General features: G+C 46.4%; 1 protein-coding gene across 3 annotated transcripts; it reads right to left on the minus strand.

The window, feature by feature from the left end:
• Positions 1-25,120: 25,120 nt before the first annotated feature.
• Positions 25,121-57,753, minus strand: epha4a (eph receptor A4a). Of its 3 annotated transcripts, none has more exons than XM_028975453.1 (18): positions 57,488-57,751; positions 56,198-56,265; positions 54,372-55,035; positions 41,315-41,470; positions 37,716-38,051; positions 36,376-36,500; positions 35,674-35,833; positions 34,555-34,666; positions 32,303-32,361; positions 31,953-32,066; positions 31,531-31,716; positions 29,276-29,337; positions 28,964-29,173; positions 28,502-28,651; positions 28,034-28,227; positions 27,470-27,628; positions 26,357-27,352; positions 25,121-26,111 (listed from the first exon to the last, which is right to left on the minus strand). In XM_028975453.1, exons 1-17 carry the CDS (start codon positions 57,573-57,575, stop codon positions 27,238-27,240), a joined length of 2,958 nt encoding a protein of 985 aa, XP_028831286.1. In that variant the 5' UTR covers positions 57,576-57,751; the 3' UTR covers positions 25,121-26,111; positions 26,357-27,237. The 3 variants fall into 3 exon arrangements, with proteins under 3 accessions (XP_028831286.1, XP_028831285.1, XP_028831287.1); XM_028975452.1 differs by having other exon boundaries at positions 28,502-28,678; XM_028975454.1 differs by lacking the exons at positions 25,121-26,111; positions 26,357-27,352 and having other exon boundaries at positions 27,466-27,628; positions 57,488-57,753.
• Positions 57,754-72,089: the final 14,336 nt, after the last annotated feature.

Below are 72,089 nucleotides of genomic sequence, written 5' to 3' on the forward strand. Positions count from 1 at the left end.
CTCTCACACTCAATTAGGACAGCGCATCGGCGGTCCGGTGGGGCGTCTCTGGTGGCAGATGGAGAACATTCTGGCAGCCCTGCACGTCTGGAACAGAAAGCGCTCCTTGGGCTGCCAAGCCGGACGGGGGCCTGGCCGTCAGCGCTGCCGTTTCAAGGGTACGCGCCTCCGAGTCCCCGCGGCCACGGCAACCAGCGGCCGCCTCCCGATTGAGCCGTTTTGTCCCAAACGAGCGGGCTAGCAGGCCGCTCCCCAGAGCTTCAGAAACACCTCACCAACTGTTCAGCCCAAAAATGAGACATGAGAAATATTCCTCCCGTTTTTCTTCCCTCTGCCTCCTGCCTTGCTTGTTCCTACTTCTCTACAATTTTTTTTACCCCCTCCCTCTTTGCGCTCTGGTTCCTGTGCTGTTCCCGCTCACCCCCCCCCCCCCCCCTCTCACTTCTGTTCTTTTCCTGACCGAAAATAGATGGAGGATGACCAACAATGTATTAATCCACTGAGATCCTCTTATTCTTCCCTCCCTCTGAACCCTGGCACAGACAGCCACGTACGATCGGAAGGAGTCTTTGCAGAAAGTCAGGGGGAGGTGCGTGTGTGCAGTGGATTAATGTACTTTTGATGAGCCCATCGTTGTTCAGATGGACGTACTCTATTAACAATGCACTTTGCACCCGGTTCAGCAGAGTTCACAGCCCTTCCCATGGAACCACATACACACTGTGTGGATGTTGGCCACACTCCGAAAGAACTGGAATTGCACTGAACGCCATGGAATATGGAATATATAGTCCTGCGAAAGTTAATATCCACGGAATTGGAACATTAAAAACACATCCTTCTCATTCTGGCAAATGTGAGGAATCTCAAGGAACGACAGTAGAGGGGGATCTGGATGGAGAGAGATGTTAAAATAAGATGCTCTATCTCCAGTACACCTACAGAGAATAGGCAGCCCAGGGATGGGGTTGTGAAGAATTTAAAAGGGGGAAATATGGAAGTACCGAGTAGAAAACAGTTCTGAATGTCTTTAAAAAAAAAAAGGGCTGACAGGGATAGATTCGAATTCAGGTGAAATTGACCGTGTAAAACCTTCAGAAAGGTCCAGCACGGCTCTTTTTTTTTTTTTAAACCAAAGGCCCACATTCATCTCAATCATTTAATAAGCTTATGGTAAACATGTCACCTGCGATCCTCGTAACTGGGATCCTCTCGCCCCATACGGATGATAAAATCTCTGCCGTGGCAGAATTCCGTACTCCTGCTCTCTCCTTACTCTCCCCAGATTCCCCGAGGACAGCGCAGCGGAGTGCTACGTCTCGAATAAACGAAATAAAAACAGCAGTTATCTCTGGCATGCAAAACCACATCCCAGGGGGTAATAATATGAAGCAGACCTGCACCGAGAGCTCCGTCTGAGCGCAGCCAGCTTCACAGCACTAATAAGGCCCATGATAGATGACGAGACGATAGAATTGAGGCGCAGCCAGAGATGGCGTGCCTGCAACTGGCCTGCAACAGCTCAGCATTGCAACGAGTAGCATGATGAAACAAACACACACACACACACGCGCACGCTCACACAGAGGCCTCTACAAAAAAGCACCGCTTGAAAATAATCTGCTTCGCTGCAGTGGTAGTAATGAAATCTTACAGAGGATCTTTATCACACAGATGAAAGTTGAGAGTCAGGGAGAAATCTGACGAGTCAGTGGGAGAGGAGAAAGGACGTAATCTCTGATTGTTAATCTCCCCACCACACACACATATACATCCCACCCCAAACAAAATCCCCCCAAAAATATATCAGTACAAACACACATCCTCCCACATGCAAGTCTCACACAGAACGGCAGTGTGTCTGAGCGCCAGGATGCTTTCTTTAAGAACAACAGGCTGTTCTTCATTGTGATCCTTGTCCACTGTTCTCAGAAGTCCACAGTAAATAAAGGACTTTTTGTCTGTGCTGGGGGTCATTTAGAGGGGATTCCTGACCATTGTGACCCTAAAGACCCAGTCAGCCCCAGCAGAGCTAGTCCCAGTGAAAACGAAGGGCCGGATTACGGTTAATCGCTGTGGATTTCCCAAGGACACTCTGCAAACACGGCCAGATCCGTGTGGGGTCTGTTTGACCGGGTGTGATTTTTTTTTTTTTTTGACCAGGTGTGATATATATGTATATTTGTACATATACAAATAGCTAAAATGATCAAATAGGTAAAATACACAAATCAGAAAAAAATTATCTGATATTTGTGTATATAATGACCTTAAATCTAAATACATATCTAAGACACTGTGAGTTTTGGAAAAAATAATAAAAGCATTTAGCATCTTTTTTTTTTTGCTGGTAAATATGCCAAACTATGAATAAACAAAAGATACTGCATAGAGCCTTGTATATTTGTCCTTGTTTGCTGTTTCCTGAGCATTATTAAGACCACCATGGTGGCCCTGAAAGTCACTGACCCCCAAGTGTGCGGGGCAGAATGAGCCCATCTATAGCCCCCTATTCCTCAGCTCCTGCTCATATTAACACTTTCCAGGGCATGCGACTGCAGCTCCATTGAGAAACAGTGAGCCATGATTGGGGTTTACGATCCGGACTGTTTGTGAATAACAAGCCGCCTGCTGGGAGCCAGACTGCAGCTGGACGGACAATCCGGTGGAAACCTCGGGAACTGGAACGTCCGAATCCATACTGTTAACTAGCTAAAAACACACAGACTTTGTTTCCCCGCTTGGGTACGGAGGGGTTAGAGATGGAACTCACTCCTCCCTCTCTCTCAGCTTCCAGAAAAAGAACATCTTTTATTTATTTGTTTTATGCCTGGTTGAGTTTGGGGTTTCATTGTGGCGTTGTGTTTTGCTTCTCAGATGTCATCTGCAGTGCAGAACATAGAAGAAGGCTGTGGAATAATTCTCTTTCCCCCCGCAAAAAACACACACATACACACAGAATATCCAATCTGATAAAATCAAATAGCCTTAGGCACAGATTTAATATTTAGTTCTTGTCTTTAGTACACATGAATGATATCTCATATATCATATCATATCTGTGGGAAAAAAATTATGTGTGGTGGCTACATTCTGCAACTGTGATTGGTCCAATATAGCCAAACATTTCATGTTCGTGTTCAGAGCATAGGTAGATGTATAAACATTGCATCATAACTCACCCTTCCTACATATTTAACTGTATTACTATATAATACAATTATATATATATATACATATACACTGTCTTATTTTAAAATGTTTTACCAAGCCAAGTTTAGTGATGTTATCTCATTTTTATTTAATGTGGCATCTTTTCTTTGTGCTTGTGCTTGATTATTCGTAGACCTTTGTTTTACGCAGTGGACTCAGGACGAGTAAATACTCGCGCTGACGTCCTTCTCAGACCTTGAAGCTCATGTTTTCCCCCAAAAACCACAACACATCAGTAAACTTGGTCTCAAAATGAAATCAAATTTACTCCGCAAGATCCGTCCTTGACGTTTTTTCTGTTCAGGAGATCGAATTAGCTGTAAATTCAGCATCAGATTTCAGCCTCGGCATCAGGACGTCTCCTCCCTTTTTTCGGCGGAGGTGAGTGACCCTCATTAGGAGATAAATGGCATCAGCAGAAAGTGGAGTCTCATCAGTGGGATCTGGAGAGGGGCAGGTCAGACCGGGTTGTCCAGATGCCCTTCACACAATGAAGGCATCACTCCGCTCCCTCTCCACCCCACCCCACCCAGAGCCACTGTACCTGTGCTTTCAACAACAACAAAAAAACAATCCTGTCTGCACATCAAAAGACTTCAAAGAGAGACTCCTGTTCGTCTCCATGCGTCTCTCCAATTCTCTCTATCCTGCTGTTTTTTTTTTTTTTTTAAGGGTGGGGGTTCACTCCTCCCTCTGCCACCCCCCCAAAATTACTTTCCTGGCCACATTCGTCGCTTGATGTTGGAGTGAACGAGAGCCATCTCAGAGCCGGTGACGGGAATATCAAACGACGGGGGATTGATGCTCAGACTTGCTGCTGTCCCCAGCATTAATTTTCCGGCCACTGGCACAATCGGCTGGATCTGGGCTGCATTACGGCCTCATCACGGAGGCTAATGTACATGCTGAATGCGTCGAGTGGGGTTGCCTGGCCTGCTCTCTCGCTCTCTCTCGGCGCTGCTCTCTGATCTGACAGCCCCTCAGACTGCCGTCTGTCAGGTTCAAAAGACACAGGAGGGGGAGAAGGAGAGAACAGAGGACGGGGGCGGGTGTCTTTCCGCAGCTCTGCGCTTTTGTGTTGTGATGTATATATTTCCGAACTCCGGGCTCAATACATCGCAGCTGTGTGTAGAAATGTTTTCCATATGATTATGCGCCGACTGCCATAATTGTAATAAAGTTAGACTCCTTGAGTCAGGGGAGTAGTGTGCGCACAAAGAGAGGCATTCTGGGTAGAGGACCACTGGAATGGCAGTGAATTTGCCCATACAGTATGATCGTGCAGGGACCATGGAGGACTGCAGAGCTCTGGCTCTGGGCCTGTCGGTCTGTGGTAGATGACCCTGGTGAATTCAATAGTTCAAAATGCCAGACTTGTCATTTTTCATGACTTGCCATGAAAAGAGTTCCCCCAAAAGGGCCATGATGTTATCAGAAGTCCCCTCCGTGGCACCGGCTGATAGGCCTGGTCTGAAACACCATCCGGCTCTTCAAAGGCTAGACCCAGACGTATCTTGCTGGGTTCCCCTTTGATACCAGCATTGGGAATGCACAGAGGCACTTCCTGGACTTTTTCCTTGTGATGCATTGTGTGTTATGCTATATCACAAGTTCCTGTTCCAGCTTCCTGTGTTTAGAGGGTCCTGCTGTATGGCCTGGTGCTCTGAGGATCTGAAGACTATGAACGTTTAACTGCCTAGATGTCCAAGAGATACTAAGGAGATGTTCACTTGGTGCTGACCTTTAGCTTAGATCACACTATTACAGTTAGGCAGCTTTCTTTTTACTCTCTGCTTTATAAAACAAATTATGTCTTTATGTCTTGCTGTTTTTGCTCCAGCAGATGTCTAACTTGAAATATTGTCCAAAAAAGACAACATTGAAGCAATTCATATAAAGTAAGAATAAACAGTATAATTTAAAGATGACCAAAAAAGAAGAATCAAGGTGGAGCAAATCATTTTAATTGTCTCTGGAAAAAATAGCTTCTAAAATGTTGCAACAGTGGTTGCATACTTGTTATTATCTATAGGGGTGTATCATATTTTCATGGAGGCTTCACCAGGGCCATGTATCTTTGAGTTTGTTGCAGGACAGTGTGTCTAAGGGGACAACTGAGAATAATTGGTTTCTGTGTACTCTCCTGCTCTCTCTGGAACCTTGAGGGTAAAGTTTTTTTCCAAACCTTACAGGCATAGGTGTATACTAGAGCTCAGCATCCCTTCTCCTTGTTCTTCCCCTCCTAGTGAGCTTTTTTTTTTTTGGTCATGGAGGGATGAAAGGGACACGTCCACTCCGCTTCTAGAACAGCCTAGCTGCCCTGAAAGGCAGCAGCACCGGCCCCAAGACCGGCTGATTAGCACCTTTGGTTCTGATTTTCTGACCTTGACTTGGGTTTCATGGTTACCCTCCTCCTTTTCCTCCTCCTCCTCCTCCTCCTCCTCAGCCACCTCTTCTCTTGCTCGTCTCTGAGCTCCCATCTCCATTTCAAGCCTATCCCTCCCACACTTCGCTGGGACATGCGGGAGTAATGTGAGTTCCTCTCCGTAATCAGAGGTGAGACGAAGCAGGCTTGTTTGAAGAGGCTGGGAAGGGGGAAAGGCAGAAGGGACGTGTAAGGAGCGAGGGCTGCACAGGGAGGCAGCTAAGGGCACTTGGGCAACACATGCTGTCATTACAGCTAATCAAGGTGAAGCCTACAGAGACAAACATTCGAGCCCAATTTAACTCAGTGCTGTCACTGCCTGAGAGAGCGGGGGCTAGAGGAAGGAAAAGGAGGGGGGGGGTTGTATGATGAAGTGATACAGTATGTGTTGAAAACACAGTGAGGTAAGTGGGATCCACATCTGAATCAGTCAGGATAGGAGAGTGGATGCTGGTCAGAGATCATCCAAAATGTGAAGAGTCTGTGACCTCTTAAGTCTCAAAATGGCTTTTATGTGGAGCTCCAAAAGTCACATCTCCACTGATGCATTAGTCCGTCTGTGTGTGTGTTTGTATGTCTCAGATTTTGCTGTTTTGTGTGTGTGTCTGTAGCTCATTGCTTTTTAAAATGTGTTACCTTGTACAGATAGATACACACCTTCAACACAAACTACGTGTTAGTGATCATCTTTATCCTACAAAGCTTAATATGGTGTTGTTTATTTTTCACAGAGTATGTGCATCATGGCAAAACACCTACTAAACTTATGATCTGATTAACATAATTAACATAAAACTGGATTCCCAATGCACATTCTAAACAAGCAATTTCTCCGGAAATACCTAATTAAAACATTGAGCCCCAAATCCTGTCTCCTCGCTTCTTCCTGCATTTGCATTTACTTTCGTTGCTCGCACCATCAGTAGGTTTCACAAACCCAATTTCTGATATAGTCATCCACTACCCAACCAAACATGAAAATGAATGATCAGCGAGAGTTCCGATTTGCCAAACTAGTGAGTCTGACCTTTAGCCAATTTCCACCAAGGTTTACCCAGTATAAACCAAAATATCCCCTCACCTCTTATACACTGAAGCATCCCAATGAATCCAACCTCTCCCTGATTCCTTGTCTTAGCATTACATGATTTTCACATGTGTGGGTTGTCTTCCCACCCTGGCTGGTTAGGGTAACCAGCGTTCATATTCTCTCTTGTCTCAATCTAGCCCACGGAAGAGAAGTTTATCAATTTAAGCAATCCCAACATTTAACACACTGTTTGTGGAGATAGGCAGGGGTCTTCAAGGTGAAGCCTCCAGGAGAAAGCAGCAGACAGAGGGTAGCGCTGGCCGCAAGTGACTCAGTCTGGTCCCACAAAGTGCCTGTGTGCTCCAGATAAACATATATACAGTAGTGGGAGGCCACCAAACCACGCTCCCCTCCCCTCCTATGCTTTGCCTCCGTATGTCTGTGAATTGTCAGTGTGATAAGTGGAAGGGTACTTACCCTCCTTCAGAAATCTTCTCTGGGGGGCGTCCCAGACGCTTCGGAGACCATTTAATGCCACCACCAACAACGTAAATAAAAGGAGCGAATAAATAACCAAGACAGTGTGATCTCCAGTGGACGTTCTGGGCAGGAGGATTACAGATTAGTTACAACATAATCATCATCCATCAATTTGAGTGTTGTACACGGAAGGTGCAGGGACCGTGGAGAAGGAGGGATGAGGCTTGTTGACGAGGGGAGCTGCCGACTGTACGCTTGTTAGTGGTTAGCGGAACATGGGCAGGATTAATGGTGTCGGAAGAGCCGCGTGCAAAGGCTCCTCGGGGAAGCTGATTAGTCAATAACAGGCGTGGGCCAGCGGCCGGCACAGTCTCCCGCCGACCTCTGGTCCGGGTAATAACATCCCATGATGAGGTGTGGAGAATCAGCGTCTGCCTGATCTGATCGCTGCCCCCCCCTTCAGCCCCTGTCCTTCCCTGCAGAGACTGAGACCAGGCCATTCATTTACCCCACGGCTCCCCTTTCACTTCTACCTCTGCGCCGGGGCTCGCTGGCCATCTTCATCATAATGAACAGACACACACACACACGTCACGAAAATGGGCCTTGTTTTAATGGCAGTCACTTTCTCTGATTTCTCCTAGTTCTTACCTGAGGTCTCTGCTGGGCATCTTCTGATTCAGAGCTGCCGTTTCAAAAGAGCAACGCATCTCGGAGTCTGCTGTACAAATCTTTGTCTGGAAAAGACTTTGCAGATGCAGGATATTTACCTTGCTCAGTCTTGCCACTGTGTCCGTGAAACTGTCTTCAACAACCCCACCTTGGGGTAGCAGAGTTTGGCTGCTTTAAGGCTCCTACACAGCTGGTTCCTTTTCAGTATATGAATGTGTTTCATCTTATATGCATAATCGATGGTTGACAGCACCTGGTTGGTATAACTGATTATAACCAGCTCCTGAATATCATCCTACAAAGTGTACATATGAGAAATTCTGCTGATTTGAAAGCAAAGGTTAGTTACATTTAGTGTTAATTTTGTTTGTGCATTTTGCTGTTTGTATATTGTTAAAAATATTTATTTTAATTTTATTAAAAACATTTTATTTAAATTTCTTAAGGAAATCCTAGTGTATGTACGTGCGCTGCAATGAGCTGATCTTGCCCTGGGTGAGTGGCTACGGCAGCCGGGAAGTGAGTGAGAACAAATTCTTAATGTAATCAAGAGTTTTTGTTGTGTGTTCATTTAATAACGGCAACAATAAGGTCACGATCCTAAAGCTTCCTCAAACTGCTAAATTCTTCCATGCTCTTAGGGGGCATTAAGTTAAGTGAAGTGATTGTCACATGTGATACACAGCAGCACAGCACACAGTGAAATTTGTCCTCTGCATTTTACCCATCACCCTGAGTGAGCAGTGGGCAGCCATGACAGGCGCCCGGGGAGCAGTGTGTGGGGACGGTGCTTTGCTCAGTGACTCCTCAGTGGCACCTTGGCAGATCGAGATTCGAACCGGCAACCTTCTGATTACGGGGCCCGCTTCCTTAACTGCTGTGGTTTTTACATTAGAAGGTCCACGCATATTACACAAAGAAGAGAAATGTGGAGTGCTAGTCAAAGGGTGTTTAGGGTTTCGAAATGACCAGTTCCAGCTAAATGAGGTGTGAAAATCCATTTCATACCATACAATTATGCAGGAGAGTAAGTCCTGCGTCACTGCTGCTTTTAATATATATTTTATACACATTCGCATGCTCATTACACACAAGCTGCTGTTATGTTTACTTCTTCTATTCTACTTCAAAAATGGCTGCTAAACATCTGCAGATGTCCAAAATTCATATATGTTTCAGTGCTTAAGATAAGCACTGCTCCTGCTGTGATTGAACCGCGTGTATGCCGCGCCCTTGCGTTCGTTGGGAGTGTGTTAAATACATGTACGAGCACAGGCTCACCTGGAAAAATCCCCACATGTCGCTTGCCCGCCCCACCGACGCCACAGAGGATTACCGGGACGCTGCTGCTGTAATACCTGCTGTCAGCTCACCTCCGTGCTCCCCAGCACCTGTTCCCCAGCTCGCAGAAGGGAGGCTTTCTACCCTGTCCAGACGCAGGAATCACCACAGACACCACAGCAAGGCCATCTAGATGTTATTACATGTGTTGCACTGCCACCATACCACCCCATTACACCACTTATTATAGTCCCTTTCATGTGCGAGCAGGACTTTATCACTTTCATATTTTTACGTCAGTTTCTATGGAATCAGATTTGTGCCAACATTTTGAAACAGAACATCAAACAAAAATACAAAGTTGAAATGTAAACAAGAGGTTGGAATTTTGCCAACACACGTTTTTGCTTACATCTCGCTCTTTTTCATTTTTGCTTGTGTGTTTTTTACAGTTTCACTGCTGGCTTTTCAGTCCGCCCTGTTTTCCATTTGCGCTGCCTCCGTATTCGGACGTCTGGCACAGTTTTCTTGTGTGGGCGGGGCTTTGCGTCATTGGCCAGCAGGTATTTGAGTGACAGCTCAAGAACTAGTGATGGGAAGTTTGTCTCTTTTCAGTAAGTCGGCTCTTGTGGGCTCCGTACTGTCAAATTGTATTTTATTTTATTTATTTATTTATTTTATTAGTAGCTCTCTTTACACAGGAGCTCAGTAGCTCAGTAGCTCTCTTTACACAGATATGTGCACCTGCTGTGTGAGCCCACGGGCCGCTGGGCATCACAGACTCTATTAAATCAGAAGACAAGGCCACAAATGCACATTTCATGTATTTCAATATTTTAGTCATGTATTTTCCCACAATAGTACTTTTATATTCTCTCATTAGTAATTTTACATGATACAGTTGAGTAGCTATTTTAAATGTAGTGCAATGAAAATGTAACATTTCCCCACAAGAAAATACTCCAGTAAAGCAGAGATCCTTGTAAAAACTAGTTACAAATGAAATTACATTTCTTTTCACCACGGATTTTATAATGTTTGATATTATTAAAACAATCTTGGTTCAAATTTGAAAAATTACATTAAATTTGAAATAATGAAAAATTGATAACCAGTCAACAGCATCTCATCTTTGATCCAACCAAAGAAATTCTTCTGTAAGCATTTGCTCCAATATCCTGCGAGTATTTATTCAGACTATGAAGAGTCTGACTCAATTTAAACTCAATTTAAAACCTGCGGTGGTCTGGCCTTCTCTCCAGGGGCCTCAGTTCCTCTATTTTGCCCAAAGGTTGCTGGGACGAGGTCCAGCTTCCATGCAACCATGACCTGTGGCATTCAGGGACTTCAAAGGATGAGGAAGATTTATCAGATTGTTCTTGAGGTGAGTAAGCTTATTTTCCTTCTTTTTATATTTCTGAGGATAAACCACAGAGGAAAAAGGACAAAATGTAAATGTAACCCCCCCCACCAAAAAAATAGGGAACAACTATTAAACAATTTCTGCTATTAATGAAACAACTCTTTGGTTTGATAATAAGTTGTTTTCAATTTGAAGTCAACGATGCCCTTGAAAACTAAGAGGAGGGCCCGGCTCATGATTAGAAACCAGCTTATGAATCATTTCAATTGACTTTTTAAGTGTGTTTTTCCCCTTGCAATAGTGGGAAATGAGTACAGTGTAATGGGTTTTTAATGCTTGGCTGACTGAACGGTGCGTGTTGGAAACAGTGATGCGTACGGGGCTGCTGCAACCAGAACAACAAAAAAAAAAAAGAAGAGAAAGAAAGAAAACAAAAACATCAAGAACAAGACGACCTCTTCAGAGCGACTGCACCGCTGAGATAATTATCCCAAGACATCACCACAGACGGTCAAGTTAATTAAACACACGCACACGGGCACCCTAAACAAAACGGGCCGACAGCGGTGTTCAGCTCGCGCCAGTTTGGAGTGACACCTTGGCAGAAGCCTGACTGCTGACCAGCCCAGCAGCTCTGTGGGCCTGGCCTGTTCTGCCGCATTAGCATGACGATCACATCAAGTCAGAGGTGACGGCGGCAAGGAACTGTTCCTCTTTATGAGGATCGGTGCCATGCCAGTGCTTCAGATAAGATGATTGCATCAGACTTGATACGGTCTGAAAAAGTTGTGTTGCCTTACATTTGGGTGCATCTCAGCTCTTTACTGCTATGTGGTAATTATTATGACAGTCTGACATATATTGGCAGTTTGAGAGACAGCAGTTCTCCTGCACCTCGCAGTCCACTTTACTTCACTAAAGTTTAACTGGTTCACCACAAAATCTCCTTCTCAGCAAAGGGGCAGATGGGCCGGAAGCCTGTGAGACAAGTGTCACAAGAACAAATGCTGAAAACAGTCACGGTGTGAGATGGAAGATTTCTCGCAGGACTCCTGTGTTCCCATCACAGTCCCATTAGTCATTGAGCATTTTGGGTTTGAAATAGTGACGTGGTGCATTTTGCCGTGTGCATGGGTGATTTGTGCGTGGGAAGGCAGAGCTGAGCCATATCTCGAAATCAGCAGCCAATGCCCAAAAGCTCACCCGAGCCTCCAGCGACTTTGGCACTCATCGTGTATGCAAGACCCACCGCTCCCCACGGTAACTCATTACGCCGACTCAGAAGGCTTCCTCAGCCAGTTTTAAAGAGGCACACCAACGGTGGCCAACTACCAGCTGTCGACCTGCATGAGAGAATCGAAGATTCACACTGCTAGAGTTGTTAGTTTCTGATGAAGAGCACAGGGGTTCCTAATGAAAAGTATCAATGAGCCGAGCCGAAGTCATTGCAGCCTCTGACGGAACTGTAGCAAGGTCGGTAAATAGCAGTTCATTAAGTTTTCAGGGAAGCTGGAGCACGGAATAATAAAACTGAGTCAAGAGTCAAAAGTCAGGGAATCTTCTCGAAGGATCCAAACAAAGACTTCACTTTTTACAAGAAGAAAAAACAGGGGGAAGCTGGGGTGAAAGGTCATTTAATTACCACCTTGTTGGAAGCCCGGGTGCTGAAGACACAGCTGATAATGGGGCTGACCTTTTTCTAATGTCTTTTTGTCCTTTTTAGAGGGAGGCAGTTGTGTCACAATGGTGTGGCTGTGTAAGGAGGTCAAGGTACCTGAATTTATCTGCTACCTGTGACCCTTGACTATACCTGCAGGCACACACACACATATACACACACACACACACACACACACACAAACGCTCTGTCAGCACCTCCTTGGTGTCATCAATCTCTTTAGTGGCATCAGTCACCGTTCAGGATGGGGCACGCACAGATACACTCGCTGGTGTCCGACACAAGAGTGACTGGGGTTCCGGCCGATTGGGTTTCCTAATGGTGGCCCATTTCATTGTTGACTGAATCACATTTGAACTGCCATATTGTTCAGAGCCCAGATGAAGAAAGAAAAGAAAGAGAGAAACTGAGAATTACAATCCCCCCTCTCAGGCTTCCTGTTCCTAAAAACTCACTCTCTCACAGGCCCCCCTGTGAAGCTTTTGCATGTCTCTGGTGCCAGTAAAGTCTTAATCGGTGGGCTCAGGACAATCGACTCTGCCTTGATGATTTCATATTAAATGGTTTTCTTTTTTCTGATCAGGACAGGGTGCTGCTGATGTGAGAGCTCAAGATCAGCTGCTTTACTGCTTCCTTTCGGGGTCACAAGCGTTTTAAAATGTGCCCAGGATGGCTGTCAGAGCTTAAAGTGATTGCGAAAGCTGTCGGTGGTGAATGGTAGAGTGTATATACGTGTGTGTGTTATGGGGTTGTAGATGCACGTGGATGTGTGGTAGTGCTCAGCATTATTTGGTTTTTAATGGAAATTACTCTCATTTGCTAATCCCGACATCATCCCATCACTCAAGTATTTTTTTTTTTACCTTTAGTTACAACTGATGAAAATCCAAGGGGAACTCAGCCTCGTTCTCAGGCCGGCCAATGACTCTTTGTCTCCCACGCCGGGAGCTCATTGAGCTGTCAAAACCTTAAACGATCCGATCTGGTGGCGGCTGGTGCAAAAAGAACAGCGACAGATGTCCGCACGTCACCGCGTCAACACTTATATCTCCCGACCTTTCTGTGTTTGCCATGTTGCCCCCTGCATGTGGGTTGCCGTGGGAAACGCCCCAAGCCAGCCCGAGAGATCATGATTGTCTGTGTGAAGAATTTCAATAGAACCGGACCCTGGACGGCATTTAATTTTTTCTGCCTTTCCAAACACCCAACCTGGCCTCTGGTTCTTCGTCTCATCAGTGCACATTTGGCCATGGCTGGCTGCTTGGCTAAAGCCCCCCGCAGTCATCCTGCCATGTAAGGTCTTAGAAGATTAGGCGATCCTTTGCAGAAACTAATCTGGCAATGTAAAGTAGACAATGCCGTCCCACCGAGAGAGGTAGATACGGGGTGGAAAAGACTCCTTTAATTCAAGCCTGTCCCATTCACCAGCTAGCCAGAGTAATTTTATTTGATTTCCCCAGCGAGAGCGTGAGATATAGAGATAGACGGAACAGAGAACTCGAGAGAAGAGATACATTAGCAGTTCCATCTCGGGGTTGTGGTGTCATCGTTGGCACATTACTTCTTGTCCCAAGTGATCAGCATCAAAAAACACGGCATCAGAGGGTGGGATCAGAAAGCTGCTGCGGAAGGTGGGGGGGGATTGAGACGCCCCGACGAGCGGCCGGAGTGGGAGGCTGGTGCCAGGATGTCATAATAAGAAGAGCAGCATGAAAGACGAGTGTGTCTAACGTGGTTAAAAGGATCAGTTCTTCAAAGCCGGCGGCCTTTCGTATCTCAGTGCAGCACTCTCACCCGAAGGCCAGTCCCTCACCAACGCAGTGGCCAAACCAAGTGTCATCAGCATCTGCCGTGTATGTGTGTGTGTGTGTGTGTATGTAAAACCTCCAATCAAAACATAAAAATAAAAAAAACAGAGACTGATTTTCCTGCCATCTTCCCAACGCTCTCGCCAGTGCATTTTATTGTATGCAAATGGCCTGGTAAATGGCCCTGAATTGAATGGTCAGGGTTGAGCAATGTGTTTGAGTTGGACACGTTCTTCCCAGACTTGCTGAGGGATCCGCGCCATCGGCACACTGATTATTCTGCTATAATTTCTGTACATTCCTTACATGGGAATAAAAACAAATATCCACTTCATCCACTCTGTGTGTCTCCAGCATTTCCCCAAACCAGATGGGCGAAAGAGCAAAAAACTCCAAAATATTTACCGTTCGGAATATTTCATCTGCTCTGTTTTAGTTCCAGTGTTATACTATCCCCGGGTTTCCAGCATTTCCCTCCTTTTCCTTCCCTCCTCCTCCTTGATTTGATTTTGTTTCCCCCTCTCTCTCCCTCTCTCTCTTTCACTGAAGAGGTAGAGAGCATCTTTCAGACACAGCCACACATTCTTCCCTCTCCAATCAGCCAGAAAATCAAGCTGAAAGGAGGGGGAGAGCAGAGAAGAAGCTTTCCTTTTCCAATCCTAATCCACTTTTTGTTGATGAGGACGGTGTTGCATTCCTGTGTGTTTTGTGGCGGGACGGGTGCTGGCATTGCCGGATGATGAGGAGATTTCTGTGGCGAAAAGAAGAAAACCTATTCTAGCTGATCTTGCCATTTGTTTTTTAATTGCCTCTGCTGTGTATGTATTCTTGGTTTAATGGCCATTGCCAAAAAAAGAGAATTAATACTGGCCCCTCTGTTCTAATTAAACGAGAAAAAACACAGACACTACCGTTGTGTGTCGTTTTCATTCCACCTCATCCTGCTCCTGGTTCAATTGGCACCAGATTTCAACTTTTCTTCTTACCGTAGAGAAATGCTTCAGGGGTTTCTTTAATCGGACAGGGGGAACCTCTCTTTGACATCGTTCTTTCACAGATGATGCAAAACTAGACCACATCAGCATTCGCTTTTTTTTTTTTCCTGCTGTACATACGATATCTGGTATACTTTCATTAATCGTATTATCCATAATGGCAGCCATATATAACAAAACCAGAATTAGACATAAACAAGGTTGGAATGTAATGAAACACACAATACAACAATTACACAGTCAAAATCATTTTTTTTCAAGGCGGTATAGTTTTTTTTAACAGTTTTCAAAAATACTGAAATACTTTCAGAATACATCCATTGTAATATAAAAATGCAACTAGTTAGTAATAAGACTTAATTAGTATAAAACTGGACTTCTGTGAGACTCTAATACAGTCATAAAACACAAACACATAAAGGTGATGTGACCACTCACAATCTGCCTTATGTGCAAAATTGCAAATACAACAAAACTGCATTTAAAAAACTGATTGACATTCATATACTAAAAATATTCTGATTATATTTTATGTACACTAACATAATGCATTAATAACAGTACTTTTGCTTTTCAATGATGTACATTATTTTCAGGTTAAAATTCAAACTGCAGTATTTGGGACCTAAATGGTCATAAGCGTGATGTGTTATTTTCATTACTTGTGGACATGAGGAATGCGAGAAGTCCTTCTCGTGTGATCATTACAACTGAGCTCCTGAGCCATGAATCTGTTGCGTTAATGGCGTAAATGTTTATGAGTGGGAGGACTGGCTGATGTCACCACTGAGCTTGTCCCATGTGTGGGTCGCCCTGGAAGAGCTGAGTGCAGCCAAAGCAAACACAGGAGGGCCAGAGCCCAGAAAGACAATCCGGATTGACCCTCACGCTGACCCCCTGTGCACCCTGCTTATGGCTCAGAAGAGTAATCAAGGCCTTCTCACCCCTTGGGATGTGCTGTGTGATGTCAGGAACACACACACAAAGTGATTCAGGCACCCCTCCAGGTTTGCTTGCTCAGAGCTTCATAGCCATGGGATGTGTCCCAGCGAAACTAATGTCTGTCCATGTTTGTCCATTTGATTTATCCACGCCTCAGTGTCCCCTCCATATGATACTCGCATTCAGCACTAATCCAAACAGCTCTGTAAGGTTCTCACTCTCCGTTTTACAGCATTTGCAGCCGCATTTTTTACATTATTGTCCACTTAATCACTTTTTCCTCCCTCAGTACACTCTCACTTGCTCTTTGCTCCCTCTTTCACAATCCCTTCTGATTTGCTGCCCCTCCACCTAGCCCCGCAAAGTAAATATCTGCTCCGACCATCTGTTCCTCAGCACTTCTTTACTTTTCTACCCCTCTCATCCCGGCACTTCCTCTTATCTATCTGTATTTGTCTTTTTCTTTTTAACCTATTTTTCTGTTCTGCTTTGTGTCATGGTGGACTGGTCGACGCTCAAGGGAGCTCGGGGTGCCCTAAGTGGTTCAAAATGTGTGTTTTCGCTCGGCCTGCCCCGATTGTGTAATTGGCTGTGACAGAGCGGGAAGATCTGCGTTCTGTTTGCTTTGGATATCCTTTGTTTGGACCTTGGCTGCATTTATAATCACTTTCCTCACCTCACACACACACCAAAAACGAAAAAATGTCATTGCGTTGGTCTAACGTAACAACCTAGATTGCCCGCAGCATGTTGCCACCTCCTGTCAGCTATGATGTTTGCCCAGGGTTAAAGCGGAGTGCTATAAAAACGGGCTTCTTGTGGTACAGCAGATTGCACCAGTCCCGAAATCTGTTAGAACGGCACCACGGCACGTTTCTCCTCCTTTCCAATAATCTGCAATAATGAAAAGGTAATAGGCTTACAGTCTAATGTATTTTCCATCAAGCCGAGGCTTCTGCAGAAGTACCATCTCCCCTGTTTAATTTAATGTACGTTTTCTCATTAAGTGAAAGGCGAGGTGCTAATTGCCCTTGGCATAGGCTGCAAAGAGACATGCTCAGATCCAAGGTCTGGTTTCCTGGCCCTTTCTTCGCCTAGTCTCACACACACATGGCTGTGATTATGGGACAGGATGGCGGCACTTTTTCAGGGGGCGATAGGAGACGCTGCAGCGTGGGTGACACAGGAGATGGATCGGAGATTGGACTCAGGGTAAATAAACCTTACCATCCTCTGCTTGGCAGATTCTGTCGGCAGATTCGGCGCTGGCCATCGATCACGGGCTGTGAAAGCTCCTGAGGAGGTGACCAGGGGCGCTGATGTCACAAGCCTCAGCGGGCCTCAGGAGTCCCTTGAGACAGAGATGGAAGCATGTGAATCCTGTCGGAGAATGGGGCTTCCCTTTATTTGATACTCCATATCAGTACCTGATGTGTGTGTGAGAGAAGGCGGAAATTAAAACGAGAAAAGAACAAGACTGAAACACCTCTGGGGAGAGGAGACACTAGATATAGGATAATTATAGCTTTAAATAGCATGACCTGAGGATATGGGGTAGAGACACTGAAGGTCTGGTATTCCACACTATATACAAGGAGGGGCAGGGAGGGGCAGGCTGTCAGAGAATGAATGGATGCAAGTGTTTTACAATGACAAATGTGTCTAATATGGGTGTGTCTAATATGGGATGAACATACCAATGGTTAAAAAAAATCATATATAGAGGGAAATATATACATATACAACAGGGGAAGAACTGAGAACGAAAATGACTTACGTGTTTTGAGAATGAACACTAGATTCAGTATCTCACATTTAATCCTCATCATGCAGATATAATACCACCGTCCCTGAAACGGAAGGTTAAGGGCATCTTCCACACTTCAGCTAATGATGAAAAGTAGTGTAGCTTAATAGTCTGAACTGAGCCATTCATCATCAGGCCATATACTGTCTGGGAGAAATCATTCCTCCTAATTCCAGACTTGGCTCTGCTGCATGCAATGGTGCCTGCTATCTTATCAGTAACCTTGAATGTGGAATCAATTTGTTTAGAGAGGACGGGTTGAGCATGTTGATGTGCCGTTTTCACGCAAGTGATCAGCAGCGAATTATCTTCCTCCCATTGGTGTGGCCAGTGAGTGTCAACAACGCTCTGAAATAAATGATTCTCTTTCTAAATAATGCCCTTTATCTTCTCCTCTTGCATGTTGTTATGACTTTCTATGGATTTACACATCACTAAAATAATGCTGCACTGGTCTCAAAAGTCAATGATATGTGTTAGATTCAATAATGCAGTGAAAACTTGTCTGGTCAAAGTGAGATGCAAATAGGATGCTAGTATCTTGATTTTGCACATCATTAGATATTATGAGTCAGCAAGATGCAATGCCAACATTGCATTCAACAAGGTTTGTGGCACGGCATCACAAACAATGGTGGGAAGTTTCAAGAACACATTGACAGACGTTATGGTGACCAGCTTCTTCGGGTTTTACAAACTATTAAAAAACTGTGGCTCTTTTGCTCTGTTCAATAATTCAATTACACTTTGAGTTTTTTTTTTTTTTTTTTTAATCTTGCACACGATTATCATTGCAGGACTATAGGAGACTAACCAATCAGCACAAAGCAAGAACTCGTGGCTGAAGTGAAATGAATTTTTTTAAAAGATGAAATGGCTCCAAGTGTCCACCCTGACAAGAACTTTGACTTGGGAGACCAGACATCCTCTTTTACTTGGACATATCCCCTCTTCATACCTGAAAATTCCATCGTCATCGCTAACATTCTTTCCTATAGAAACATTCTTTCTTTTATAGGAACCAGTCGGTAGACTGTCAATATTGCTGATACAGAGATTCTGAATATATTTAATAACATTTTGCTATGCAAACATTTTGAACCTATATAATGTAATATTGCTATGCAATATATAAAACTATTTATTTTCAGGGGGTAACAGGTGCATATATACAACATTTGTCACTCCATAGTTTCTGCATGTGTCTACCTGAAATTGGGAGTTTTTTGTCATGGCTTGAAGCGCGTATTGGGGGAGAGGCAGGCAGATGGCTACACTGTGTCTGGACGCTTTAACAGAACGTCTCCCAGCGTGCATCTCTCTCTCCCCCACCTGTCTCTCCAGCCCCACCGTCAGGCATGGAGGACAGCCAGGCCACGGCCCCCCTCCACCAGCCACCTATCTGTTGCAGAGCACTTCTGAAATGATGTCAGCAGTAACCAGATATACAGTTTTGTATGCCAAGGTGCGCTGTGTTTCTACTGAAAAGTGACTGCCAGTCATGACTAACAAAGATATGCAAATATCAGCACATCAGAAACGCAGCACTCAACTACCCACATGCACTCCAACCAACTTCTATTGTTTTTGTGCTCCCTGTTTTCACTCTTTTGTAATGTTCCATGTTTTTAATTCATTATTAATTTTAAGTTATTATATAAGCTAATCTACTTTTTCCCTGTCAGTGTAGTATTTATGGTTTAGCTCTGCATTGCTGTTTGATATGGAGTAACAATATTCCTACCCCCTACCAGAGTCTTACATAATTGCTATTATTCAAGGGATATGAGCAACACATGGATATCGAATGATCTGTTGTTGTAGTACTGCATGGATTAGTAACATTAGACCAGACATTTGTGTGATAGACTAGTGCCCTGCTTTCTTAAATTTCGTCAAGGTTGGAGTTACATTCATATGGAGTTTGGTGGAGGGAGTTTCTGGAACAGTAAATGTGCTGCAGTGGGAGGCAGAGGACCTTCAGAGAATGCTGGAGACCAGAGCACACACTGCCTCCATTTTCCAGCCGAGTCGAGTGCCAGCATGAAGCTGGAGGCCCAGAAGCCAAAAAAAAGGGGGGAGCTGCAACCTCCCTGCAGACAAATTAATCACCTCTGTCTCTTCATATTCAACATGCTCTGCGGACTGTGTGCATGTGAGTGTGATAGAGAACGACTGAGTCATATGCCTGATGATGATAGTCTACAAGTCTGTCTCGCGATTCAGTATCTGTGTCACAGAGAGACAGACAGACAGAAAGACGGAAACAAGGCTATTAAATTGAAGAAACCACACAGTGGGTAGACAGGGAGAGAAAACAAAGCAGATTAAATCCTTTAATTGCATTGACTCCCCCTCACTTCTTTTTCCCCCTCTGAGAATGTGTGCCGGCAAACATCTCTCCCTCTCTGTCCGATTGTGTCGGTTTATTGGACAGCATTAAGCAAACCTCATTATCTCTGTCATGTCTTGGTCATTAATCAGCAGAGACCACTGTTTAGTGGTCGGAGAGAGAGGGGGTGGGAGGAGTGCTGACCACTCGTCAGCATAAATAATGAAAGCTTGATGAAAAAGCGGGCCGCTGCAGAGGTTCCAATGACTCAGACACCGGGCCGGCGTCGCTCTGTACCCTGAAATCATAACAGGAAGCATGGGCACTGACAGACACGGCTGCTGTTCACGTTCGTCGTTTTTTATTTGGTCTGAGTTTAATGTGATGGAAGAACACAGAGATGATTCTGGCACTAAATTGATGTGGAGCTTCAGGAACAGTTTGAACTTGCCACTAAACAATTATAACACCGATATGGCTTTTGACAGAAAGTTTAAAGAGCCTTCTGTGTTCTACTCAGACTTCCTCAGTGTAGATACGTGGACTATATGCTGTTTTGTAAATCCTATTCACAAAACCCTACAAATAATTCACTTGAGCAAACTGCGTGGCAAAGCTGGTGATATTTTAGGAATCGGTATGTGTAATGGGTTACATGCATCTTGTATGTATGGGTTTAAATCTCAAGTGTTTATAAACTGTTCATTTTAATGCAGTAGAATGGAGCACAAGGTATATTCGATAAATATTTTGAGCCATTGTACCAGGATTCATTGCACGTTCATTCTTAATGTTTATAATTATACATGACATTTTTATTGGGTGCTTGCAAAACACTGTGAGCTGCCTTTTCATGATTCATCCACCACTTGTAAACAAGTCTTCAGCTCCTGAGGCCAGCGAAGTCATTTTAGAACACCACCTAGAAGGCACTGGCCCTCATGTGAAGTCTGTGTAAACTTCTCACTGCGATGGGATGGTGATGATTATTTTATGGAAACTATTTTGCTGTTCCTTATGTAAGGTACCTATTCTTTGTTAGTTACATAGAGGAATATATTGAGAGGCTGATACCAGTTGTTGGCCTGAAATCTCCAATAGGTGCTCAGCTCAAGATCACTAAGGTGAATGAAGGAAATCGCATGATTTGCATCATTTTCTTTCTCATCATCCATTGTCACTTATGTTCTGTGGAAGCATAATCATTTTGGAAGACACACCTCCCATCATGATCATGACTGGGTGGTATTAGCCTAGTGGGTAACACACTCGCCTATGAACCAGAAGACCCGGGTTCGAATCCCACTTACTACCATTGTGTCCCTGAGCAAGACACTTAACCCTAAGTTGCTCCAGGGGGGGACTGTCCCTGTAACTACTGATTGTAAGTCGCTCTGGATAAGGGCGTCTGATAAATGCTGTAAATGTAAATGTAAATGATCAAACCGGGCCAAATGTATATATTGATTTTAAATTCATTTCATTTAAACCCACCATTTATTACCTTCATCTATATCATCATTCTTTAAAAGAAGCAACAGCTCTGACCAGTTGTGACATGGACTTCACAAGACCTCTGAAGGGGTCCTGTGCTGTCTGGCACCAAGACACTAGCAGCAGATCCTATAAACTGTGAGCCTTGGGTGCCCATGACCCTGTCGCCGGTTCACTGGTTGTCCTTCCTTAGAGCGCTTTTGGTAAGTAGGTACTAACTACTGCATGCTGGGAGCACCCCACAAGACCTGTTGTCTGCCACCACAAGTTGGCTCTTGTCAAAGTCAGTTGCACCTGTCACTTTTTCCAGTACGGTCTTCTTAATGATATTCCAGTCTAATATGTCCAACCCCTTGACACGTGCCACTGTAAATAGAAAATCAGTGTCAACCATGTAACCTATTAGGGGTTTTAATGTTATGGCTGATCCGTATTAACATAGGTACAGCTCGATTAATGTCAAGAAGCACTTATTCTGGGAACCTTAATCCTATTTTCAACCCCTAAACAAGTAGCCTAAAAGGCATGGCACCCCATGGACTCACACGAACAGACGTCTCCTTTGCCGTGGAGTGCTAAAGGTGAGACAAATTTGGCAGCCACAAGTCCCACTGCTGGCGGGCAGATGGGACGCATTGTGGGGGAATTAGATCTGGGCTGGTGACCCTGGTGCAGAGATTCGCTCATCGCTCCGCGTTCGCTCGCAGCTTAAAGATTAGCCGCAGGATTTTGTTCTCTCTTGTGGGGCGCCATGTTTTCTGCTGGCCCCGGTGCAACATAAAAAGGAATAAAACTTGCCAAGTTTGTCAAGGGACTGTGTGGAAATAGCACAGCATACCACAGTACAGCCTAACATTTTACCTAAACACTGGTGTCAAACTTTCTGTTCTGCAGGAATGTGCCACTGCTGCTTAATTTAACACAGGAACAACCGTAACATCTGTATAGTGAGGCGCCATTTTTACCTCCTCTTTCCGTCCTTTGGCGCCCAAACATTCTCATTAAGGTCACTGTCGCACTGAAACCTCCTCTTTTTTATGTATCAAAGGCTTCTACAATCAGCAGCCATCAACACTGGGAAGCCTTTGGGAAACAGATGCTTGCTGATTAAACATGACGCTGGTGCCAAAGCGGCGGAGTTATGACCTGTCGGTCCCGAAGAGAGGGAGAGAGGCAGACCTGACAAAAGCCATTCTTCTCCAAACAGCCAGGACGGTGGGCTTATGGTGATCTCTGTTTAGATGTGGTGTTTCACCATAGATAGGGTGACTCAATCAAAAAGATAAAATGCGGAATGAGTAGCAATTTTGTGTGGGACATGCTAAAATAATGTGATTCACCTAAACTATGTCACCTAAACTAGTTAGTTTACAGAAGAAAGGGGCAGGGGTTAGCCTAGGGGGTAAGGATGCGGACCCATGATTGGAAGGTTGCCGGTTGGAATCCCAAGTGGCCAAGGTGCCACTGAGCAAAGTTGCGTCCACTCACTGCTCTCCGGGCGCCTTTCATGGCTGCCCACTGCTCACCAAGGCTGATGGTTAAATGTAGAGGACACATTTCGTTGTGTCACCATGTGCTATGCTGCAGTGTTTCACAGTGACAATCATGTAATTTTCACGTTCACAGTAATACTGCATCCAAATCCCCTTGTTAAACCATAAAAATCACAGCAGATAAAAATAAAAAGTTTCCAAGCTGTCCTGATTTTATCCTGTGTCCTGCTTTCCTGAGCTACTGGATGTCAGCACATTTTTTTTAGAAATGTGGGGCTGAACTGCATTTGTGTGAGCCAGGTTTGATTTTAATGGAGAATTATTACATTGAGAAGAAACCCACAATGCAATAGTATTGAAGAATAATGCTTAGGTGGTCAGGGGCAGACAAATATTTGCCATGGAGAACCCATTCCTGGACCACTGTGTGTCTACATTGTGGAACAGATTGGGAAATGAATCAGGGCCTGATTTTATGACAGATTCCAAATGTATATTTGGATATACAATAAAGTTGTCTGAAAGTAATGTTTTATATACATTTTTCAGACAAATACTAGCTTACAGGTTGTCTGTTGTTACGGTCTGTTGTGGAGATGTGAACAAATGAATGGGGGCAAATTCCAGGCAAGAACAAGAAAGTTTTATACTGACTGTCCTTCCAATTTACAGTCCAGCTGAGAAACCAGCCAAGTAAGTAGAATTAAACCTAAAGCCAAATAATTATACATAGTGTTGCCAGAATGTGGTAGTAAGATGACAGGAAACACTAGTGTGAACAAATTGAGCTAGGTAAGAGGTCAGCTGGACAATTTGATGAGATTTTTTTACAAACTTAAGTTAAAGTTACAAACTTAAAGTTAACCATATACTGCACTGGATAAATATTTCTATTGCTAATTAATGATTTTTATTAGTAACATGCATAATCTGTTGTGGTACGTTTCATAGCACAGACATACCACCACAGTCTTATATTATGATTGGCTGAGAAGCAGTCTTGATGTGTTACTTGCATTTAAATAATTTGAAACCTTCTGATTATTTCACTTTTGGCTTATTTTTTTTTACATTACTCCCCCTTTTTCCTCATATAGCAACTAGCATCTTTAACTAACTGATTCTGTGACTGAATGTATCTAAAACTTTCTGTAGGGCAGACAATCAATTATAAAATATGTAACGCATTGCACATATTGCATGATTAGATCTCAAGACTAAAGCTTGATGTAATGCATATTTAAAACAATGACAGAGACAAGTGTGTGAAAGAGGCTCAGACTTTGGAAGGTAGGAGTGATGATCTGGTCATTTTTTAAAAAGAAAAAAAATTGAAATAAAATTTAGTGCAAATTGCCTTAGCTTTATCAAAACATTTTACTTTTAAGGTTTCCGGGCTGAATTGGCCCTAAAAATTGTTTAGTCTATCTCTGGCTAGGATGAATTTCACATCTGTGTCATAGGTCAGACCCCACACAGGAGGTAAGCCAACCAAAATTGCTTTAATTTATTTGAACATTTTGCGTGTATAAATTAAGTAATTAACTTGTTAATTTTGACAGCCCAGTTTTTGTCTATATTGTTAAAACAGCCATAAACAACCTCATAGCATTATATTGGCTATGATGCCTAGTGGTTGTGCCTAGATAATGGTTGTGCTACCTGTACTGGTACATCGCTCCTTCTCATGTTTGATCCATGCTGTATGAGTGGCTCATCTAAGAACAGCGTCACTCTTTCTCTGATTACGGTGATGTCAGGCTTAATGCTGAGCAGGACAGGCAGCATAAATCAGTGGACTGCCCTATCAGTCCAGAAACTTCAGCTTAATCTGATTAAAACCCTTAGGTCCATTTGCTGTGCATGGAAGGGCTTCAATAAACTTTCAGCAGAACATAAAAATCGATACACAAGTTATTCTTTCTGTCTTCTCGGGCCAATAAATAGAACATAGTGGCACTGACATAAATGTGCTTAGACATTAATTACAATGCACTTGGCAATCATTTATTTTACTCATATTTCTATTTTACAATTTACAAACTAGATAAAAAAGGACCATAAATAAATGACATGTTTCATGTACCTAAATTCATTAAAAAAAAAAAAAAAGTATAGACACAACAAGTAAACACAATGTTAATTTCAATGTCTAGGTCAACTGAGAGATAAACGAATGGTTGTTAGTGTGATTCTCCAAAAATAATCTACATTAAGAAGCTTGGCACAATACATTCTATGTCCATTCATCCTGTGCTTGCTGTCCTTGCATATTCCAAACAGGTCCTGAAAAGCCTAAATCCCAAACACTGACAAGAGGCCAAGACACAGAGGCCCTCAGCTGAGCACAAGAAATGTTTCAGATAAGACAGGCTGCGTTTAATGTGAAATACAGAAGAGCGAGCGAGAGAGAAATAAAAAGTCTAATGGTTAATCCCTTTTTGGAGAATAAAATAACATTCCTGTATTGAGCAGATTTTAAGTACACATGTGCCTTGATTCATAGTCCTTTTGCAAATGCTTGAAGAACCAACATTCACCTCCATGACATTCTGTGCCTGGTCAAGACTCCAGATGCTGGAAAAGGTTTCGGTGTCATTTAAAGTAATCCTTTGTTGTCCTGGAAGCACCACTGAAGGTGGTGATGAAGCGAAGAGGGGAGGTCAGCACCACACAACCAGCCAAGCTGCTGCAACATCCATTTTTATGCAATTACGAATAAACACTTATGTTTCTCAAAGCAATCTGTCGTCGTTCATGTAGAGCAAAGGCTGTAGAAAGCACAAGCAGTTTGAAGATGTTCTGTCACAAGCGTGCACAACTACGCTGTGCAGCTTTGAGAAAGAAAAGAAAAAAGGCGCATTACTCTAATCATTGACAGGCTCTTGCAGGAGACAAGTGAAGGGCTCTTAGGCACTCCTCAGACTGTTTATTGTCCCTGTTCTTGTGGCCAGGAGGATTTCTGCCATTGGCTGGGATATCCCAGGAAATGCATCTTTGCCCCAGTTTTGCAGAGGAGAAAGGGTTGGAGATGTGCGTCTAGGAGGACGATGATGCAGGAATAGAGCTCCACTGGGTGCGAATGCACTGAGATGGCACTGTGGGGGAAAAAATAAAAAAATCTTTAATCCACATATTAGCACCTGCACAAATTCATTTATCCTCTTTATTATTTACAGCCAATCAGGATATTTTTGCAAGTTCTTTTTGTATAGAAAATATTACACACATATTACACACATATATTATATTTCATTTACATTTTTTTCTTATTCCACTGAGCTCAAGAAGTCGTTTGTCTCTTGGTAACAGGAGAAAAAATTCTAGGCCACACAATGCTTACCTTAGCTGAGCACTGATGGAGCTTCCATGAGTGAGGCATGTGTTCATTTCTGCAGGCTGCCGGAGACCTCCAGTAAGAGAGGAAGACTCATGGGGACAGAAGTTCACGGGGACAGGAGGGTGTGCAGGGAGACGAAGGAGAGAGATGTAAACTCAAACAACGGTTTCTATTCCAAACGGTGTGAGCGGGTTCCACGCCAAATGGAGCACTTTTGCGTATTGCAGAGTGGAGACAGATATTCCATTTCAGAGGGACTTCAGGGAGGAGGGGGCGACTGGAGGCCGTCCAAGTCTGGACCAGAGAGCAGAGAGACGCTCCTTCCCAAAATGGGCCACAGATAAACCCCTCTCCACAGCGTGTCTGTGGCCGGAGCCAAGAAAGAGGGGTGTTAAGGACGAAAAGAGGGGGGAAAAAATCTTTACATCTCAGGGGCGGCCATTTTCTAACATAGCTGTTAAGTGCCAGGTGAACTGACTCAGCTAAAAAGTCTTAAAATGGCACTGGGAGCGGAAAAATCAACATAAAAATCCCAAAGAAACATTTCTACATTTATACACCATGGGCACATACATACATTAAAAAAAAAAATACTGAAGGCACGCCAGTTTAGCCTTCAAGACAACATTTTCCAGTACGTTGCAACATGGCGGAGCATCTTCTCAACGAAGGGCTGGGACGGCGTAGAATGACAAAAGTGCTGCGTTTTGCTTTTACACTCTTCTCTTTTCAGCTGATTTTTTTTTTCTCTCAAAAATTCATTTTAATTTAAAGTGCATGGATGAGGTAAATGGATTTCTTTAAAAAAAAAAGAAAATGTTAAAAAAAAAAAAAAAGAAAAAATATTTTAAGTTTATTATTATTATTTTTTGTTTTGTGGGGTCTCAGACTGGAACCATTCGGTCTTGTATCTGCTGCATCTGGGACAATATTCCCTGTGCACTTGTGAGGATCTTGTCTTGATGTGCGACGGAGGAAATCCCTATCCTGGCCATGTCCCTGTTAACGTGAACAAGCGGAAAGATGAGTCAGTGACGACAAAGAAATATCCATACAACTCAAGCGACTCTATTTAACACAACCGCTTAGTGTGACACAGACACACCGAACACTCACTCCTGAGTCATGTGCACCACAGCCTCTGGGGTGGTGTAGCCGGCGGCGGTGAAGTTGTCACGGTAACGCTCCATGTTGATGGCCTGCAGCCAGTCGGCCACGGAGCCCAAGGTGGAGGAGAACTCGGGACTGCTGGGTTCCAGCAGGGTGGTGTTGGGTCTGCATAGAGACAGGAAGAGGAAGGGAAAACGGAGTCTTTAGAAGGATTGTTCCTTTGTTGGTATTTATATCTGACTGAGGAACAAATAGCTTATATAAGAGATTAAACTTCAGATTCATGGTCACAGTTAACCATTGCCGGATTGCAGCACACGGCTCACTTTGTAAGGTTGCAACTCCAGACTTTTGTCATGTTGGCAGGAGCTAAATACCATGCACATACTGAAGGCACAGAACATTTTTGGCTAATGTCAGAACTGTATAATTATGTCTGGTAACGTCCAACAAAAAGGATGACAGCTAGTATTTTGGTGGACTTAAACTGAAACTGCTGTGCAGAAATGTAGTTACACGTGAAACATGTCCCTGAAGGGGGGAAAATGAGGAGTGGGGCCAGGATCTCACCGATTGGCCTCTCCTCCGGTTCTCTTCAGACTGTTTGGGTTGCGGATGAGCTTGTCCAGCATGTTTACAATCTGGCTGAATTTCGGCCTCTCGCCACGTTCCTTCTGCCAGCAGTCCAGCATGAGCTGGTGCAGGGACACTGGGCAATCCATGGGAGGGGGCAACCGATAACCCTCCTCAATCGCTTTAATCACCTGAGAGGAGGAGAGAGATTGTGGGTATAAAAGGGCACAAAAGAATGAGATGAATGCAAAGATCATATGTGAGATGCAGTCATGAACACAACGAGATAGAGTGAAATGACAGGATGTTCAACAAGAGAGATGAAGACAGAGGATGTGATGACAAGATTGATAGGGAAAGAGAAACAAGAAGCAACATCAGTTTGGGTTCTTCAAAGGCTGGTAACTCTCAAGAGTGAGACCCTACATCCAGAACAAGATAAGGAGTTTAACAGGACAAACTTACATCCTGGTTACTCATATCCCAGTACGGCCTCTCTCCATATGACATCACTTCCCACATGACAATACCATAGCTCCAGACATCGGAGGCCGAGGTGAACTTCCTGTACGTTATCGCCTCAGGGGCGGTCCAACGAATTGGAATCTTTCCTCCCTGTGATTGATAGGTTCCTGTTATTTCCTTTCGAAAGACACAACAGACACACACATTTGGGTTAATCATCCACACACACACACACACGGATGAACCTTGGTTCGGGTTAGTGCCACAACAATGAGACAACACACCACAAGAACGAAGAACACCGACAAGTGCATGATGAAAGCCAGAGCTCAGCACCCTCCTGTTAACTGTCAGTACAGCGACTGACTGTTAGTCATCAACTCCAAACTAAGCTCTGGCTTCCAGATGACAAGCACTTTGAACAATCTGTGGTTTGAGGCACGTTCCGGGATAATAACTCACCCGCGTCGTGTAGGCGGCCTCGGGGTCGTCCTCCAACACACGTGACATTCCGAAGTCTGACACTTTGCACACAAGGTTACTGTTGACCAGAATGTTCCTCGCCGCCAGGTCCCTATGAACGTAGCTCATGTCCGAAAGGTACTTCATGCCCGAGGCGATGCCGCGCAAGATGCCAACCAGCTGGATGACCGTGAAGCGGCCGTCATTCTTCTGCCAGGTCAGAAACCAGAGTCGGAAAGCGTTGTTATTTTTAGCTTTAAAAATGGTAACGTTTAAGATAGAATCTGAATGGGAGCGCGACTCCTGGCTCACCCTGAGGAAGGCATCGAGGGATCCGTTCTCCATGTACTCTGTAATAATCATCACCGGCTTGCCTGCAGAGGAAGAAAAAAAAAAAAAAAAAAAAACCTGTATTAATAAAATCCAAACACTAACCAAAGAGTTGGTTTTATTTTTTTATTTCATTCTCGTTTCATGACGCCTGGGCCTTGAGGAAAGGACTTGGCCAACAAATCGCCCACTAAGGGATGTACGCGTTTGACCGGGTGCAAGCAGCGCTCTCTTTCCTCTGCATCACGCGGCTTGGAGATTTAGCCTCCGTGGGGCAGCTGTGGAAGCTCACCGACACCGAACCCCCCCCCCCCCCCAGTTAGTCCCTCAGGTGTCAAAACGGAGGCAGGGAAATGAAGACGCAGAGGGATGCACAGAAAATGAAGGGTTATTATTTCTGTTTGCGCCCTGGCGCGCCGCCGGTGAAAGTGTGCTAATTGCCCCGTGACGAAACGAGAGGAACGGCGCTCGTCAGCACCCCGGATCCGCCGGCGTCCGGAGACTGGGGTTTTTCTTTGCACACCTCAGCATGCTTGACTGACAGTTTCCCAATCAGGCCCGACAACACCCCCTCTTTTCTCACACTTACCCTCCCTTCCTGTCCTCCATCTTATTTGCATGTTTTTTTTTTTTTTTTTTACTGTGTTTGTTTACTGAATGCATCCATTGCTTCGGGCGATCATGGACTGAATTCCAGAATTACCTGCCAGTCACCGCGACGACAAGGCAGTGCTATGGCAACGCCGGGCCATTTGGTGGTGAGGGGAGGGATGTGGGTGAGAGAGTTTAACAATGTGACACGCATACACACACTCCTCCATCTCCAACGAATTATTTCAGCGTTCGAGCGGTGGCTTCATTATGCAAATGCAATCTTCCATTTAGCTGCAGCGCATTAAAGACTGTACCCACGATGCCGCTCACTCAACTTTTTCCCCTCTGGGGACTGAAAAAATGGCCGCTGTTTCTCTTTGTTCCCCCACACTTCATTCTTCCTGAGGCTCGGGGCACTTTGTCTTTATTTATTTAGGACACTTTCAACACCATTAGTAATTTAACACATTTAATTGGCCTTACTTGGGAGATAGAGCACAGAGAAGAGTCAGCAATTGTCTGTTTTTCGCAAAGACGGTTTGAAGGGACTTCACCAAAGCACCAGGGACAACAGCGCCACTATTAATAAGACTAGACTGGGACGCCTAATTAAACGCATGATCATCCACAGCCCAGGAGAACTGAAAGACGCCACCATTGTTGGTGTGCTTTTGGCATTTTCAGATGGGGAGGGGCTGACTTGTTCTCTGAAACTCATCTGCCCGGCCATGTCAGGGCTCATGTATCATTCCAGGCCAAAAGGAGAGGTTTGCTGCGGTGTCCCATTGGCTGTCTGCTTCTCTGCACTGCCGACTGTCTCCTGATGACCCCCTGACACATAAGCTCTCCTGCCCCTGACCCCCAAAAACCGTTCCCCTCCTCTGGTGTCTTCCTCAACGTCTGACTGTGAGTGAGCCGTCAGGGAGAGCGATGGAGGGAGAGAAATGCCGACACTCAGGCTGAAGTCAGCTTCTGCAGATTATTGCTGAGCGCCTGTAGCTCTGCTGCCAGAAGAGAGGGGGGATTAAAATGGAAGTGAAAGGTTGAAGACGGGACACAGCTGCACTCAGGATCTTTATTTATTTCATTTCTTATTTATCTGTCTGCTTGAATGATTCGTTTGACTTAATTCCACATTTCAATGCAAGATAAATGGATTCCTGTCCCCAATCAGTAAGTGGAACTTAAAAAGTCTGCATGTCACATTTGCTGACCAGCCAATTTTTCCCCTGGCGCCGGTCCACCATCATTATTAAAGACCTATTCGATTCTCATCAATTTGCGGGGCCTCTGTATCATGTCATCTTGCCTCAGTGAGCCAGGACGGTTTATATGGAGTGGGAAGTTGAGTGGTCAAGAATTTAAGACCCTCTAGGGGACGGGTCCTGCTCCAAGTGCTTATCTCAACTAAAAACACACAAGCTCCAATGATTTCCTGTACGTAGACAACGGCTAGGACCTGAGGGACTATACATTCATAAGGATGACTACTCCTGTCATAGAGTACGTGTTACATCTTTGTAATGCTTAAGCGCCTCCACAGCCCTTAAGCACCATGCCCACTAAGGCTAGAGATCTTCTTCTCACTTAAATACATATTAAAACCAAATATCTTTTTTTTCCCCTGTAATCCTTAAACTCACATTTAGTGACCACACCCTCCAGGCGGATGATGTTTGGGTGGTCGAACTGGCCCATGATGCTAGCCTCGCTCAGAAAGTCCCGCCTCTGCTTGTCTGTGTACCCCGCCTTCAGCGTCTTGATTGCCACACAGATCTCCCGCTTGCCCGGCATCTTGAGTCTTCCGCTGCACACCTCCCCAAACTCTCCTGCAGACGAGGATTTACAAGCGTCCCTTATAAACTGATGCATGATGATCAGGCCGTGCATGTTCTGGATTGTTGTGCTTGTAACAGTTTAATCCAAGTATAATACTACTATTTATACTAATTTATGCTACATACTACCGAATACCGCTACTTCTAATCATAATTTGCCTGTTCCTATGTACATTTTCATTTAATGTTTAAAATAAGTTTATGTGGTAAAAGAAGGGCCCTCTCACCGATTCCAATGACTTTTTCTATCTTAATGCAGGATGCATCGATCTCCTTGGCAAATTCGCGGACAGCCTGGTTAGGATCTTCGTAGGTGAAGGGGTCCACGTATATCCGAACTCCTGCATGGTGGAGGGAGGACAAAAGAGCGGGTCATGGAGCAAGCAGGGAAGAGAGGCAGCATATAGAGGGACACCATGATGAATACACAACATCTGTTTCTCATTCTGCTGTCATCCGCTTGGCTTCTGTCCGTCCTCGGTTCCAAACAGAACTCTTTCAACTGCTCACAGTCTATATTTGTGTTTCTAATACTTCTTTTTTTTTAAGCACAGTTGGGGGGGTACACAAACCCTACCTGGGTGGAGATGTTTCTCCTCATCAGACTCCTGCTTGGCTTTGCTGTATTTTCCTCTCCTGTGGATGGAACAACAAAGAAAATGTTTGTTTGTCTTATTTATTTCTTTCTTTTTTGGAACAAGCAAGGCATCATGGGTCTTTTAACCAGAGATAGTACAGAAAAGAGCAGATGGCTCAGAGTAAACATTTGAAAAGCTCTGCTTTTCTCTCTGATGGCACAGAGGCACTCTGTGGTTGGTCAGTAGAGAATGTGTGTGTAAGTGTGCGTGTTCTCTCTGTGCCTCCTCTACCTGTTTCTCCCCCTGGGAGGGGCTGTAAAATTACAGCACGTTCACCCCCCCCGGACTCCCAGTAATCATGGCAAAGAGAGGGTGTGGGCCTAGCCACCAGTCTCACCTCCTTTCATTACAACATGGCTGAAAGAACAGGGGGGAAAAAGGCATGTTGAAAGAGAGGAGCAAGAGGCTAGACAACACACCCCAGGAAGGAGGCGAGATATCTGCTTACCCCAAAACAGCCAGACTCGCCCCCCTCCATCCTGTTTTACTCCCTATCTCACCTACACACTATTACAAGAGCCCAAGCCCTGCCCATACACACTGGCTTACAATTCTATCACCTCCTGACCCCCTGGGCCAAACAGAACAAACGAACAAAGGATTGTGGGATGGGAAGGGGTGATAACAGTGCAGCCACATGGGTGGAGCGAGGACCGTTTAATGCTGTTAATTTTGTTGTAGAGTCATTTTCTACAGCGCATGATTATTATTTTGAGTGTACATCAGCAGTACTGTAACTCAATATCTTTGTGGCAGTAATGGACTGGGGGGTGGGGCTCCATTAGCAGAGTTTGGGCTTGGCAATAGCGGGGGTATAAGGTCACCTGTGCCAGAGGGACCTGTGAGAAATAGAAGAAAAAACGAGCCTTGGAGGAATGTTTTCAACACTGCACTCCAGCGATGACGGGAACCTCCTGAGAGGAAGGGGGAGGGTGACCGGGTAAAGGTGGAGAAGGCTGAGGTGGGAGGAGTTGGTGGTGGATAGCCACAGGTAGCTTCAACGCTTGAGCGCACCAGCGTCCCTTTAATTAAATTTACCTGCTGGAGAGTGGAGGGGGCGGGGCTAAGGAGAGGAAGTGGATACAGTGGCACTGTTGTTGCCCACAAAGACCCCTGGCAGCATTTTAGGAATGAGTGGGATTATCAGGTGTGTTATCAGAGTGGTCGAGTGACACTTTGGAAGAAGCCCCCCTCCCCTCCACACACTGAGACACTGCCCACCATTCTTAAAGACTATCACCCATCAGTGCTCCCCCCCAGGGAAGATGATTTCGAGGCAAGGGTGAGAGGAGCATTTAGTGGACTCTCAACACTGTCTTGAGCACCCACCATGCTGAAAAACACACACACACACACACACACACCCTGTCTCAGGAGCTGCGTGAAGGAAGTGCTTAACGGGTGCTTAAGCAAAACAATGGAGCCTATTCATTAGGGCCTGAATGTTATTTTCAGGCGGACTGTGAGGGAACGGTTCCTGAGGGCCAGAGGGAGGCCAGAGTGATGCTTATCACCCCGATAATGCTACAATGCGCTCTGGCCCGAGAGTGGGAGGCTTGCCTCGGCCAGCCAAACAATGGCTGAAATGACGGTGTTTACCGCTCGACAGATCTTCTCCGAGGGAGAGATTTAAACACCTCGATGATAAGCAATGATCGCTGGCAGGAAGCTGAATGCACGAAGAAGGATTTATGACATATTTGGGGTAGTGGAAGCAGCAGAAATAATGTTGTCCTGCCGGAGGGAAGATGAAAGCTGCTCACACACCAACACTCTCAGAAGCATGTACACAAACACACCATCTGTCAAGAAGACACTCTCACACACACATGTGAGCATACAGTCCACAAAGTTTCACATACTATGTAGCCACAGCGCCAAATGTGTCTACAAGGAGTTTTTCTTTTCCTAACACACATTCCCTGCAGACTCGGACACACTCTGGAGAGACCTGCCGCAGCGCAGCCTGGGTTTCTAATCACCCTGCTCTGCCACCGTCCTGTCAAAACACAAGCAGCAGAGGGGGAGGGAGGCCAGGCCTGAGAAAGAGATCTGAGGCAGGAGAGAGATCTGCTGTTGGAGAGAGAGGGAGGCAAGTAAAAAAAAAATAACCCTGTGGGAGGAAAACTGTGGGATGAAATGAGGAAGGGGAGGATGAGGAAGGGGGAGAAGGGTAAAATTAGGACCTTACCTGCGACTGATGATGAAGACCGCGATGAAGATGAGCAGCAGGATGACGCTCCCGATGACAGACACAAGCAGCACAGTGGAGTTCGCACCGTCGCCAATGAGTGGGGAGGGAACTAAAAAAAAAAAAAATAGATAATTTGTCTCTAGGTTTTATTCCAATTGCAATTCATGGGTTCTATGTTCTCAGCCCCAATTAGTAACACATTTGTATACATTTGAATAAAAGTGAAAAAATGAAAGTGAAGTAATTGTCATTGTGAAACAAAATGTGTCCTCTGCTTTTAACCATCACCCTTGGTGAGCAGTGGGCAGCCATGACAGGCGCCTGGGGAGCAGTGTGTAGGGACGGTGCTTTGCTCGGTGGCACCTTAGTGGCACCTCGGCGGATCGGGATTTGAACCGGCAATCTTCGGATTATGGGGCCACTTCCTTAACCGCTAGGCCCCCACTAAAAATAAAATGCTAATTTAACTTAGCTAAAGTACCTTGTTATACCTTGTATATACACTTGCCTATTAACCACAAGACGCAGGTTCAAATCCTACTTACTACCATTGTGTCCCTGAGCAAGACACTTAACCCTACTGGGGGACTACTGGGGGACTTTCCCTGTAACTACTGCTTATTTTGCACTGAAAGTGAGGAGGATTCGAAAATTATTGTGCAAAACTTGGCCTCATCTTAACATGCTTTAAATATTTGCATGTACTGCAAATTGCTTAAAAAACAAGCTGCGAGGAGGGTCTCTGTTCATCAATTAATGCTCTCTGATCAGCGCATTCCTGAGGCAGCGGCAGCCAAAGAGGCAGCTCTCTCCATTTTAATCATGTTTGAGGATGTTTGCAGAGCTGGAGAGGCTTCGGCACTCGAGCTGCCCTCCCTCCGTGTCGCAGAGAGGGCTGCAGCCAGCTTCCTAACATTTGGCCCATTTCATAGCGTCCGCTGAAACAGCCATAAAACAAGAGGCTGCTTTATGTCCTCGACCAACAAAGGGATGTAATTACACCAGCATGGCCCCTGACGGTCATCTTTGTCAGATACACCCTGAAATGTAATGCCACAGTCGTGTGATGGGACATGCAAACAAGGAATCACAAAGTTGAAAGGTTGAAGGGCGTACCTGAAGTGGTCATGAACTCGAAGGGGATGCTGAATTCGCCGTAGCCAGCAGCCGTGCGGGCGCGTACGTGGAAGACATAGGACGTGAGGGGACTCAGGCCCTTAATGTCAGCGCTGCGGGATGATGTCTTCATTATCCGGTAACTTCTCTCGTTCTGATCCTGAGTGGGCAAGAGGCGCACGTTCTTCTTTTAGATGTGCTGTGTTCGGTTTTACACGATACACAAGAATTATTCTGATAGTGCAACTATTTACAGTTAAGCCACTCCATTTAGAGAGAAGATGAACTCAGATCTCGGAATAGGACTTGAATGCATTCCAATAAAGATAAAAAAAAAAAACAAGCAAGCCGTTTGGTTCACAGTGCTTCACGGTGCTTCACCGTGCTACAAGAGTGCGTGCGTAACTGAATTCGCAACAGATTAATGCAGGTTATTGTTAATACAGACCACTCCCACTACTATGGCAATAGAATGTGGTTTTATGGCCAACCTTGAGAGTGGGATTCTACGCAGCCTGACGTACAAATCCTAGCGTGTGAGGCAGGAATGTGACCGTTCCTGTTCTGTAATCACCAAACCAGGCTTCGGTAGCCAGGCAATGAGAGAACCCCACTCACCTCCCCACCCCACCCACCTCAAGACTGCCCTGTTTCATATCACTCACTGTCCATTCTGACTACATTTCCCAACAGGCTGCTCACCTTCTCGTAGTACTTGACTTCATATTCCAGGATGACCCCGTTAGGTCGCTCAGGCTGCTGCCAGGCCAGAGACACAGCATGCCTGGTGATGTCCTTGGCCTGGATGGAGGTAACCTGAGAGGGAGCTGGAGAAAAAAGGACGGGGGAGAGGTGGAGGAGTAAGTATTGTTCAGAGGGCCTGCGGCACATTTCCGTTTTGTTTCTGGTCATATTACAGAGAAAGACAAACAAGTGGACTCAATCAGGCAAAAAAGAATGTTTCATTTTCAACGCTGTTCTTGTCCTTTGGGAAAGTTAAGTGAAGAAGTTAGGCTGCTTATTGCATCTGTAGAGCCTGGGTGGATTAACCATCAATGAAGCAAAGTGATTACAATGACATCTGATCAATGTAGCTTTAGGCTCGCTAACAAAAGGCTGATTCATGGGGCTTCTGGCCTACATTAGTCCCATAATTACACTCTTTGGAAAACAGAACACGAATCCCTCATTCCTCTTTATTACACGGGCACAGTGATACAGTCATCTCACACACACACAAAAACAACCCCTCTTATCTGTTATCTATATGGCCTCATCAGCGGTGTAGCACCGTATCTGCGGTGAGCTCAGGTCGGCCATTTTCATGCTCATGGGAGAAAAGCAATAGCTTGTCTGCCATAAAGAGTAAGATCCCAGGCACTCCCCAGAACCCTGCATACAGGTGACCACCTACTCCCCAAGTATGCGAGGATGAGCAAGCGCGGAATAATACACCCGACAGAATGAAGAAGTGAGGACTTATTACAGAAGGCAAGAAATAAAATGGATGCTTAACATAACAAGAATTTATGAACATCATTTTTTTATAAACATTCCCCGTGTTAAATCAATATAGCATCTTAATGCTTTGAGACTGTAAAATAATATGATATTAGACAAAATAGACAAAGTGAGAGAAAGACCCCCCCCCCGCTGTCAGACTCAACCCCCCCCCTCCTCCCGTCTCTCACTTCCTGAGCAACGTGAAATTAAACACCCTGTAAAACTTTACAGACCCCTTAATGCAAACAAATGTTTGCTCTGGGAAGTGCACACTCGCTCACACACACCCACACACATGCCTGCATGCAAGCGTTGCCTGTTTAAAAGGAAAAGAAACATGGCCGGGCTGTTGGCACATATATGCTTTTTGGATGCAATTAAAATGCGGTGCAAAAACGGACTGTGTAACGCCATCCCTCAACTGCAGCCATTATGCTTAACCACGCCAACCAGGGTTTCAGCATCAGCAGGTGACACTGGGACGACCATCTGGCATTTATAATCACAAAGTACACTTTTAAAACACACGTGTCACCTACCAGCCTGGTTGGTGGTGACCGTGACAGAGACAGCCTGCTCTGGGCTGGGGTTCTGGGTTGAGACGCCGTTGACGGCCCAGATCTCGAAGGTGTAGTTGGTGTGGGCCTGCAGGTCATTGATGGAGACACGGGTGGAGCGCAGGCTCAGCTGCTGTGGCGAGAAGTGGACGCCGTTCCCGCATGGCTGGCATCGGTGGGGGTCTGGGCCGCATCGCTTGCATACCACGTTGTAGGTCAGGTCGTCGCGGCCACCGGACGAGGTGGGGGCTGACCATTCCAGGTTGACTGATGTCTCATTTACGTTGGAGATGAGGCTCTGAGGTGCGGTGGGGGGTTCTGGTAAAGATCAACATCAATGCATCGTTCAAATTTGGTTAAAGTAATCCTGAAATCAGAAATGTAGGTGTAACCATGGATCCTGACCTCAACAGTCCGACAAAAACTGCTCTCTACCAGTTAAGAAAGGATTAATAATAAACTTCATGGATCAGAACCGAATCCGAACAGGCTAAACTGCACTGTACATCAGCTGCATATATATGTATTGCTATAGTTACTTATTATTTCTTCATCCCATTTGTTGGAATTGGTTTCTCTTGCTGGTTCCAGATTTCTCATGGCACATACAGATAAAACCGTAAAACCTGCGAGCCTAAAGTAGGTAAAGACAGTGCCATGCAAATTTTGTCTGAGTGAAAAGAGCCAGGAATAGGTTTTTATAGGCCGAGCCAATTGTTTCAGGGAGGATGAGAAGACCATAAACCGGCGAGAGGTCAAGAGAGACGTATTTTACGGCGTCTAATGGGACTGCAGTGAGACTGTGGATACTGCATCAGAAAAACCAGGCTAACCCAAGCCTTTGTGCTTTCGTCCAAACCAAGTACCGTTGTAAACGTTTCTGGTGGACTTTTTTCCTTCCTCCCTCGCCTTTGAAATGCTTCATGTTTTAGTGAAGTTGTAACCTATTGCTGAGGACACATCTGCCGTTTTGGTGTCCGCCTTTTCTCTATGCATGAAACACACAAGCCCGACTGAAACCTCTTCATTATGATCCAAGAGCGGGTGCGTTGCGCGCATCCTAATGTTCACCGGCACCGCAGCGGAGATCCAAACACACCCAGATGCTTCGCTGCGCGGTGACGCGTGGGGTTTTTTTTTTGTTTTTTTTCCAGCTATTTTCCCTCTGTGGTGTTTCCGGAAACTGTTCGCTGCTGAATTTAGGGATAATTAACTTTACGGCAAGCCTTCACCGCATGTACCAAACAATGTTTGCTCTGAGTTAGAGAGGCGACACGAATGCTGAGAGAGAGAGAGAGGAGGAGATGATTACTTCTCCATAATTGAGGACTTCACTGATGATGAGCGCATGGATGCTAATTCGTTTGCCCTCAGTGTCACTCTTAGTTTGGCAGAGGCGCTATGGGCTAATCGCACGAGGGCCGACGTGAATTAGCAGACGAGCACGCGAACGGAGGCTTTTTTACAAGGTCGCCATCAAGCCGGATCAGTTTCAAAGGTCCAGTAAACAACGAAAAATTCCAACCTGTCATGCTCAAATTCACCCTAACAAATCTATTGTTTTTTTTTATTAATATCGGTGCTTTATGTAAGCATTCAGTTCTGACCATTTTTGCTTGACGGTGAGCACCAGGCCGCACCTGCCCAGTGGAACTCTGGGACTTCGGGAGGAAGACGTGGGCCACTGGGTTTGATTGACAGCGGCCGATTAAGCCTGTCAGCTCTGCCGCATTTCAATGTCGCGAGGTGAGAGCGGGGTGACGCTCCGGAGAGCCGGCGAGGAATTTCGCCACTCTGGGGTTCTGACTCTGAAAGGACTCTTTTACCGGAGAAAGATGACAAAAGGGGGGCAGCAGAGAGAGGGAGCGAGGGAATGGCTGCAAGTGTCTGTTTTGTACTGGCAAATGAGAAGAGCTCGTCAGGCAGGTCTCCCTTTCTGTCATATCCCAGGCAGTCACAATCACAGACTTGCCAGCAATTCCAGAGAGATGTGTACCTGTGTGAGTGTTTGTGTCTGTCATTAGGCACAGTTTAAGGGGACTAATTTCACGAAACTCTCGCTAGTGTAAATTTACATACAGGATTTACATAAAAAATCGTACAAAAAACATGATCTTTAATGATGATTTGTGCATGTGTCTTATTGACAGCGTGGGTTTCTATCATCCAGAATGAGGAAGTAGGGTGCGTGAAAGCTGTCAATCAATTGGGCTCCTCCCAATTTAAATATAATTAAAAATCCTGATACAGGACAACAAGCAAATCTTGTTTTAAGTATTCATGTAAATCCTGATGATGCTGATATTTTGCACAAAAAAAGTGCGACAAAGTGACACTACACTACTTATACGCGTGTTTCCTTTATCACACATAGCATTATAGTTATCCATCCCATTCCCTTCATCAGGCGTGTACCTGTCAGCCCTCTGACCCCATCTCTCTCTCACTCTCCCTCCTCCAGCAGAGACACGCTCACCCTGACTGCCTCTGCTTCCCATCCCACTCTCCTCACCCACGCACTCTTATTTACATCCCAAAAATTCAGATTCCGATCGATCGCAATGCAACACCACAAGGTAAACAGCCCTCAAGGAAGAGCTGGTCAGGGTCAAAAACTCTCTTTAAAGCACCGGCTGGTGGCATATGGGAGTTTACTCTGTGGCGGTAAACTTTTCGAGTTTCCAGCAATAAATAAATCTTCAATATTCTTCAATAGTAAATCTTCAAGTGGTTTAAAAATCACACTAAGTTATATGTGCTGTAAAGTTTTTAAAAGTCTCTTGTAAAGATGTAAGCCAGGCTTGCTTTTCTCAAGAGGTCTATTAAACGTGCCGATTTTTGTACAGCAGTCATGCGTGGCTGGCAGCTTTATTAGAGGTTTGGAGCTCCAGGTGCGCTGTGAGGCAGATGGCCAAGGCGTGATGTCACTTCCTGCTAGCTCGAGAGTCTAACCAACTCTTTGCAGAACCAAACTACAGAATGGCCACCACCAACCTGACTGTGGCATAATTCACTGTAATCTCTGCGAGGGGTAGGTGTTCAGTTTCCATGGTAACCGCTTAATTGCATCATTCAGCTGAATGAGTATATGATTGAGTAGTCAAAGATCAAAAATGAATTATGAACTATTAATCAAGGTTCAATATTGCTTTTAAATACTGAATCCTGACCTCATTTCATTTGACATGATCATTTTCAAATTTTACTTATATAGTAAAGGAAGCTAAATAAAAAATGAATAATAATTTCTCGGGCACCATTCAAAAGTATGCCTTTACCAAAAATTGTACTTTGTATTTTATTGTTAATAAAATGCAAATAAATACTAATGTAAATTTCAAATTTTAGATCATTGAGAAATCCTACTTTTTCGTATTTATTCGAAGATTTAATATGCATTCGCTGAGGCAACTGGAACTGCCTTTCTTCAATACAATTCTGTGTAGTCTTAATTAATGCTGTGCTAAGCGCTAACAGTCTATTGGCATTGGCTGACAAAACATCTGTACTGAGCGTGCAGTATTTATTGGTCGCTGGCATGGGTGATATGTGGGGCGCTGAGTCGGTGCGCCGCTACTCACGGGTGCACGGCATTGAAGCCGGGTCGGTTTCGGAGCGGAAATAGCCTTTGTCACAGGCGCAGGAAGTGGACCCTTCTCTCATGGAGTAGCTGTGCGGGGGACACTTGGAGCAGCTGTCATCCGTGGCGAGGGCTCTGTAGTAGCCGACCTTGCATGCTTCAAAAGAACACAGAGTGACAGATTACTTACTACACCCTTCACGTTGAGAATACAAACTAGAACCCATTTTTAATTGCCGCAGAACGTTCTCAGTAAAAAGCTACATTGCTGTTCCTTCTACAGCTACATCGGTTGCATAACTGACATTTGACGCTGTTTCCAGGCCAGAGGAACGGAGACATAGAGGAGTGGTGCAGAATGGCAGAATGAGACTCGGTTTTATGACACCCTAATTATGCAAGGAAGTGATACCAGAGGAATGCATCCCTGTCTTTAATTCCAGCAGCCAAAACATCCCCTGGCAGATTCCCTCTTCTCTCATCTTTCCTTCTTTCTTTCTTTCTTTCTTTCTTTCAGTAACAGTTCTTGCCCTACAGTCCTTTTTTGGTCTGGTCAATGTAATGTCTGTATTTCTGTCTGGCTGTACAACGGCAGCTTAAACACACACACGCGCACACACACCATATTCGTGGTGGAGCAACAAAGGAATGCTTTGAGGTCCTTTATTGACTTTTACCACGCCATCGATACCAGCACAAACAGTGATAGCGTGTGAGCACACAAACGCAGTGAAACATTGCGCTATTTATGGCATTTATCTCCAGGATTATCGACTCACGCATTTGCTCTTTTTTTCCATTTTACTGACACTTTCCTCAACATGCCAGAATTCTCTACGGGGCATTAAGTCAATATAGATTCATCTTTTAGCAAGAGATGCAGAAAAAAAAATTAAACAAACCAACAGGCTTTTAGAGATCCATCAGCATGCAATCAAAACCCCTCATCTGGTGAGGGCCTTAATGACCATCTGTCGTCATCTGATTCGCCAATGATTCTGTTAAACTGGATCTCTCCAAAAAAAGAGCAAGGCATTCAAATGAGAAGCCTTTAACTTTTTTTCTGGTTCGTTCTCTTTAAACGAGAACCAGGCCACATCGGGCTGGTAGCTGCTGGATCAATCTGAAGCCCCATCACCTTCCCTTATCCCTCCATCTCTCTCCCTCCGTCTCTATCAGTTGCCTCCCGGGAGCCAATCACGGTCAATCAGCCCCAGCAGCTCAGTCAATCTGAGATGAGGTCTTACGCAAGCCTCTGATGCCCCCTCTCAAAAGGGGATTAAGCCACCTTCCACTTCCTTTTGTTCATCATACAAGGAGCATCTATGAAGAAACAGCAGGAGGAGAGAGGAGGACAGGCCAAGAGGATTCTCAGGCGGACGCTGGAGGTCGTGACCTCTTGATGACGGAAGGCTTTGTGGCCGTGCATTGGAGGGTAAAGGGAGTAGAATGAGAGATTAAAGGCCCTTGTGATCTTGGCCAGATCTTTTTAACTGGACATCAGCAGAGGGTTAATTGAAGTGACTGCTTGGAAGGGAGTGAGGATGCTGTGAGGTGGAGCATGTGAGCGTGTGTGTACACATCATCTTGCAGAGTGTGACATGTAATTACTTCATGTGCAGTGTTGCGTTGTGTCATAACTGGCTTCTCAATATGATCCTATAACACTGATTTAAATCACGAGCCACTCCTTTTCTTTTTTGGAACATTAGAGAAACATTTGTTGTACTTGTTTAGATTTTTTAAAAACATTGTTTTAAACTTCAGTTCAGCACTGTAAAATGGCATATTTGTAATGTATCACCAAAGGAAGCATTTTTGTCCCATCCTTACTAATTAGTAAAAAAACTCTGCTATGCACTTCTCCTGTTTCCCTCCACTATCGACTCATCCAAGCCCATCCACCTGCTCCGCACAAGGCTCCTCGCTCACCGGAGGACCCTGAAGAACTGGCCAGCTGTCCGCTGCCCCCTGTCCAGACCTCATTACCCCCCACCCTGACAATCAACCCCTCAACACCCCGCAAAACAACAGAAGTCAATACACATAGCACCCAGTTGCCTAAATCCTGCTACTGGCCCTGTGGCCTCTTACTGACCGCTGGGGAGCGGGGAATGAACCGAGGCTAGGAAGAGATAAAAGGGCCGGGAATGAGATAATCACTGACTCATTGTCCCACACCGGGGCGAGAATCAAGGGATGAGTCCTTTTTGGGGGTCTCTTCCAAAGAGAGACGGAATTACACCCCAGGATCCCATTTATTTTGGGGGTCAGCGCCTTCTCCTCCTAGGTCCTAGGCCAATTTCTAATTATGAGAGGGGAGCTTTGAAAAGGTTTAAGACTAAGGTGGCACCTCCTCCCCTGTTTTCAGGGGTGGGGGTTGAGGACAAGACGGTTGCTGTCGCCACGCTCTAGTCTGACAGCAGGCATATCTACATGTCATTAAGAGAATATAAAGAGTTCGGTGTTCGTACCAAGAAAACGAGACTTCGGGTGAAAGCAGTGTAATCCGCCGGGGTTCAGGCCAGACGCGCAGAGGCGGGGACCTTTGATAATCTCTTTGCGGGTGACATCAAAGTGTGTTTTTTTTTTTTGCTTTCCGGCACACAACAAACAAACAAACATAAAAAAAAAAGATCCTCCCCTCCATCTCCCCCTTTTTAGAGGCAGAATTCTGCATCCCGCGTTATCGCGACCTTCCTGAGAGGTGAATGGCGGGCGGGTGGACATGGCTGGATGAGAACAGCCGACGGAGAGATAGGGAGAGCGAATGAGTGAGAGAACAAGAGGAGAGACGAGAAAAGGGATGAAGGCAGCTGTTGGGTGGTCTGAGGAAACTCTACACTTATCTCTTCTAACCTACATATTGTTCCCTGCCACGAACACACAGATAACCGGTGCGAGTGGAACTCAGGTAGTGGGTGTGGGGGAGCGTCGGGGGTTAAATTAAAGCCGCTTCGGGGCGGGGGGCTCGTGTCTGATGGGAGTGAAAGTGGAGGTCCGTGGCGAGAGTGAGCTCTGCACCTCTGTCTTATCAGGCCTTAGCAGCTAACGCCTTTATGAGACAGTCCCAGTTTTATCTCCACTCTCAGTTTACAGGGGTGACAAAGGGCGCCCCCCTTTATAAACACATACACAGCTACACATTTCTTCACTCCCTTTGTCTCGCACACACACACACACACACACACACACACACACACACACACACACACACACACACACACACACACACACTCAGAAAACTGGGTCACACCAGAGATCTTACAGCGGTCCATGTCAAATTCATAAAAGCAGAGAATGCTTTACTGAAAACAGAGCCGCCAGCAAGTGTTTCCTAAACTGATCAATCATTTAAAACACATTTCCAAACACGCCACTCACTCACGCCAGCGCCCCAGGTAAGATCACACACCTGAGTGTGACAGTGTGAGAAAGTGGAGGAGAGGGGAGAGAGAGAAGAAACAGACGGGAGACGGATCGTCTGGCCTCGACCCCTCCGGCGACGCAGTCATCGATTCAGACCCCCCCCCTTCACCTGCTTATTAATTACAGAGCGCTTGACTGATGAAGGAGCGAGCGTACTGATGACTCAAGCTGCTCCAAACACACACACACACACACACACACACACACACACACACACACTGACCTCGTGCTGCTCACAGGAGCCAAATGCCTGCTGACGCTCATCCACTGCATGCTAACATGCCAGCCCCACGTAGATTGATTACCCTCACCGACCCCTAGGAGACCCATCCGTCAGTGACGGGTGCAGGTTACTGTCAGCTTAACTCAGCCCACCCCCCCTCCACGCATTTCTGCTCTCCTGCCGTCGTCAGAGGCCTTGTGAAATTAGCGAGTCCCTGGAAAGGTTTTAGTCAGGTTACGGGTCTGTGGCTGGTGCATGGCGGGCAGAAGTGACCCTGAACCAGAGATGAGCGGCGGATCAGATGAAATGGGATCTCACAGGGGAGCGATTACTGTCTGACCATCTGTTTAATGGTTTTAAATGTGCGGGGGGGAAAAGTGTGTGGCACGTTTTTAAATACTAGTACACTTTCTTTATGGAACCATAAACCGTAGAGCCTTCCTACACACACACACACACACACATCTGTCTCCCAGGTCTCAGCCCAGGGACTCTCATTATTGATGGACAAATTCTCCACCTCCATCTAGCTCTGGCCCAGGAATGTCGGCGTGCAGGAAGGGGTGAGGCACGGTGGGTTACAGGAGAGTCAGAAGACCCCCTCCCTGCTCCGGAGTGATGGAGCTGGCAGAAGGACGGGCCAGCAGCAGGAGGCTGGAGGTAAACACTGTCAGATATGCAGCTCTTTGTCTCCACTGAGAAGCTGCCGTTGAGCTGCCAAAGCGAGAGGCAGGGGGGCAAACATCTCACATTCCTCTCAGTTTCCCCTCTGATTAAACTGTGCATGCCTGTGTGTCTGCATGCATCTCAAGTCATGTGTGGAAGGTGAAAATGCATAGCTGAAGCAGTGTGTGGCGATTGTCTTCAGCATGCATGCAAGACTATATGTGGTGAGCATGCATCTGTGTGCGTGTTTACTTCGGTTAAAACTTTTACCAACGATTTGACTCTCTGCAACGTTACTAGTGCCACTTTTAAACAGGGCCCTTTATCTCCCTCAGTCTCAGAACACAGGCACTTCTAAATAATTACATTAATAAGTAAATAACTTCACAATAAAATCACAAATGTCCATCTCCTGACTGGGAAAAGGCAACGCCTGCCTGAACCCTGGATGGACCATCAGTGGGGATCAGTGCACACGCACTTTATTGAACTTCTGTAGTCAGATTGACGCCATCAGTCTGACTTTTTTTCGGTTTTTGAGAGCCAGTGGTAACCATCCAGAAGAGAGGGTTCTTCTCCTCCCAGCACTTGTCGGTCATTAGAGAGTCTGCAGCGTCCACCAGTTCTACCCTCCCTTTCTGTCAAGACATGTTGGAGAAATGTGACGTGGAGACATCTTGTTAACAGTCTCACCTACCCCCATGTCTGGGGGCCGGCTGACGATGCAGTTCTGTCAGTGTTTCGAGCTGTAGCTACATCACCACCTGCACCTTTCCGGTTCTATCTTCTCAACGATTTGCTCCCCCTGGCCTTGTTCCCCTTTCTCTCATTTTCAATTCACGACTCTCCCCCCCTCTCTCTCCACGTCTCTCCTCAAACTCCCTTCACTCTCTCTCCCCATTACCCCCATCCCATCGCCCCTCCTCCATCATACAGTACGTCTGTCGGGGCTGATGGTTGGTGCGCCGGGTTCGGCTCTGTGTAGCTCAATGTGGCGGGCGCTGCAGTGCCAGAGAGGGTCGCCGTCGCTCAGCGCGGATGGAGAGAAAAGGGCCTTTATTGATTCAAGGGGCTTTTGACATGCTAATGTTCTCACTGACGGCTTTAGTCCCCTCGCTCTGCCTCTCTCTTCTGCTAGCCAGGGCCTTCAAAGAGAGCTGGCTGCACAAAAGGAAAATAAAAAAGGGTGACGGGGGGGCTGGGAGATGGGGTTCTGTGTGTGTGTGTGTGTTGTATAGTGTGCTACCCACTCAATGGGTCCTCTTGCTCGCTAAGCAGGCTGGGTATAGACAACGGAGACATGGACACGATAACACAGAAGGGCTCCAAATCCCAAGAACAACTTAACATCACCATCATAATCTCAAACACCGCAAACCCCCACCTCATGTGCAGTGCTGCATCGTGTCATAACTGGGGGTTTTCAGCACATCAGCGAAGACTTCGTTCTGTCAAACAGCCCATAAAGACCATGTAGAGCTACGTAGTCCCGGAAGCCACAAGGTTTTAAAAACACCCAGGCCAGAGGCAGGTTTGAAGGTATGGGTGGTGTGCAGGCTTCAGGTCACACATTACGGTCACCAAGCTTCTACAACCACCACCATGCAGGTGTTACGGAGGAGGCGCTGAGAGGAACTAAAGGCTACGGAGCTGGAAGATTAATGTCCAGTTGGCAACTCCAAGGAAAAGTGTGTCAACACCACGGATGTCTGAGTTACAGACGCGGCAAGACCGGAAAAGCGAGTGGAGGTCTGTGTCCATTTTGAGCCGCTGAGTGAGAAAGGAAAGGGGGAGCGGCTACCGGGGTGGCGGGTGGCTGTCAGTCCTCGCAAGACTAGCACGCAAGACACAACAGGCCACATGTGTTTAGGGAGGAACAAGGCATCGTAATCCTGTTAAATGTCCGTATCCGCACGGGCGGAGGCAACACGTTAATTACACACCAACAGACCCCCCCCCCCGTTACATCGCCATTAACAGGCTCAGCGTATCTCTATAGGAGGGTTTACGTGAGGAAATGTGCGCCCAAACTACAATCAAATTCCACTGTCCACTCAAAGGCAGCCGTTGTGGTTTTACACGACAGAGCGAGCCAAGCGGGGGGACAAAAGAGAATAAAAAGCATCCATCTGCCTCCGCTCTTCGCAGCCCACACAGGCCACACTTCAGTCTAAAGTCAAAATTAATTCAGCTCCACCACTGACAAACAGGACGGCAATATTTGCCTCGGGTTCCACTCTGGGGACAGCCTGTGGTCATAAATGCAAAGCATTAGCGCCCGGCCGCGCGTCGCGGATCTCGAAATGATTGCGGGTATTAATACCGTTTCGCCGTGATGCCGGCGCAGGCCCTTTAACGTAATTACGGGCATTACTGGAGCAGGAGCCCCAAAAATAATCTCATTACCAAGTTTGTCTCTTCGCTTGTGAGTAAGCGATGTCCCGCGCCGTCATGTGTGGGGGTCCAGTCGCGCCCGCCTGGGTTTCCTCTGTTTGGCCGAGTTTGAAGGGTCCAGCGAAGGTCAGTGTAGCATGAATTAAAAAGTGTCCCCCTCTCTCTCTGATGAAATATTCAAGCTGGCAGATTGTGACGGCCTGGCAGTGTGTAGAATAAAACCGTTGCTTGATAATACAGTTAACGTCTGGTTACATTATTTTTGTGGAAATGGTTTTCAAAGCTTTATTGAAAACGCTAATGATCCATCCGAATATTCATTGTCGCCATTCAACCGGCTCTTAATAATGTGAAAGAGAGATGGCGAAGCTCATTTAAAAGCACATTAGCTGCCTCAAAGATCCATCTGGACCGTTTGTTCCTGTGAGATTTCTGGCACGGCCATAATCACAGACAAAGACAAAGCCATCGGCAGCGGTGGCGACTGTCAAGTTTAACGTGCCCTCGCTATATAAAGCAGGTCAACAGCTAGCGAGAGTTGCTTAGCATAAAAGGGAAGGAGGCCTCGCCCCTCAACCGTCCCTGCTGACACTGCCCGAGGTTAACCTTCGACCTATCTGGGAGGAAGCCAGACTTGCACCTCTGCAGCCAATGAGGCATCAGATAAAGCAGCCAAATGCTAACCGGAGGGGCGGGAAGGCCGGAGCAGCGCACGTATACACGGGTGACACTTGACGTGCACCTTGTCAAATGACATCTAACCTTCAGAATGGAGTCTCCAAACCCCCCCGCCCCCCGACGGAGAGTGTGACTCAAGCAGGGGGGGTGAAAAAAGGCCGATGTTTGTGACGTTGTTCCCCAGGTCAGATATAATTTGGCTGATTTTATTCATATACAATGTACATTTTGTCACTGAAGTTACGGGTACAAGTGAACAGCTCTGGGATGCCATTTGCTTGCCCTTTTTAAAATAAAATGTAATATGTGTGCATAGTGACCTATAAGCAGTGTCATCAGCCCCATATACCGTTAATGAAGAGAGACAGAGAGACCAAGCATGATTAAAAAAAGAGTGAAAAGATGAGGCGTGTCGATACAGCACGATGAGGACGAAGCTTCAAAAAGCTGAAATCCGCACGAGGCGCCACCCTTAAAACCTGTGGGGAAAAAAGGTGACCGCAAACGTCAGAACAATGCGGCATGTTCGGAGCGCTCGGACAACGTCTTGGCTCCAGTGTCGCACCTCGGCTCCAGCCCCCTACCCGCCGCGCTGCCGGGCGTCCGGGGTGAGTGTTCCCGTCCTGCGCTGCCTCGGCTCCGGCACCATCCATCACGGGCGACAGCTGATGGAGAACGAGCTGTCAGGGGCACTTCCGTACCCCAGGCAGAGGCAGTGACGGACAGGACGGGGTCAAGGAGAAAACACACATTCCCACACACATCGGAAATGCATGCGAAACAAAAGAAAACTCTTCAGCGCTCCGTGAAGGCTGCTCATTTGCACGAAAGTCATTTCCAAAATTCACCACTACAGAAGAGGGCCGAGGCAGGACAACAAAAAAAATGGCAAATCTCGCCATTAAATTCAAATGTGCTTCTATTTCCCCGCCACGTGGGGACGCGTTCGGCACAGCTCCCCTGCAGGAACATCACGGTGGCCGCCTTTGCGTTCTGAGGATATCCAAAATATGCAAATGGGAAATCTGCTGGAAATCAAAGGGCACCTTTCCGTTCCCGATTCTGCTCTCCCTCCCTCCCTCCCTCCCTCCCTCCCTCCGTCCTCAGACAGCTGACGTTCCGTCCATTCACTGCACAGTGAGGGGACTTGTGAGGGGAACAGAGGGGGATCGTGACAGGAATCAACATATGCGTTTCTCATCAAAAGGGAAAAGGGAAGCGATGAATATGCATACGGAGGCACATTGTTCCAACTTAAAAAAAGAACGAGCCAGCAGCACACAGCTGAGGATGATGGGATGAACACACCTGCTCACAATTACGACAGGGCCCAGATCGACATGCGAGCGGTTTCTAATTAGACACACTCACGAGCACCTCCACGCTGGACACACACACACACACACACACACACACACACACACACACACTCGCGAGCACAACGTACCTCCACGCTGGACACACACACACACACTCACGAGCACAACGTACCTCCACGCTGGACACACACACACACACTCGCGAGCACAACGTACCTCCACGCTGGACACACACACACACACACACTCACGAGCACAACGTACCTCCACGCTGGACACACACACACACACACTCGCGACCACAACGTACCTCCACGCTGGACACACACACACACACACACACACACTCGCGACCACAACGTACCTCCACGCTGGACACACACACACACACACTCGCGACCACAACGTACCTCCACGCTGGACACACACACACACACACACACACACACTCGCGACCACAACGTACCTCCACGCTGGACACACACACACACACTCACGAGCACAACGTACCTCCACGCTGGACACACACACACACACTCGCGAGCACAACGTACCTCCACGCTGGACACACACACACACACACACTCACGAGCACAACGTACCTCCACGCTGGACACACACACACACACACACTCGCGAGCACAACGTACCTCCACGCTGGACACACACACACACACACTCACGAGCACAACGTACCTCCCCGCTGGACACACACACACACTCACGAGCACAACGTACCTCCACACTGGACACACACACTCACAAGCACAACGTACCTCCACACTGGACACACACACTCACAAGCACAACGTACCTCCACGCTGGACACACACACACACTCACGAGCACAACGTACCTCCACACTGGACACACACACTCACAAGCACAACGTACCTCCACGCTGGACACACACACACACTCACGAGCACAACGTACCTCCACACTGGACACACACACTCACACACTCACGAGCACAACATACCTCCCCGCTGGACACACACACACACTCACGAGCACAACGTACCTCCACACTGGACACACACACTCACAAGCACAACGTACCTCCACGCTGGACACACACACTCACAAGCACAACGTACCTCCACGCTGGACACACACACACACACTCACGAGCACAACGTACCTCCACACTGGACACACACACACACACACTCGCGAGCACAACGTACCTCCACGCTGGACACACACACACACACACACACTCGCGAGCACAACATATCTCCACGTTGGACACACACACACACTCGCGAGCACAACGTACCTGCACGCTGGACACACACACACACACTCGTGAGCACAACATATCTCCATGTTGGACACACACACACTCGCGAGCTGACAAACGAGGGCCCGCCAACGTGCACGCATCCGTACACTCGCACGAGCGGTGATGAGTCCTTCCACACGGAGGCCTGGCGAGTTATTTACACGTACGAGCGGCATCATCATCGCTCGGCCCGCGGATGACGAGGAAACCATTCGCATTCATGAGCGCTGAGCGGCCGGCCATGTGTCTGAGGCGGATCACGCTGCGCCCCCGTCCACTCACGAGAATAAACAGCGAGGCCCCCGCCTCCGCTAAAGGGGGGCGGCCGGTGTTGCTGTTCACCCTGGAATAACACCGGTGCTGTTGGGGGTTCGGGCCGTTCCAGGATGAACAGCGGGATATCGGATTACGCTCCTCCTCCAAGACGCTCCTCGGGCCGAATCACTTATTCCCACATAACTCTTCCTCTCCATTACTCCCCTGCCACATTTAGCTCACAGGGGCTTTCATTTGTTCCCGATTACTGTACGGGAAAGCGTCCCGTTGGTACGGGTGTCCCAGCATGCTCTCCGACACGTCTCCAACGATCCCCAACGAGGTGCAAGCGTCGCTTTGTCCCCGCGCCGCAGCAGATGAGCAGCAGCCAGCGTGCCCGGACGTCCTTGCAAAATAAAAGCTGAAAAAATACGCCTTCCCCGTCTTTCTTTCGCTTCCATTCACATTTAAACCGCTTTCCAATTGTAACCCCACACCCCCCCGTTTCCGGACCTGCCCCGGTCGGCCGCAGCTGTCAAAATTTTGACGTCTTAATCAACCTCGGCTGCGACCCTGGTCCAGGAGAAGGGGTTCAGAGGATAAAGCAGGAGAACACCTCTGACCTCCATCTTGTGTTTGTCTCCCTTTTGCAGCCCCCTCTATTCCCACTCCCGAACTGCCTGACAATTGGGAGGGGGTCCCTTTGACGCCTTCTGGACTATGAGGCTTGTATCGGCCCTGCTCCTCAATAGGGCCTTTTACGGCAGCTTCTGGGACGTCCCATTGAGAGACCCCACTCTCCCACACCAACCCCGCCAACCCGTGGGTCAGATCACATTGAAGGTGAACCTAGAATACACACCCACCCAGCCCTCTCTGCCGACTTGCAGACTTGCTCCACACATGACAGTGATCACCCTCCCCCTAGTGTCCCACCAGTGTCCCCAGTGTAATCTGGGACAAGAGGCCTGGCTCTGAGCGAGTCGCTTCTCTTGGCCAAGGAGCTAATGCCGCAAGGCTGAATGCGGGGTAAGGAACAGGGCGATCCCCCTATAACAAATCCATTGTTATAAGGTTTCTGAAACACTCAGCAAAAATCTTCCTGCCCAAAAAGTGCAAAAAATCAAACGCTGATAGCCCCCGTGACAAGCTTCCACACAGCGGGCACCTCGGTGCTGATGCCCGACAATCCTTCTCGACACACAAAAGCCAAAATGGAAATGTGGAGCGGCTCGTCTAGGGCTACTTACATTCTGGGCCTGCCAGAATTCCAGTGAATTACAACATTTGCCCGCAGAGCGCGAGACTGGCATGCTGCAGTCACCGTGGCCGCAGACGGAGATGCGTGGAGAACATGCCAAGCGACTGATCCTGCGTTCACAAATCTTGGGGATTTGGAGTAAGCTGGAGATAAACGCAAAGCCCCTATAACACGGGACGTTTCACGCACCGGTCCCATTCCGCTTCCAGGACAGTTTGAGGCACCGTTTAAACACACGCGCTTGCTCGCTAGTGAAGAAGGCTGAACGCCGCATGTTAGTAGCCCAGTGGGTAACACACTCGCCTATGAACCAGAAGACCCGGGTTCGAATCCCACTTACTACCATTGTGTCCCTGAGCAAGAAGTTGCTCCAGGGGGGGACTGTCCCCTGTAACTACTAAATTGTATGTCGCTCTGGATAAGGGCGTCTGATAAATGCTGTAAATGTAAAATGTCAATGTTTTAGCACACCACACGATGGCCAGTGCTAAGATGATTTCGGTCTTTCTCTTGATCTCCCGCAGAACTCTGGAACGAACACAAGGACCTGTGGATGCCACCCAACCCCTCATTCCTCAAAGGAGAAATCCCTTCTCCGTCCTCCCCCTTCTCCCACCGTCTACCCGACTGGCTTCTCCACCTCCCACCCCGACAAAACCCCACACAAGAATACGCAAACTGGGACCGCCCGCGGTGCGGGCCGGCCTCCCCTCCCCGGTTCCTCCTGCCCGCAGCACCCCTAAATTACCGCCCGTATTTGTCATGCAATTAGCCTGCCGAGATGGTCGTCATAAATAAAGCCGAGTGGACTAGCAAGTCGCTCGTTAATCACGCAGACTAAAGCCCCGGTCCCCCTTCTCCGCGCCAGTAGGAGGAGATGGGCCGCGGGGCTCCCCTCCCTGACCCCTCAGTCACCCCGAGAACCAGCGTCCCTCCACCGGCCTGGACGCTCACTCCCCTGCAGCAACTGCTCGACGCACAACACGGGGGCTGCCGCTCCAACAAACTAATCCTTCACGCACGAGACATTTTATATCAAACGCACAATCCTGTCTTCAGGGCCCCTCCGCTGCACAGCGATACGAGCTCCAGCCGCCGATGAAAGATGACGCCGGTCGCCCCCTCCCTCCCCGATGTTAATTGCGAACAGTCGGGTGATCATTACCGCGTCTGGGAGACAATGCATCACAAACGCGCCGCCTGTGGACGGAGGGGACCGACCGGCGGCCGCGATTCTGCCGCAATCGCGAACACGCGTGGCGAATTCAAATAAATCCGCACCGAGGGGGGAACAATGGGCCACTGACACTTATTAAAACACTGGAACCAATCGTGGCAGGCGTTTCTTTTTTAAAAAAACCACAATAAAAACAACACGGCAGCATGCGGTCTGGACGCCTGAACGCGATTCGGTGGAAAGTGCGGTTTGTGGGGTAATAAATTGGATTTTAAATAGCAGCCAGTCGTATATCTCTTTACCCAGCGCTGCACCGGCCACCCCGAGGGTTTGCTTTGTTTTCGCCTAAATTGGGTTGAAGGCCTCACCTTGGCAGGCTCCTCCGCGTTCCTCAAACCCCGGGTTGCACAGGCAGTTGCCAATGGGCACCAGCCATTCGCCGTCGGCCCCGCAATACATCTTGGGCACCTCCCGCTCCTCGGAGTTGTCCACGCACGATCCACGGACCTCCACCAGGGATGAGGTATCCGCCCCCGTGGTGGTGTCCGGGAACTGGGCCAGGTTGTGCACGGTGAGCGGGCACTTCTTGTAGAAGATCCGGACGGAAACCAGAGCGATGCAGGCCCCCACATCCTGGAAGGCGAGATAGAAGCCCTTGCGGGTCAGGACGCCCACGTCCCGCACTTCAGTGTTGAGCTTCATGATGCGGTCCCCGATGTCCACTTGCGTGAAGCTCTCGTCGGCCGCGATGGTGTCAATCTTGCTGAACTGGTTCTCGCGAATGTAGCGCTCCTTGTCGTTATTGGACTCGTAGTAATAGAGGTTGAAGGTCTCCTTGCAGGTGCCCATGACCCCAGGCAGGCTGTTGCAGTCACGCAGGGTGAACTTGATCTCGATGTAGATGCGCTGGGCACCGCCTCGAGGGATCCAGTCAGTCCGCAGCCAGTTGTTCTGGTTGGGCTCCATCACGTTGCAAACTTGGTACGTCCGGATCGGAGTGTTCTTCTCATCCATGATGCTCACTTCTTCCCACTGAAAGAGAAAATAATGGCAAATTTGCCTCCAAAATTCCAGCACAAGTCTAAAGGACTTTTCAAAATGCACTTTTGCTTGTAATAACATTGTTCCAGGGCATCAAGCGCTGATTGGTTGCTTTTGAAATATTTCACGCCACTCATGGCCCTGGAGGAAGAATGACAAGGGCTCAATTCAAGGAGAACTGCATCTTGAGTGTTAAATGCCTCAAAAGAAAGTTAAGTGCCCATTATGTCCCCATGCCGGCTGGTAAATACGTTTCAGGGGGCAAGGGCTTCAAGCAATTATATTTTCTGCTTATAAATATTTAAATCAAAAACGCCGACGAGGAGCGAGCCATGCAGACAGCTATTTAATATTTCACTGTTGGGGCTTAAAATAGTGATCGTGGGGACGCTGTTCTTCCATAATTACGGTCCCCGGCAATGGTAGACAATGGCGACGGGACGTCAGACATCACCTCCGAGTGATTGCTCCCTTATTAGCGAGCCGTAGCTTAATAACTGGAAGTCGGGCACGTCCTGCTGGTGAGAGCGTCAGACGAGACGCGTTGTGAAAAGGCCTGTCACCAAGCACGCCGCTCTCCTTTCTTCTCCGGTTTTTTTTTTTATTGTTGTTGTTAACTCTGCTCGAAGTTAAAAAGAAAACCCAGCTGTCACCGCGATAAAGCTGTACACGTCCGCCGACCGGGAGGAGAAGGGGGGTAATTCGCCATCACGGCCTGAATGAGGGCCTGTCGGCTCTGCCAGGACCCTGTCAATCACCCGGGCCCGCGATGTAAAGCGCGCAAGTTCACCATTAAAATAAATCCACGGGGGGCCAGGCGAACGGAAGGAAAAATTATATATATTGCTTAGTCCTGGCCTTTAATAAACCTAATAAAAACACAATAAATCATTATTATTATTCCCAACATCGGGTTGTGCGTCTTTGTTCATAAAAACAAGACGGTACCTTTAAACTCAATGTCGTATTCGTTGTTAAATAACTGTACATTAAAATTATAAAATGTTTTTTATGTATCATGCTGTAGTTTTAGGGCATCAGTGTGGACAAAGCACTGCAAAAAATTGGTTTTGGGGAAACCTACTTCTGCCACAGTCCTAGCATTTTTTTTGTTCAGAGATGCTTATGAAAAGAAAAAAACATTGTTACTCACCCCTCCTTCGGCAGGACTGGCAACCCATTTTAATTCACCCTGGACTGTCCGGGAGTCCAGCAACGTCACTGCGAAGAGGAGAAAGAAAAGTCTGAACAACGTGCAACAATCTGGGTGAGGGAGAACACCTCTCATCACCTGCAGACCACCACCATCTCTCTCTACCTGCAGACCACCATCATCTCTCTACCTGCAGACCACCACCATCCTTCTTCCTGCAGACCACCACCATCTCTCTATCTGCAGTCCACCACCATCTCTCTCTACCAGCAGTCCACCACCATCTCTTTCTACCTGCAGACCACCATCATCTCTCTCTACCTGCAGACCACCATCATCTCTCTCTACCTGCAGACCACCATCATCTCTCTACCTGCAGACCACCATCATCTCTCTACCTGCAGACCACCACCATCCTTCTTCCTGCAGACCACCACCATCTCTCTACCAGCAGTCCACCACCATCATCTCTCTACCTGCAGACTACCACCATCCTTCTACCAGCAGTCCACCACCATCATCTCTCTACCTGCAGACTACCACCATCTCTCTATCTGCAGTCCACCATCATCTCTCTACCTGCAGGCCACGACCAGCAAGGTCCGACGGAGATGAATAAGCGTTGATTGGATATTAAACAACATTATAAGCACGAATAATGTAGGAGATAATGATGATGATGATGATGATGATGAAGGTCAGCTCCGCGAGCAGCAAAACCCCCCGAAAACTGGCTATGCTGCGCTACATAGACGCAGAATATTGTTTCCTAAAAATCCATCCTTTATATTTACTAAGATATAACACCAATATAAATATATAATTATAACACTTAACCAAAGCAATTCTTATTTATTTTCTTTACTTCGAATAAAATGAACTGCTTATGCGCCCTGCATCAAGGACGCATACACATGATCTGCCTGAAGCGTTCGATAGATAAAAATAAAATACAACAAATATTATATGATAAATAATTATACAAATAAAAACACTAATATCTTCTTTTTGAATTCATTTCAATTGTAATAAAATAACGGTTTAAATCAAGCTTGAATGTCCTTCGGACACGATGCCGCTTTATTTATTGTTTAAGTTTTTTCTTCATCTTCCTCTTCTTCTTGGGAAAATCCCAAATAGGTTTGCAACTTTCTGGCGAATTTGGAGTGGACGCGCCTCTCCACGCACGCTGTGCAGCTCCGAGCTCCGTGCAGCGTCCAGATATAAAGTCACTCCGCCGGCGAGAACTTCTTCCACGCCGCACGCCGTCCCACGGAGCGCGACCCTTACCTTCGTTGGGGGGGTAAATCCGTGCGCTGGAGACCGCGGTCCAGGTCAGGATCGCGGCCCAGGCCGCTGCGAGCGCCGTCGCGGCCATTGGCGTCGTCGGTACGTTGCGTCTGTGCTCGGCTCCGCGGGCGCACCGGAGCTGCTTCTCTCCCGGCGGAATAAGACGCGTTTGCGCCTGGACGCGCCGCGCAAACAGAGCACTGCCGAGGGGCGGACCCGCGCGCGCTGACGCGCCGTCGCACGCACGCACGCGCGCGCGCGCGCAGACACACACACACACACACACACACACACACACACCTTCCGTCCCGTCTGCAAATCATCACACATGTACACAGCGCTGGAAACGTGCAAAAAAAAAAAAAAAAACTTTAACTCTTTATTAGAAAATGGAAGATTCCTTTAGTGTCACGTCTGTAGTGTGACGCTGAAATGCGCACAAAAGTGCCAATTCGTGTTGAGCAAAGATAGAAGGTTCGCCAGCGGAAGGTAAAAAAACGACACAAAACATGTTGCAATGCTCCGCAGAGATTATTCTGAATAATAATTCACCGGTTTTATGGCCCGTGCTACGTCGTGAAGAACCACATAAAAATGTTTCGCTTACACACCGCACGGGCAAAACCGGGCTGGAGCTGGCGGGACGCGAGAAGTCCACGGGCGCCGCCTACCGTTCGGTCGCAGAATTACAGCCGCCGACCAGCAGACTGATTCAGTTCTCTTCGGTGACTCGGATTCGGTTCACTTCCAGGAGTCGAATCAATGGATCTCAAGTCTTTTTTTTTTTTTTTGCAATTGTAGATAATACTGTTGTTGTTATTGGAAAAAATATTTTTCTAATGAATTGATTACAGTCTACTATGTAATTTAGAATAGAATAAAGTTGAATTCTAATTGGATATCAAATTGTATTCTGCATTATATTCTACTTATATTCTACTTTTTAATTTAAAAAAATGGAAAAACAGACAGCATCCAAGCTGTGTTGACGCTGTATGACCCTGTCAATCAACACTACACAGTCATTGTTTACAGAAACCACAACCTCATGGTCAGAACCCTCACACATGCCTCCAACAGCTGAGAGTACCGGAGCATTTTTAAAACACAATATCCTCCTGTGGTTCTGGAAATATGAAGCCTCATTGGCCAGACCATCGGTCCTCAGCTCGTAGCGGGGATCCAGTGCTGCAGAGCCGGCCTGAGTCTTGTTGACAGTGTTTGCAGTGGCCCTCCGGATGCGTATTGAAGAGTGATTTGTGGGGGATTTGTAAGCAGCCAGGAGGCGGTAGTCCGTGGCTTAAGTTGGATCCCCTTTGTTGGGAGAAAGTGGTCGAGTCTAAATGGTCCAAAACCTGTCTTTTTCTTTAGAGAAAGAATCTTGTGGGCAACTGAGCGGTGGTATGGCTCATGCACTTACATGCACTCTCTTGAGAAAATACTCTCGCATGATTTGTTTCCACACGATATTAGTAATGGCCAGGGTTTAAAGATGGGATTCTAGGAAAGAGTAATAAATCTCTTGTAGGCCTCCATAATGCCAGATGTAGGGCATCTCTGGAAGAGTTTCACCAAACAGTGGGAGATCTCAGACTGTCTATTTACAATACAATAAAGCAGGAAGCTTTCCTGCAGAGAAGGACCTTCGGTCATCTTCACCAAAACCCTAGTGGGAAAACAATATTGGCTTCAGTGGTGACCCCAAGTCCTCCTAATATTTGTATATATCCAGTGTCTCAGTACTAGCCTCTTTAATCCTGAAATACAGACTTGTTATTGTCCTTTTTCTGTTTTTGGCTCATGAGAGGGCTTCCTAGGCCCTCTGGGAGTCCAAAATTAATGGCATTAGTTAGAGGAGCAGGTGACGTTCTTTACTTCGGTCTCCAGGGCCGTGATCTTGGGGTTTTGTGGCAATGGCGTTGCTCCGGCGAAACCATCTCGCCCAGCATAATGAATCCGGGCGGAGCATCTGGCGTTCGGAGCTGGCAGCTCAACATCGATTGTCACTCAGCTTGACGTTTAGAATGGCGTTTTATTTTCCCGATGTGCACGAAAGACTGCGCAATCATAAAGGCCCAATTACGTCCAAAAGAGGCGGTGGAGAAACATTGCGTTTTCCGACCAATCGCGTTGCGTGCTGTCCGGCGAGGGCCTATTGATCACCAGCATAGAGTGGGTGGGACTGCGCCATGGGGCAGCAGTGACACGGCGGGGCACCGCTTCGCATCAGGGTCTGTTGTCTTTGGTCATTTGTGTCACTGTTTTTTTTGATTGATTACTTTCGGATCATTTTCTATTCTTTTCCAGGTTTCTCGGGTCTTCCGAATGAATTCCCTGAGCAGCGCCCCCACAAGCCGTTTTGTCGCAGAAAACCCCAGATGGCATCTGCCCACACATCTGTATTGTGAGACGGTAACACAGGCTTTCAGTGTTGGCGAGTGCACCCCGTGCCCCCAAGGGATAATGTGACTGCCTATTAATTGCCAACTTTGAAAGAAACGGAGGCTTCCTTCACCCCACCTCCCCCAAGCAAAGCCTCGGCCTCCCGAATTTCGCCCCTTCTTCAGAAACGTCTCACCGTGCAGCTTAACATTGGGATGGATCCTTCGGTGCTAATTCCGAACATGTGAGAAGAGACACTCTTGATACCATGGGGAAACATTCAGGACACGATGTATTTCAGCAGAGCTTATTGAAAAGAAACGCCCAGTAGACTGACGTTGCGTGGGCGGCTCTGATGGAGGAACAAAGGAAATGAAGATGAGCTTTGCCAGTCGAGATACAGCTGGAGGCTACACTCCCTTCTGAAACCCTTCTGGAAGTAAACCTAGGAACACAGACAAGACAAGAGAACATATTCCTAGTTGATTAAATGATGATCTGAAATCTGACGCTGGCTGGTAGACAGCATGTCGACTAAAAGCATCAACATGTTTTGTCTTGTTTTCGGTGGACACTAAGTGGTCTTAGAAGTAAATTCCAAAAAAAAAAAGGAATATTTGACACCGAGTCGCTGACTCCACCATTGTTCAGTGCAGTTTTCCTTCAAGGCATCAGCATAAATAGATCCCATAGACAATGCTATCAGACTTGGCAGCCTGTGTCTTTTCAAACGGGCTCATATCTGGAAGAAAAGGGAAATCAATGTACCGGAGAGGCGGCATTTCTAATTTCCATCAGCAAAATGCCTCAGATATCGGCCCGTCGTCCGAGTCACGTGCTCCAACAGAACTTCATGCAGATGGCGGAGGCTGATTCAGAGCTTGTTTCTTTTGTCTTGTCTGTAGTGGTTTGCCTGGTTGTGGTTTATTGGCAGTTTGAAAGTATTTTGCCATTGTTTCAGGATAGAGGGTGGAGGAGTCTTGCTCAGCCTGAAGGAACGGGAAGTCAATATCTGAAAAGATGCTAAAGAAGATAACAAAAGAGGAATCCATTAACTCAGAAACCGTATTCACAGTGTACCACGGAGCACAGAGAACAGGGCCTCTGCAGCAAATATAAAGTGACTTTCATCACTTCTCATTACCAAAAAAAACCCCAAACACGGCTAATACAATACAGAGAATCAGTCTGAATATTTATTTAAGCTCTGTAATGGGAAGAGCCACCTCGAAACTGAACAGAAACAGATAATGACACAAACATTACATTTCGATTGCATTCTGCTCAGTGGCATGGTTTTTTAATGTGTGCTCATCTGAATTCTTTGATGTGTTCACAAAATTACCCAGTTGTGAGATGTAACAGAAATTCGTGATTTTTATTTTGTGTATCTAGCTTTTTAGCCTTTCAATGAGTGTTCCTCAAGGCAATTACACAAATATGCATGGCTTGGGGACCTCATCTGAAACACAGGTGCAGTGACGGTCCAAATTGTCCCCTATTGCTCAGCCTCACCAGGGTGCCGTTTGGTGGCCACATAGCCTCAGGTTTGTACCATTGTGCAGGTTGTTTGCTCTGCTGTTCCCCAGTTTTAAGGGCTGTCAATAGCGTGCTGGTGCTAGCCCCACCCCCATCAGTATTAACACGGTGGTCGCCTTGCAGTGCTGAGGTGGCAGAAGAGTGAGATTGGAGACATGATGTGTCTTCAGGCAGTCCAAATAAATAAAGAGACAAAGATGGGACAATGGGAAAAAATGCCATGCTGAAGCTATTGCAGCTGGTCACACAATAACCTGACAACAGTCCGAACTTCACCACACGGTGGAAAGGAACGAAAGGACGAAGAAGAAAACCCAAATCAGACACACATGCGGTTTGTACAGTGATAATCTGGAGCCTCTTTTCTAGCTCAGCCTCAATCTAGAGTGACAAACATAATGTGAATAAGGCATGACACACAATCCATGTCATTATAGCAGTTTCTTCTGCTCCACCGTTGAAGGACAGTGCCATCGTCATTTCAAGGGCAGTTTTTTTCCCAAAAGCTTGATTGGTTACAGACCAGACCCTCTCAACTGAGCTGAAATGGTGTGGAGCTGCTGTTGTTTGTATGCTGCGCCTAAACCTGGACCTGAGCTCTTTGTGTTCCAATGAAACCTGAAAGCAACATGAAAGCTCGAGTTTTTCAGCTGCTACCTCCTGATGTTAATGGCTGGACAGCACACAACTCTGTCCGTCTACGCGCTGGCAGAAAGAGGTGAGGTTTGTCACACATGCAGACAGTGTGAGTGGCAGCAGGTGCTGTCAGCGAAGGAAGGGAGAGGACAAGCTACCGGTTGTTCATCTGTCTAGACGTTCCTGTGCCAACACATGGCCGTCCACTCGTTCTCACTCACACACACAGGCACTCACATGCATCAAACCACCCACAAACATGGTCTATACACACACACACACAGACCAACAAAAAAAAGGTCAATGGCAATACAAATACAGTCATACAGGTATGCATATAAACAAACGAGGCACATAAAACGTCATCATCTCATCCGATGGCATGTGGCAGTGCTGGCTTAGCGAGTGAGGAAGCGGACCCGTAGTTGGAAAGTCGTCCCGAACCGTCAGGGTGCCACTGAGGTGCCACTGAGCAAAGCACATCCCCACTCACTGGTCCCTGGGCGCCTGTCATGGCTGCTGACTGCTCACCAAGGGTGATGGGTTAAAAACAGAGGACACATTTCAATCTGTGCACCAGTGTACAGTGTGCTGCAGTGTATCCCAATGACAATCACTTTGAAAAAAAGACTCACTGTACACCTGCCCATGATCATGCAACAAAAAGCTCTCACAACAACACACACACACACACACACTGCACACAGGTGTTTGGTTTTAAATCATTCTGAAGTCTATGAATTCTAAATGAGTAACTATCCATATTTTATACATAAATAACTATCCAGTCCAAACTTAACCCAACACATAACCCCTCACGACAGTAACCATATCAAGTTTTTGACGATTAAGCAGGTTTTTTCTGTACTGAGTAGGAACAAAATGCTCCTCCTTTTACAAAATGTCATGTTTTTCTATGTACCAGAGTGGGCACTTACAGCAGACCACCCACAGACACATGGTAAACCCACAACAACAGACTTTATTCATGAACACTGCTGGAAAAGGAACACCCCAAAACACACAGGAACACCCCAAAACACACATTTTAGCCCTAACTGTTTCGCACATGCACATGCAAACATGCGAACACACACACACACACACACATATAAACACACACATATATAAACACAATGGCACAGCAGGATGCAGACAGGTAGCTTGGCTCAGACCGGCCAGCTATAAATCATGGGGAGCTGGCCTGCGATCCTGAAGCGTCCTGCTGGCCTGAAGCGTCAGTCCCCTGGTTAGTTATGTAAATATCACGCCGCCACGTAAAGAATTCTGTACACGTCGTGTTTTTTCCATCTGTTCAGCTTGGCATATTGATTTTTAACAAGCCATTTGGAACAGGAGAGATCACTACCCACTCCGCTCTCTCTCTCCAAGCCCCTGCCCCTCCGCCTTCCTCAAATGCTGCTTGCGTTCAGGCTCGGGATTATGGGTAGCTTTTCAACACTGGAGATTCACACGAGAGATCAGATTTTTCCCAATTGCTACATTTACTATTATTACTTTTGTTGTCAGTAGCAGTATTTTATTATTCCACAGCCTCAGAAGAGTGGTCTTTATCTTGTTGTCCTTTGTGGAGGAAAGGAATTACACACACAAAAGTGACAATGGTAATTATATATTATGCATGGCGCAAAAGCAGTCAGAAACGCATGATTAGAGCTGATTTAATTACAACTGTAACACAATCCGTGTTTATTGTAATAACACAAACATGACAGGATTGTTACTGTTGAAGGCTCATATTCTCAGGCAAGGTCCTTATGAAAACGTGCAACAGCGTTCATAAATGTGCTTGGCTGATGGAATTAAAGATAAAGAAAGCCACAAAATGCCCATTACTACCATCACATGACACATGTGTAAAAGACTGACAATTATTAACTCATTGCTTTAATGATTCAAAATATGTTTTAAAATAATAGTTGCAGAACACAGTACCTGACAGAGGCACTTCAACCAAAGTACTGTAAGTGAATTTTATCCACATAAACACTAGAGTTGAGTGAAGTATCTGTTACACCTTTACATAAAAGGTTAAAATAAATAGAAAAAAATAATAGCGTTCTGTACCACATTCTCACACACACTGAAAGATGTATATTTATCCTGCAGTTTTACCGTAATGGTTTGGTGTGGGAGCAGAACAGTAAAGTTGACCTGCAAATGAATCCCCTACTGACCCAGTATCATTAGTGGTAATCTTCCAGCATGGTTCCAGTGGGAGCTAGAGCAGTTCACTGAACACGTCCAGATAGTTTGTGAATACCAATCCCTACCATTTGGCCCATCCGTTCCGCATATTCGGAACAGCCAATGCTGATTTCTTCATGCCAATATGCTGAAGACAACATATGTGACGAATCCAGTTGAATTAGTATTGTGAAAAGACAAATAAACCCTCAGACGAATAGAAAATGAGTCTGTTTATTTTTTTAAATGCTGTGGAACTGAGAACTTTCTTCAAAATAAAAAGATGATGTTTTCATAAACTGAACAAAAATTGTTTTAGCGTGAACTGGCACAACCATGTATAAATAGCATTTATTTTTCATTATTACCTGTAGAAATTCATTAGCAATAAAAACCACAGAAGGCAGACGTTGAAATACTTTTCTAGGCCATTTTATTTACACTCACCCTCTGGACAGGGAAACTGAGGAAGTGAGGATGGATTGAAATGTCTCCCATTGCATTTTGATCATCTTTGAAGTCTGACTGACAAAAGGAAAATGATGAGGTAAAAAAAGACTGAAACTGAATTTGCCTGTGTTGTGCTGACCTGCATTGAAAAGAAGAAAGTGTGGGTGTGAGTCCATGGAAACCAGAGGGAGCTTTGAGGTGATCCAGCAAGAGTGCTGCTAATAGATGCAGTGGTGGTCTTGGTCTTGTCTAGCTGTCACTGGAGAGAGGGGCCATGTCATGAGGTCACTATTTTGACGCCCCCCTGGCTCCAGTGTGCCGTTTGGCCTCAGGAACACCCCAACCTTTCTTTCTTTTCAACACTGCGAACCTGCCTGGTCCCAGCCGTGCGATCCCAGGCCTTGGAGCTTGGAGATAAGGCCGATATCTAAAAATACCACTCAGCAGCTCCCCCCGGCCTCAGCTCGAAATGACACGAGCCAAATATGTCATCATGCCCCGCCGAACTGGTGATTTATTTTTCTTTTCCATGGCCCTGACAGGCTGACTGGCAAACCTCACGTGAAGCCACACTTCACCTGATACTTGGGCAAAAGCGATCTGCTGGAAAAAGGAATGTTGGTCCCCGTCCACCCTTCCTCTCCAAAATACCACCCTTATATTTTCCCCCATCTCTCCCTCCCTCATGCCTCTCGTTTTCTTAAAGTTCAGTTTCCAGTTAATTGCCATAATGTCTGTCCTCCTTGCCCCATTCTGTGTGAAATATGACCTCTCTCTTCAGAGAGCTCGAGTTCCCTGTTCCTGGCCTTACCACCGTGTCTGGCTAATTAGGAGCCATTAGCTACTGGCCATTAAAATTCTTCAGCCCAATTTTGAATGGGCGCTCTTCACTAGGGCTCGACCGCTTTTCTTGGCCAGGGCATCGAGATGCTGAAAAAATACAAACTGGGTTAAAACTGTGTTGTTCCGAGGCATCCATGTACACATAACGGCTTGTTTATTTCTGTGATGTTGTGATTGGCTGAGATTCCTCCTTCAAACGTAAAGTGACGGCTGACTGAATGATGTTGCTCAGCAACAAGACCAACAGCTGGATCACTGATGGAGCTGGTGTTCATTAAAGAACCTGAAAATGTCCTTCCTTTGTGCCTTTATGGCTGGAATACATGCAGTATTACTGTGGTATGTGTTTTCAAGATAAATGAAACCAAACAAAATATTCTATTTGTCACTATCCTCCATTTTTTTATTCATAAATGTTAGACAGTACCACCTTATCACATACAGTATATTTTATTGTGGCTTGAAGTTTTACATTGATCTCTCATGTTCCAAACTGATATTTAAATTAATCTAATTTAAAGACATACAGTCTGTAAACAATAAAACAACGCTGTATGAAATGTAGGATGTAATAAGCTAGAGAAAAAACTGTTTATGAGGGTGATGATGTGAGAAAAGAATCTGTTCTTATGTTTACTCGGGGATACCACTGCTGTCTGAGGCCGAGGGCCGAAGATCAGTGATACATCCTTCCCTCCCTCCACTGTATTATTACTTAATGTCTTTCTTTTAATTGCCAGGCCAGGAGAAATTATGTCGTCTTTGTTTGGTGAGAGAAGATCCCGCTGTTTATTCCCCACCACTGCAAACAGGTTCCAGGAAAAATCTAAAAGTGAACGCATTTGTGAGTGTTTACACTCTCTGTCATGTGCAACGTGGTGCATGTAACATCTCTGCCTTGTTCAAGCCCTCACATCCAGACACACACACACACATACATCCCCACAAGGCAAAGGAATGTACTTTAATGCCCATCTGTCTTGGTTGTTTGAGTTGTGTTAATGATAGATGATATTTATCCAGTTTTGGACCTTGAGGAAACTATAATTTAGGGGCCATTAATTATGCCAGTGGCAAGTTAAACAAGTATAGGTCACGGTGTAGCCGGGGGCATGAACAGGGGAGATGACAAGCGGTTTACTAAGGAAAAGATACTCTCAATTCAGACTTTGGTGGTCTGATGTCCCTCTCTCCTCTCCTCTCCTCTCCTCTCCTTTGTTCAGTCTTTACTTTTCTGCATCCCTTCACTCCGCTTTCCTGCATCTCCCTGCTTCCCTGCCCCTGGTTGGCAGCGTCTTTTTCTTTCTCCCGTCTTTTTGTGGCACTCTGCCTTTCTTCCTGAAATGCCACCCTTTCTCTTTTCCACTCTTTCTCTGCTGGGGGATGCAGCTCCCTGTGGAGACTCTGGCCCCCAGGCTCGGCCCCCGCCCTGGAGGGAGGCAGGGGAGGGGAGAGGGCTGGTGGGCTTTGAGCTGTCCACCCACACCCTGTCCAGGGCTTTTCCTGACGGGGCGCAATGGCAACAAAAGGAGAGCCGTGCCTCCTGCGGACCCGGGCTGGCGTGAGTGGGAGTGGGAGAAAGAAAGGAGGAAGGAGAGTCAGTAGAAGAATAAAGAGGGAGGGGGACAAGAGGGTCCGGGCCGGTTCTGGCCACGTGAATTGTTCCCGCCTCTGCCGAAAAGTCACTGTATGAAGAGTCTGGTCAATGAACAGCCGGAAGGACAAAAGAGAATCTGCATTTTATTTTGTTTGCCGCCTGCTTGTGCACACACTACTGGTTTCAGTGTGTGTGTGTGTGTGTGTGTGTGTGTGTGTGTAGAATTTGCACAAAACATTCACATGGCTGCCAAATGGGGTGCTGGGCCTCTGATCTGTGAGTGAGCCAAATAGAGAAAAACTCTGTATATACACACACACACACTCTGATATACATACATCTATAAATACACACACACAGACACACAGATAGAAAAAGTCGAGCGGCGCAGCAGCATGGCCAGCACTGCTCATTCAGGGCCAAAACCACAGAGGTTGTCACTTGAGCTGCAGAGGAGCAGAAATAAGAATGTGGTCAGGGGGAAATCACACAAACCACAATGCAGTATTTCCAAAACAAATTTAACATATCTCACACACACACACACACACACACACACACACACACACACACACACGCATGCATAGTTTGGACACACCTTCTCATTCAATGTGTTTTCTTTATTTTCATGACCATTTACATTGGTAGATTCTCACTGAAGGCATCAAAACTATGAATGAACACATGTGGAGTTATGTACTTAACAAAAAGTGGAGACCTGACCTCCACAGTCACCGGACCTGAACCCAGTCGAGATGGTTTGGGGTGAGCTGGACCGTAGAGTGAAGACAACAAGGGCTAACAAGTGCTGAACACCTCTGGGAACTCCTTCAAGACTGTTGGAAAACCATTTCAGGTGACGACCTATTGAAGCTCATCGAGAGAATGGCAAGAGTGTGCAAAGCAGTAATCAGAGTAAAGGGTGGATATTTTGAAGAAACTAGAATATAAAACTTGTTTTCAGTTACTTTTTTTTGTTAAGTACATAACTCCACATGTGTTCATTCATAGTTTTGATGCCTTTAGTGCAGCTGCAGCAACTTTTTCCTTTTCAATCTTTTTTTTTTCAACTGATCGGCAATAAACTACTGATCGGATTTCTGGGATCCACTAAAATAATAATGCACTTTGGAATGCAGTGGTGGCTGGTAAAATACTTTTTGGTGGGCCGCACATTTACAAGTCATTTTCAGATGCGCTCTAACTACAATACGCCAGTGCACTTGCACCAGTTACAGCGTAAGTCTATGGTAAAGATATCTGTGCCCCAAAGGAACAGGAAACATCTCACACGACTTTTCGATCAAGAACATTTTTAAACTACACTTGAATGCAGATTATACACCGTACTCACAGTCTGTATAATGTATGGCTCGTTTATTTTCTTTTTCATGTTTTTCTAAAATTATTTTATGTGATCTTCTTCATGTGAGACTGGAGGGGCGGCACCCCAGTGCCCCTATTGACGGGCTGCCACTGATGGAATGGCTGCCTCAGAAACAGGAAGTGGTTTACGTTTTTAGAGCTGTACACTATTATGCACATATGTACGAACCCACACACTATTACACACAAATTCATGTCTCTTGTTCTCCTTCGAATTCATATGTGCACCCACACAAATATACAGTGATTTATCTATGTTCATGTCTGTACAAAATTACACACAAACTCACACAGATCAGCACACATTTGCATAAACACACATAGCCTCTGATGCCAAATTCTCTTTTGCACTTTCTCTCAGTTAAACAAAAAAGATAGATGCAAACACAATCAAACACATGTACACCCTCTGGGAAAGATAATCTCACATACTGCATAAAGACACATGGTCTCAGAATGCGGGTGAGACTGAACAGATGATTCTGTGAAGCCTCACGCTCTTCTCATCCTGCCCTCAGATATTATCTGAGGCCTCCTGAAAGCCGCTTGGCCAGATGAAAGTCTCCTGATACGGGAATAAAAACTCAGCCCTGGCGTTAAAACACACAGACCTCTATCCTGCAGCGTCTCCACTTTCGACTATTTATTCAGGAATCCTCCATTTAGCCCTAATTCCTCTGAAGTTCAGCGAGAAGCCGGGGTGGTCCATGCCTCTTGCTCTGACGGTTATTGCTCATGACAATGTAGGACATCTGCTCAGGACAAACACCAACTCAAGGCACTTGACGACTTGTTACCCCACCACCCCCCCGCCACCACCCCAAAAGCCATTTCAGTGTAATTAAGTGGGGATTACTGTACGCCTGCCTGTGCATTCAGCTTACCGGCGTATCACTTGGGTGGGGGTTCGGCCCATTCCGAGGTTATATCCCACCAGCAAACGGATAAATTACCCAGCAGTCCCACGACCACTGGGGTACTTCCTTCAGCCCAGTGTGATGGGCTGTTTTCTTCTATGGCTGGACCCCAGTTTTACAGCTTGAAGGACAAACAGAGCCGGGCTGGGTAAACAGCTCTTGTGGTTGTACACACACTCCACATCACACACACACCATCAGTCACATGCACGTGCACATTTTCACACAGTCCTGGCTATGCAGCAAGCACACTTATAAAAGCACATGTACAAACACCCTCCCCATTGTTTTCTATTTGACACAAACACACACGCACATACATACACACACACGGCCATGCACACAAAATATTTCAAAGTGCAGTTGTGCATTATTTTTTATGTGTAGTGTTGTTCCAATTTTTTTTTTACACACGCCTACAGAAAAGTAGCAGACACAGTTACTCACATACTCATCCAACACTCTCACCCACATAGGCTCTGCTGCCAAGGATTAGCTTCTCCACACACACCACACACACACACAGGGCCAAAGAGGAAGTGGTACAGTTGTGAGGAATTCCTGCTGGGTGTCTCTCACTTGGGAGACAGGACCATTTCAGGTGTTACCTGAGCCACACAGAAGCACACTATCACACACTCACACACACTCACATGCACACACACATACATCTCACACTCTAAGATAGGCATAGTCACTGACTCATTCACTCACAACTTAAAATGCAAAGGACTCCACATTTTTCCTCTCCCACACATCCATGCACACTTACTAACACACGCACACACAACATCACACACTACACAACCAACAGTGCAGGCATGAATCATTCACACTCTCTCACTCTTTCAATGTCATAGAACAAAACACACACACACACACACACACACACACACACATCCAACCCACCCAACATATCCCAAAATACACAAGCTCATAAAATGCAGTCAATTTTGTATAAAAGGCAGACTTGGACACACAAACTGGTTCAGGCTCCTACCCCAAGTAATGAGAGATGAAGGCAATGCAGCAAATCTGTTTGATGTGCCACCCAGTTAATGCAAATTGGCTATAAAATAATCCCTCAAAAGTGATGGCACTTTCACAGGGTACATTGGGCTCGGACTAATGAAGAACAAAGAACACTGGAAGAATATTAAAATGGCCCCTCGGCGTGTGTCACTTTTATAACATCCATAATTTTTAAATAAAGTTACCGCACAGGAGCTCAGAGTTCTAATACATCAGCTCTATGAAATGTGGGGCAATAACTGAGGCAGGACTCATTTAGCTAATGACTGTCCACCATCCAATAATTGCTTGGCCTTTCTGGCTAATTATCCCCACTATTGTCGCCTTGGAAAGATCCTGTATAACTTTTAGCCTTGGACTGTCAATGAATAAGTCATTAAAAAAGGACTCAGAGGGTGTTTTATGACTGGCAGAAGTGTCTTTATTATGCTTCTGTCACAACCGAGGGCTGGAGAGGGACTTAAGCGCGGAGGCTGGACATTGGGAAAAATGGGTTTTATTATAAAGAACAAAGAAAATGGCACAAGGGCCAAAGACAGGAACAAAGGGAGAACAAAAACAAACCCACAGGCGTGTGGCGATTGCCAGAACAGAGAGCAAACACAAACTGGATGGTAAGTCTCTGGAACACATTAATGCAGCTGCACTGTCCTGCAGCTGGTCTCTGTATTTAACAGGTCCTAATCGCCTCTGCTCAATAAGCCTCATGTCAAAAAGCAATTAGGACCTGTATCACAGTACCCTCCCCTTCAGTCCCTGGGCATCACAGTACCCTCCCCTTCTGAGGCGACCAAGCTCCATCACCGGGGGTGGCAATCGCAGGGCCCCGGCACTGAAGGCATTGCTGGTTCTCCCTGGCTCTGTAGAACCCAGACCCTCTGGCTGACCCCATTGTTTCTGTCTGCACGATGGCGGCTCCAGCCCCTCAGGCAACCTGCACAACCTGGGCAACGTCTGGGCACGTGCACCCCCTCTCACTGCATGTCCCCGCTGACGCTTCCAGCAACTCTCCCTGTTGCCCCCAAGAAAGCGTTCCCAGACCCTCCAGTGACCCCTACCACTGCATGTACAGACATGTAGGCCCTCTCCCTGCTTGTCACCCCCCCAAAAAAAAAATCGTGCTGCCCCCTCCCTGGCTGAACATGGGGGCATCTTTGGACCAGTCCATAGGGCCCTTGCTTGGTGCAGTCAGGTCAGGGATCTCCAACCAAGGGGTTCTCGTCTACAGCCGTCTGAGGGACGAGAAGAGGGAAAACGGGTGACATACGGACACATAACCAAGACACACACATACACACATAGACAAACAGAATGGGGTGTTGTCTGGCTCAGTGCTCGTCGAGACCTCCTCTGGAATTTTGGATATCGCTGACTGCGATCAAGGTCAGGTTTTTTAATTAGGGGTCTGATGACTGCTACCTTGAACGAACTTTGCATTGATTTGATGATGACAGTAGTTTAATAATTTAGGCTCTTTAAGGAGTGCTCAATGCATGAAAAATGCAACAATCTACTAGTTCTTATTCAGACTGTTGTTTCTTCAGGGCCAAGTAATCATTAACACCGTGTATGTCGAGGTTGAAAACATACACTGGTTCTACTCAACACATTC

The sequence above is a fragment of the Denticeps clupeoides genome, chromosome 4, assembly GCF_900700375.1.
Source record: "Denticeps clupeoides chromosome 4, fDenClu1.1, whole genome shotgun sequence".
In the NCBI taxonomy this organism is placed as follows: Eukaryota; Metazoa; Chordata; class Actinopteri; order Clupeiformes; family Denticipitidae; genus Denticeps; species Denticeps clupeoides.

Coding starts and splice junctions, on each gene's coding strand:
- epha4a (XM_028975452.1), bottom strand. CDS start 57,575: ATGGCCGCGACGGCGCTCGCAGCGGCCTGGGCCGCGATCCTGACCTGG. Junction 32,067..32,302: donor GGAGAAACATCTCCACCCAG/GTAGGGTTTGTG, acceptor TCCACCATGCAG/GAGTTCGGATATACGTGGAC. Junction 28,228..28,501: donor GGGATATGAGTAACCAGGAT/GTAAGTTTGTCC, acceptor TCCTCCTCTCAG/GTGATTAAAGCGATTGAGGA.